The 72,089-nt window shown below is 33.8% G+C and overlaps 3 protein-coding genes across 3 annotated transcripts; 2 read left to right on the top strand and 1 right to left on the bottom strand.

The window, feature by feature from the left end:
* Positions 1-31,292: 31,292 nt before the first annotated feature.
* LOC139850612 (plant intracellular Ras-group-related LRR protein 9-like) lies at positions 31,293-33,298 on the top strand. The gene is made up of 3 exons (XM_071840168.1): positions 31,293-32,036; positions 32,390-32,556; positions 32,671-33,298. The coding sequence occupies exons 1-3, from the start codon at positions 31,293-31,295 to the stop codon at positions 33,296-33,298; spliced, it is 1,539 nt and encodes a 512-aa protein (XP_071696269.1).
* A 975-nt stretch (positions 33,299-34,273) lies between these two features.
* On the top strand, positions 34,274-35,485 carry LOC139848569 (uncharacterized). Its single transcript, XM_071838295.1, has 3 exons — positions 34,274-34,373; positions 34,957-35,214; positions 35,307-35,485. The coding sequence occupies exons 1-3, from the start codon at positions 34,274-34,276 to the stop codon at positions 35,483-35,485; spliced, it is 537 nt and encodes a 178-aa protein (XP_071694396.1).
* Positions 35,486-35,747: 262 nt separating this feature from the next.
* LOC139848568 (uncharacterized) lies at positions 35,748-39,874 on the bottom strand. The gene is made up of 4 exons (XM_071838294.1): positions 37,772-39,874; positions 37,035-37,645; positions 36,055-36,145; positions 35,748-35,867 (listed from the first exon to the last, which is right to left on the bottom strand). Exons 1-4 carry the CDS (start codon positions 39,872-39,874, stop codon positions 35,748-35,750), a joined length of 2,925 nt encoding a protein of 974 aa, XP_071694395.1.
* Positions 39,875-72,089: the final 32,215 nt, after the last annotated feature.

The following is a 72,089-nucleotide window of genomic DNA, read 5'->3' as shown; positions in this document are numbered from 1 at the left end:
TAATTAAGAGGCAATGCGGCACTTAGAGCTGTCATATTCATATGAATAAAACGGCAACATATAAGATTTAAAATAATGTAATTAAGTGCAATGCAATGCGGCACCTACAAATTACAAAGAATAATATATAACGAAAGATAATCAAGGAGAAAAAACAATATGATTTGATGGACCCAGTACACCTCATTTTGTTTATTAATATTGCTTAATGTTTGTTTAGTTTCTACGCATTTATGTTACATAATATTTCTATTAATGCGTACTCCATTGTAACATCTTATTTATTTCAAGCCGGATTTAAAATTTGGGTTTGGAATCCATTTTCCAAACTTGCCCAAATGCTATTTAACAAACTGAGACCCGACTCGATATCGCACCTTTGATCAGTAGCAACGATCTTTCATGATTCATCCATCCGCTAGCCATCGAGGGATTTTAATAGTTTTACCCTTTTTCGAAAGTTTCTATAAAGGTTTGCCTTAAAAAAAAGTGCTAAATTACCCCATGAACACGCATACGTAAGTTGCATGGATGGGCTTATGTCTTTCGTGTTTTCGAGGTTTAGACCAGATGCTCTGATACTCAATGTGATGACCCGGAAATTTTTGACCAAATTTAAACTCAATATTTATATCATCTCGACACGATAAGCAAAGTCTGTAATGTTGAAATCTTAAAAACTCTGAACTGTGTTTAATATATTCATTTGACCTTCGACTAGTTCCAATGATTCACGAATAACTATTTGTAAATAGATACATATATATTTAAAAATGTATATATGTATATTTTAATATAATTTGAAATATTATATTATGTAGTTATTAGAATTAATTTTGTAAAATAAAATGATATACGTAATAATAAAATTTATTATTAAAATAAATATATAAAAAGTATATTGAAAATATATATTTGATTTCGAATTCATCCTGTAAACGCTCGTAGCACTCGTTTGTCATTTTGATAGTTATTAATCAAGTTAAAAACAAACTTATGTAATTATAAAATAAACGGTGATACAAAAATGAGCTCTATAAATTTTAGGCTTACTAAAAATGTATTTAGTATTTAGTTATTAAATCTTAATACTTTTTATATTTTACCCATAATTGAGAGGTACAGTTGATGTAATTTTTTTTATTTAGTAAATTAATGATAGAATTTTATACCATAATGACCAAAATAAATAAAGATATTTAATTTAAAAATATAGAATTTTTCTGAGAGATTTTATCCGCCCCTGATTAACAACGGAACACGAAATCATCCACAAGATAATAGTGTCGGCTGATAAATTATTAATCCCGTAAATTGTGATTGATTAATATGGAGTTACTGTGTTACCTTTTGATTATTTCACAAACTCAATCTCTAATGTATCTTTCTTAATATATAATATACATAAAGTTGGATAGATAACAAACCACGTACAATTATTGGGTGGCTTAACTGTGGCACATTCCAAGATATTTAATTGACACTGTTTTTGTTTTCAATCTATTCCCCCAGCCATCTAAATTTATATATAATATGCATACTCATTATAGATGTAACATAGACATATACATACAATGCAATTCTTTCTTCCAGCTTCTTTCTTGGTGATCACAAGAACACTACCACCTCTCTATCTTTTCATGCTCCCATCGTGAAGACCACCTTTTACTACTGCCGTGAACCATCACCTTAAACCCACCACTAACCATACCAAGCCGCCGCCACCCATGACTACCACCTTCATCACCATTGAAACCCGAAAACCACTACCATCTATGTTGTTTCTGTCCCTTCGAAGTAACCACCCAAGAACCAACACTAATAAATTCCAATTGTTAAACATGTTCGTTATTATTAGTTGGAGAACCACAATCAAAAACCTGGAGACTGATTAGCCGAAGACCCAAGACACAACACATGAGTTCCGGTTTATAGTTGCTCGTTAGTGACTGTTCTGATTACCTGCCACTCTTCGACACCTTGCATACTATTCAATCACCAACACATCATTCGAACTACACCCACTTACACTCACAAATATATATATATATATATATATATATATATATATATATATATATATATATATATATATATATATATATATATATATATATATAACCCATACATATTCATGTATCATGAATAACCCAAACCGTTCACCACCTCCATTGGAACCATACCCGTCAACAAGGAGATGTTGTATCAAGTGAGATTATCGCCACCGCCACGAAGTCACCATCATCGTGAACCATTTAAACAAACACAGCCACCACTATGATCCACCACCGCTGCCATTTTTTGTGTGTGTTTTATTCACTGCTACAGCTGCCACTTTACTTTCTGTATCATTGAACCATCACAACCACCACCCTCGATATATTTTTATTATTCTTTCTTTCTCTTCATTCCTACTATTTTCTGTTGCAGTACAATTCCACTAACATTCCTATTAAATTAAACAAAGAACAATGATATTAAAGTAATGATAGTGTCGGACATATATAAATGAGGATGAAAATGACGGGTAAATGGATCGGTGCAATGCTCAAGGGTGGAGTTGGGCTTGTAATTGAATCATTGGGCTTGGAATCGAATCAGTGGGCTTAGAATCGAATATGTTGGACACGAGATTTATGAAGGCTATCTGCTACTTCTATTTTTTTTTTCGCGAACTATGAAAACGAATACATAGAGGTAAGATGATGATACGTGTGATGATTATGATAATAAAGAAGATGAAGTGGTGATGTACGAGGTGATTAAGTTGATAAACGTAATTCATTGTTGATGATGATAGGAATTGATATTGATGATGAGGGTGACCGTGAGCTATGAGAATCATGAATAAATCACGATGATGTATAGGTGATTAAATGAAAATGATGATATACGATGCTTGATGATGAGGAAAGAATGATGATACCATTTATTGACACTACTGCAGCGTTTTCTGTTTTGTTTCCATTTCTGTTAAAACAACGAAGATGGTGAAGATTATGATAATGATGATATGTAAATGTGAAGATGACGAGATGATACAGTTATGATCATGATGATGATGTTATGATGTTCTTATGATGAAGATGATACACGATCGAAGATGATGATGTGATGGTAACGATTAAGATGGCGATGATCGAAATTGTTGATGATGATGATCATGGGAGTATATGATGAATTGGATGATGATGATGAATGATCATAATATGTTGATGATGAATGGATGATGATAACATAATGATGGTATATTATTCATTTTTTATCATTATTATTTATTATTTATTATTATTATTATTATTATTATTAAGATCATTATTATTGTTATAATTATAATTATTGTTATGATTGTTATTATTAGTAATATGGGAATTATTATTAATATTGTAGTTACAAGTATTATAAGTATCACTAATATTATTATTATTTTTATTATTATTATTATTATTATTATTATTATTATTATTATTATTATTATTATTATTATTATTATTATTATTAATATCATTAAATACTAAAATTATAATTATTATTAGTAATATTACGATTATGTATTACAAACATTAGTTATTAGTATTATCTTGAAAATTATCATTTTGAAATTCTTATTACTAACAAAAGTATTTTTTTAAATTATCATTTTCATTATCATTATATGTGTTATTATTATTTTATCATTACTAACATTATTATTATTATTATTATTACTATTATTATCACTTTTATTATTATTATTATTATTATTATTATTATTATTATTATTATTATTATTATTATCAAAAACTATCCTTTTAAAATAGATAAATATTTTGTACATAAAATATATATATATTTTTTTACATATACTATAATTATTAATACTTTACATGACTATATAAATCAAACTTACTAATATTATTTATTTAAATATGTACATATAACAAACTATTAAATTTTAACATAATAACACTAAACAATAATGTATATAAATATATTAATATAACTAAATAGATATTATTCATATTAAATATATACACAAATTAAATATATAATATATAAATTATGATATAATAAATAAATTTGTTCGATTACAATTATGTGTATTAATAAATATACAAATAATATAGGTTCGTGAATTCGAGGCCAACCCTGCATTGTTCAATATAGTCATGTGTATTTTTACTACAAAATACATTAGGTGAGTTTCATTACTCCCCTTTTAAATGCTTTTGCAATATATATTTTTGGGACTGAGAATACATGCGCTGCTTTTATAACTGTTTTACGAAATAGACACAAGTACGTGAAACTACATTCTATGGTTGGATTATTAAACTGAATATGCCCTTTTTATTAAGTCTGGTAATCTAAGAATTAGGGAACAGACACCCTAATTGACGCGAATCCTAAAGATAGATCTATCGGGCCCAACAAGCCCCATCCAAAGTACCGGATGCTTTAGTACTTCGAAATTTATATCATGTCCGATGGAGGATCCCGGAATGATGGGGATATTCTATATGCATCTTGTTAAGGTCGGTTACCAGGTGTTCAATCCATATGAATGATATTTTTGTCTCTATGCATGGGACGTATGTTTATGAGAAATGGAAATATGAAATCTTGTGGTCTATTAAAATTATGAAATGATTATTTATGTTAAACTAATGAATTCACCAACCTTTTGGTTGACACTTTAAAGCATGTTTATTCTCAGGTGTTAAAGAAATCTTCCGCTGTGCATTTGCTCATTTTAAAGATATTACTTGGAGTCATTCATGACATATTTCCAAAGACGTTGCATTCTAGTCGTTGAGTTCTTCAAGATTATTATTAAGTCAATTATAGTTGGATATATTATGAAATAGTATGCATGCCGTAAATTTTCGATGTAATGAAAGTTTGTCTTTTAAAACGAATGCAATGTTTGTAAAATGTATCATATAGAGGTCAGGTACCTCGCGATGTAACCAAATGTAATGTATTTGTCCAGTTAGATTAGGACGGGTCCTTTCAGTTGATATCAGAGCGGTGGTCTTAGCGAACCATGTCTGCATTAGTGTGTCTAACTGATAAGTCATTAGAATGCATTAGTGAGTCTGGACTTCGACCGTGTCTGCATGTCAAAATTTTTGCTTATCATTTTGTGTCAAAAATTACCTGCTTATCATTCTTAGAGAATCACTTGCTTATCATTCTTAGTCTAGACACGTTTTACTACATTGACTGCATGAATAGTGTATAGACAAAATTCATATCTTAGCGTATCTGCTACTTCATATCTTAGCGTATCTGTTACTGTAACTTTGCCTGACAACTTCTGTAGATTCCTTCGTAACTTATGGGATTTTAGTATTATATGCATATGTAAATTATGTATTGCAGGGTACTAATCTACATCCTATAATTTATTTCTTATCGAAAATCCTTCATCTGATCGTACGAGATGAATCCTGCAACCAGTTTGAGGCCCTCAGATTTCGATAGCTATTCCGATAGTTATTCCGACAGCCATTCTGACATGGATATTCACCTAAGCTCTGAAACCAGTGTAAATGAAATGAATCAACCAATCAGCCATCCCCAATTCATCTAATGGGTTCGTAGCCTACTTAATTATTGGAGGCAAGAAGAAAGTGATCCCTTCCACCAACTGAATTCACCTCTTGGTGAAGAACCTGAAGCACTTACCGGTGAACCAGTCTGAAATACCATTTTCACCCTCATTCCCCGAATATCTCACCACGCTTATATTCTATCCACAATTCTGAACCTTATTAATTCGCTCTGTCATAACCCGTCCTTAACCATAAGAACGTGTTAGATAACGTATGATTTCATTGCGAGGTATTGACCTCTATATGCGACATTTTTAAAAGAGAAACTGCATATATTATACATTACAAACCATAACCATTATTTTTGTTACAAGCTTTAGACAATAAAAAGATGATTATCGTTTAGCGATAATCTTCGACTTACAAACTTTACATATAATGATAACAACACGATTTCGAGCATATTTTACAACACAAATCCTTGGGTATGCAGTTTTATTTTTGACACAAATATGCGTACGCAAGATCCTGCTCAAATTCAACATAATGCAGCGGAAGCTTTAGTAATCACCTGAGAATAGACATGTTTTAAAAGGTCAACATAAAGTTGGTGAGATATAGGTTTAATGCCGGCAGCAATATATATATATAGACCACAAGATTTCGTATATAAACAGTTTAATAAAAATATTCTAAGTGGTTGAGCACTTGGTAACCATACTTAACATTTAATCACGTCGCATATTCCCTTTATTATGAAATCTTACTACACTGTACCAAGTGTAGTCACGAAACGAAGTACTGTGCAACCGTTGAATACTGGTCGTCCAGTCCGGTTGGGGTTGTCAGGCCCGATAGATCTATCAACAGGATTCGCGTTTACAATACCGCTGTAAATAACAGTTACCAAGCTACAGGGAAGTATGCCAGTGGTACAACTCAACGTAGAATATATTTTTCAGTTCCTTGTGTCCATAACGTAAAACATAAAATACATGTATTCTCATCCCGAAATATTTAGAGTTTAAAAGTGGAACTATATACTCACTTTCGTCTTGAAGATATATATATAATTTGACTTGGTCTCCGGTTGATATCACGAACCTATCCATATATAATATATCAATACCTTTTCTTTTTAAACAAACGTCACATATATATACTTGTTATACTTTTAATACTTTGAATAATTCCTTAGTCCGTAGTTAGCAGTTCGTTGTTAGTAATTCAATTTTAATGGTTCATTTTTAGATGTTTAATATACCCGCAATGAAATAAATAAAACCCCCAACGAAATAAATAAAACCCCATCGTATATGTATTGGTCGAGATTAATCTTGACCCATGGTACCGGTGTTGTCAAATGACGTGTTGCGTACATAAAGTACCGGTGTTGTCAAATGACGTGTTGCGTACAATCATGGGATCTTATGATTAATCTTCTCGTGTTGTTTACGGGTGATCCTGAACCATATAAAATTGAATTATAAGTACATATATATAAAATATCATGTTAACTTAAAAAGATGTGATTTATTTAATTTTTTCCCAATTATTTTCGTGGCTAAACTAGTCTTGGATATCCGATTTTGTTTCGGTCATAGTTTCTTCGTTACAACTCCGTTTTCGTTGATTCAACTTGCCATCTCCTTGGATCGAGTCCCTCTTTAAGACTATGAACTGTAAATACCTTAGTTTGTATTCAAAATCACACTGCATAGGTCAAACTTTAGTGAAACTTATGAAGTTAATCATTTTCCATCATGTAAACAACCTTAAATAATTATTTTTCTAAAAATACATATACTTTGAATTAAATCATGAAATTTTTATGTATTATCATATTCATAGAAAATATCATTTTTCCAGAAAATAAACCTCCAATTCAAGGTTCAAAATAGTTTTTAATTATCCAACCCAAAACAGCCCCCGGTTACACTCCGACACCGTAGATTCAGTTTTTAAGGTGTTCTTTGAAAAACCAAGTTATACCTTGTTAAGTTAGCATATAATTAAGATATGTTACAGGTCTTGAAGTATTTTAAAAGTTAAGTTAGAAGGATCTATTTAGTTTGCGAACAAGTTTGAAATCATTCAAACTATGTTCTAGTTTATAAACTCTTATATATATAGCTATAAATATATGAATTGAAAAAGAGTTGAAGTAGAGTTTTTACCTCAAGTTTAAAATGTAAAGTTGCTGGAAAGAAGTAGTAAAATAAAAGTTGAGAGAGTTCTTGCAAGTGTGTGTGAAAATTGGAAGTAAAATTTGAAAAATGAATGTGTAAAAATGAGTTAGAAATGGTGCTTATTTATAGGCTTGAAAATTTGGTTTTTAGTGAAAATATCTAAGATAAGTTAAAATTTATTATGTCATGAATGACATATTATTCCAATAATTGAAGATTTCTATTGGTATATACCAATAGTAAATACTTCTAGAAGCTGTGTATAGTACCCTAGATATACGTATAGGATTATTGAGGAAACGGAACGAGAATTCAAATATAACTATCTTTTGTAAATATACTTATATTGTTTTATGTATAAAAGCCCTTTAAAAATGATTAAATACATTACTTATACGATATATGTATAAACATTATAAATCATCAGTATTTATGTCAAATAACGTTACGTATGGTTATTGTTTTGAAAACTTAAGTTAGTAGTTTCAAAATATACTTATGACTTTTTGTTATTAATACAAAATGAGATATTAAAACATCCTTAGATCATGTTAAATATGTATGTATAATTATCATATATTGTATAGTTCGTGATATCATCGGTCAAACTAGACGGTCAAACGTTGTGTAAAACTCTTTTCAAAAACATAAGTCTCAACAATTTGGATTGCTTATCATGTTGGTAAGGTTTAATTTATGTAAATATTAATCTCATAAGTATAGAACGATCGGAAAAGTCCGGGTCATTACAGTACCTACCCGTTAAATAAATTTCGTCCCGAAATTTTAAAATTGTACCTATTTTGCGTCATCGAGAAACAAGTGTGGATACTTTTGTTTCATCTGATCCTCCCGTTCCCACGTAAACTCAGGACCTCTTCGAACATTCCAACGAACCTTAACGATCGGTATGTTGCTCTGCTTGAGCTGTTTAACTTCACGGTCCATGATTTCGATTGGTTCTTCGACGAATTGTAGTTTCTCGTCGACATGGATTTCTTCAAGAGGAATGGTGAGGTCTTCCTTTGCAAGACACTTCTTAAGGTTCGAGACGTGAAAGGTATTATGTACTCCGGCGAGTTGTTGCGGTAACTCGAGTCGATAAGCTACCGGTCCAATGCGTTCAATAATCTTGAACGGGCCTACGTACCTTGGGTTCAGTTTACCCCTTTTTCCGAAACGTATTACACCTTTCCATGGTGACACCTTTAACATAACCATGTCCCCAATCTGAAACTCTAATGGTTTCCTTCGGACATCGGCGTAGCTCTTTTGGCGACTTCGGGCTGTTTTCAATCTCTCCTTGATTTGTACTATCTTCTCAGTCGTTTCGTGTATGATCTCGGGACCAGTTAAATGTCGATCTCCTACTTCATTCCAACAGATAGGAGATCTACACTTCCTTCCATACAATGCTTCGAATGGTGCAGCTTTAATGCTCTCATGATAACTATTATTATACGAGAATTCTGCTAACGGTAAATACTTATCCCATCCGTTTCCAAAATTGATCACACATGCCCTGAGCATGTCTTCAAGAGTCTGAATTGTTCTTTCACTCTGCCCGTCGGTTTGCGGATGATATACGGTGCTCATATCCAGACGAGTTCCTAGTGCCTCCTGTAGTGATTGCCAGAACTTTGAGGTAAATCTACTATCACGATCAGATATAATGGAAATAGGTATTCCATGCCTTGAAACAATTTCCTTTATATACAATCGTAATAGTTTCTCCATTCTATCCGTTTCCTTTATAGGCAAGAAATGTGCAGACTTGGTGAGACGATCAACAATCACCCAAATGGTGTCGTATCCCCAGGCAGTCTTTGGTAACTTCGTGATGAAATCCATGGTAATACCATCCCATTTCCATTCTGGGATTTCTGGTTGTTGAAGTAACCCTGACGGCTTCTGGTGTTCTGCTTTGACCTTGGAACAAGTTAAACACTCCCCAACATATGTTGCAACGTCTGTCTTTAAATTAGGCCACCAATAATGTGTCTTAAGATCTTGGTACATCTTTCCAACTCCAGGATGTATCGAGTATCTTGTCTTATGTGCCTCATTCAATATCAACTTCCTTAATCCACCCAACTTCGGTACCCAAATACGGTTTGCAAAATATCGAATTCCGTCTTCCCGTATAACGAGTTGCTTCTCATACTTCTTCATTATTTCATTTCTTATGTTTTCTTTAGTAAGTGCTTCTCGTTGAACTTCTTTGATTTGTGAGTTGAGATTCATGCGAATTTTTATGTTCATCGCTCGTACTCGAATTGGTTCTCGTTCCTTTCTGCTTAGAGCATCGGCCACCACGTTCGCCTTCCCGGGATGATAACGAATTTCACAATCATAGTCGTTTATCAGCTCGACCCACCTACGTTGCCTCATGTTCAGCTGTTTTTGATCGAAAATATGTTGAAGGCTTTTATGATCAGTAAACACAGTGCATTTAACCCCATACAAGTAGTGTCTCCATATCTTCAATGCAAACACGACTGCTCCCAGTTCTAGATCATGCGTCGTATAATTCCGCTCGTGAATCTTTAATTGTCGGGATGCGTATGCAATAACTTTCTTCCGTTGCATAAGAACGCAACCAAAACCTTGTCGCGAAGCGTCACAATATACTTCAAAATCATCGTTCCCTTCTGGTAACGATAAAATAGGCGCCGTAGTCAACTTCTTTTTCAGTAATTGAAATGCACTCTCCTGCTCAGAAGTCCATTCATATTTCTTCCCTTTTTGCGTTAACGCTGTCAACGGCTTAGCTATTCGGGAAAAATCTTGAATAAACCTTCTATAATAACCGGCTAAACCCAAAAATTGGCGTATCTGCATTGGTGTCTTAGGAGTCTCCCATTTTTCAATGGCTTCAATTTTTGCTGGATCAACCTGAATTCCTTTGCTACTAACAACATGGCCAAGAAATTGCACTTCTTTCAACCAGAAAGCACATTTAGAAAATTTAGCATATAGCTGTTCTTTTCTCAACAACTCTAATATCAACCTTAAATGCTGCTCATGCTCTTGCTCACTCTTGGAATAGATAAGAATATCATCAATGAAAACGATAACAAACTTATCTAAATATGGACTACAAACTCGATTCATGAGGTCCATGAATACAGCTGGCGCATTCGTCAATCCAAACGGCATGACCAAAAATTCGTAATGACCGTAGCGTGTCCGAAAAGCAGTTTTCGGTATATCTTCTTCTTTGACATGTAATTGATGATAGCCCGATCTTAGGTCAATTTTCGAGTACACACATGATCCTTGGAGTTGATCAAATAAGTCGTCAATTCTCGGTAGTGGATACCGATTCTTGATAGTTAACTTATTTAATTCACGATAATCTATACACATTCGGAAAGATCCATCTTTCTTCTTGACGAATAAAATTGGAGCTCCCCACGGTGAAGTACTTGGTCGTATGAATCCACGATCCAGTAATTCTTTTAACTGACTCTGAAGTTCTTTTAACTCGGACGGTGCAAGTCTATATGGAGCACGGGCAACCGGTGCAGCTCCTGGTACAAGATCTATTTGAAATTCTACAGATCTAAATGGAGGTAATCCCGGCAACTCTTCCGGAAATACTTCAGGAAAATCTCTTGCCACAGGCACGTCATTGATGCACTTCTCTTTCTTTTTGACTTTATTAACATGTGCTAGAATAGCATAACATCCCTTTTCTAAACACTTCTTGGCTTTCAAACAGCTAATGAGTTTTAGCTTTGAATCACCCTTCTCTCCATAAATCATCACCGGCATTTTATCCTTACAAGGAATGCGAATTGCCTTCTTGGCACACACAACTTCAACTCCTACTTTGGACATCCAGTCCATGCCGACTATTACATCAAAACTTCCTAATTCTACGGGTATTAAGTCGATTTTAAACGTTTCTCCGGCTAAATTTATTTCACAATCACGACAAATTTTATCGGCTTTAATTAGTTTACCATTAGCTAACTCAATCATATACTTAGCATCTAGAGGTAATGATGAACAATTCAATTTAGTGTAAAAATTTCTACACACGTAACTTCTATCGGCACCAGTATCAAATATAATAGATGCTGATAAGTTATTAATGGTAAACGTACCCGTAACAAGCTCCGGGTCTTCACGTGCCTCTCTAGCATTAATGATAAATGCTCTCCCACGTGCAGGTCCGACATTCTTCTCTGGATTCGGGCACTGGCTCTTATAGTGGCCTTGTTTTCCACACCCAAAACAAGTAATGGTAGCCAAAGCAGTTCTATTTGCGTTGGTGGCAAGAGTCTTGGCACCATTTGTATTCGTAACGAGAGCCCTACAATCTTCAGCAAGATGACCCTGTCGATTACATTTGTTGCATTCCACACTACAGTAACCAAAGTGATGTTTGTGACATCGGTTGCATAAAGGACTTTGTCCTTTGTAACCAAAACCTGAACCACTACCCGCACCTTTCGGGGTTTCTTGTTTCTTAAAAGTTTGTTGTTGATTACCTCGATCATAGCTTCCATTCCACTTTCTCTTGTTACCTGATACCTTCACATCAGTATTGGATACTTTCTTATCCATGATGACCTGATCCATTAGCTCGTTTTCCATGGTTATAGCTTCATGAATTGTCTTAGGTTTTGATGCTGTAACATTTGCCTTGACCTTTTTGGGCAAACCATCTTTGTACATTTCAATCTTTCGTTCTTCGGTTGGAACCAATTCAGGACATAGCAAAACTAATTCCATGAATCGCTGATTGTAGTTGGTAATTTCAGTACCAATAACCTTCAGACTTCGTAATTCATCTTCCAACTTCCTAACCTCGTTCCTTGGACAATATTCGTTGATTAACATTGTTTTGAATTCTTCCCACGGAGTATCATAAGCTATATCTCCTCCTACAGCCTTCACATAATTTTTCCACCACGTGAGTGCACTATCTTGTAAAGTGCACGATGCATACTTGGTCATGTCCTTTTCAACACAACCACTGATTTTAAACACAGTCTCCATCTTTTCTATCCACCGGGTTAAACCGATCGGTCCTTCCGTTCCACTGAATGATGAGGGCTTGCAAGCTTGAAAAGTCTTGTAGGTACATCCTACACGAGGATTTGGGTTAACTGTAGCACCTCTTGCAGTCTCGACCCATAACATTCTATCGTTCACTCGCTGATTGATGAGTTCCTGGATTTCTTGTTCCGTCATTCGGTTCAATCGCGCCATATTCTTCTATAAGAATGAAAAGAAAATAATTATTCACATGGAATATTATAGATGTAGTGTATATTTACAGTACATTATAGCTTATTAATAATATGAACCAGGTATTATTATAAAAGCCTTTTCTTCTTATTAGCGTTTTATAATTATATCTAGGGTAGTACCTACCCGTTAATGTTCATACTTAATAGCTTAGTACAGAACCAATTACTACAATCTAAATAATACTTAACCATGGAAAATTATTGCATTTCATACTTCACTATTTTACATATGCTTATCTTACATCGAACATTAAGCAAACCACACTAATAATATTATACAAAACATTATATGATCCCATGGTTTAATACGGCAGCGCATCGTTTGGTCTATTTTCTAGGACGTTTAGGTTCAAGGAATGGCCTAACGCTTATCCTAGCTGTCTGCCTATATTTTGGCGGTGGGGCTGAAGAACTGGATGCCGGGATAGAACGAATAGGAATAGCGGGAATAGGGGTGGTAGTGTCTAGTGGAGTTGGTGCCACATCATCCTTACTAAACTCAGGATTTGAATTTTCTAATTCATTAGCCTTTCGTTTCTTTCCTAGTTCGAACTCGTCTTTTGTAATTTCCTGTATTTCTTCCTCGGGTTCACTTTCCTCCTCGGGTTCACTTTCCTCCTCGGGTTCACTTTCCTCCTCGGGTTCACTTTCCGGGTTCTCTATAGTCGGTTCATCCGGAATTTGTGAGTCTTCCCCAAAGATATTATTTTCGTCATCGGATAGGTTAATGACTGGAACACCATCTGAAGATTCTGGTTCGGAGTCGCTGAACGTGATGACAAGTTTTGAGCCCGACATCTATCACACAACAACTAACCCATTAGTACTACATAATATTTACATATAAATTTTAACCAACAATGATAAGCAATGGTTTTTAAATCAAACCCGGTCAAAGTCCAGACTTACTAATGTATCCTAACGACTTATCAGTTAGACACACTAATGCAAACCTGGTTCGCTAAGACCACCGCTCTGATACCACATGTCATAACCCGTCCTTAACCATAAGAACGTGTTAGATAACGTATGATTTCATTGCGAGGTATTGACCTCTATATGCGACATTTTTAAAAGAGAAACTGCATATATTATACATTACAAACCATAACCATTATTTTTGTTACAAGCTTTAGACAATAAAAAGATGATTATCGTTTAGCGATAATCTTCGACTTACAAACTTTACATATAATGATAACAACACGATTTCGAGCATATTTTACAACACAAATCCTTGGGTATGCAGTTTTATTTTTGACACAAATATGCGTACGCAAGATCCTGCTCAAATTCAACATAATGCAGCGGAAGCTTTAGTAATCACCTGAGAATAGACATGTTTTAAAAGGTCAACATAAAGTTGGTGAGATATAGGTTTAATGCCGGCAGCAATATATATATATAGACCACAAGATTTCGTATATAAACAGTTTAATAAAAATATTCTAAGTGGTTGAGCACTTGGTAACCATACTTAACATTTAATCACGTCGCATATTCCCTTTATTATGAAATCTTACTACACTGTACCAAGTGTAGTCACGAAACGAAGTACTGTGCAACCGTTGAATACTGGTCGTCCAGTCCGGTTGGGGTTGTCAGGCCCGATAGATCTATCAACAGGATTCGCGTTTACAATACCGCTGTAAATAACAGTTACCAAGCTACAGGGAAGTATGCCAGTGGTACAACTCAACGTAGAATATATTTTTCAGTTCCTTGTGTCCATAACGTAAAACATAAAATACATGTATTCTCATCCCGAAATATTTAGAGTTTAAAAGTGGAACTATATACTCACTTTCGTCTTGAAGATATATATATAATTTGACTTGGTCTCCGGTTGATATCACGAACCTATCCATATATAATATATCAATACCTTTTCTTTTTAAACAAACGTCACATATATATACTTGTTATACTTTTAATACTTTGAATAATTCCTTAGTCCGTAGTTAGCAGTTCGTTGTTAGTAATTCAATTTTAATGGTTCATTTTTAGATGTTTAATATACCCGCAATGAAATAAATAAAACCCCCAACGAAATAAATAAAACCCCATCGTATATGTATTGGTCGAGATTAATCTTGACCCATGGTACCGGTGTTGTCAAATGACGTGTTGCGTACATAAAGTACCGGTGTTGTCAAATGACGTGTTGCGTACAATCATGGGATCTTATGATTAATCTTCTCGTGTTGTTTACGGGTGATCCTGAACCATATAAAATTGAATTATAAGTACATATATATAAAATATCATGTTAACTTAAAAAGATGTGATTTATTTAATTTTTTCCCAATTATTTTCGTGGCTAAACTAGTCTTGGATATCCGATTTTGTTTCGGTCATAGTTTCTTCGTTACAACTCCGTTTTCGTTGATTCAACTTGCCATCTCCTTGGATCGAGTCCCTCTTTAAGACTATGAACTGTAAATACCTTAGTTTGTATTCAAAATCACACTGCATAGGTCAAACTTTAGTGAAACTTATGAAGTTAATCATTTTCCATCATGTAAACAACCTTAAATAATTATTTTTCTAAAAATACATATACTTTGAATTAAATCATGAAATTTTTATGTATTATCATATTCATAGAAAATATCATTTTTCCAGAAAATAAACCTCCAATTCAAGGTTCAAAATAGTTTTTAATTATCCAACCCAAAACAGCCCCCGGTTACACTCCGACACCGTAGATTCAGTTTTTAAGGTGTTCTTTGAAAAACCAAGTTATACCTTGTTAAGTTAGCATATAATTAAGATATGTTACAGGTCTTGAAGTATTTTAAAAGTTAAGTTAGAAGGATCTATTTAGTTTGCGAACAAGTTTGAAATCATTCAAACTATGTTCTAGTTTATAAACTCTTATATATATAGCTATAAATATATGAATTGAAAAAGAGTTGAAGTAGAGTTTTTACCTCAAGTTTAAAATGTAAAGTTGCTGGAAAGAAGTAGTAAAATAAAAGTTGAGAGAGTTCTTGCAAGTGTGTGTGAAAATTGGAAGTAAAATTTGAAAAATGAATGTGTAAAAATGAGTTAGAAATGGTGCTTATTTATAGGCTTGAAAATTTGGTTTTTAGTGAAAATATCTAAGATAAGTTAAAATTTATTATGTCATGAATGACATATTATTCCAATAATTGAAGATTTCTATTGGTATATACCAATAGTAAATACTTCTAGAAGCTGTGTATAGTACCCTAGATATACGTATAGGATTATTGAGGAAACGGAACGAGAATTCAAATATAACTATCTTTTGTAAATATACTTATATTGTTTTATGTATAAAAGCCCTTTAAAAATGATTAAATACATTACTTATACGATATATGTATAAACATTATAAATCATCAGTATTTATGTCAAATAACGTTACGTATGGTTATTGTTTTGAAAACTTAAGTTAGTAGTTTCAAAATATACTTATGACTTTTTGTTATTAATACAAAATGAGATATTAAAACATCCTTAGATCATGTTAAATATGTATGTATAATTATCATATATTGTATAGTTCGTGATATCATCGGTCAAACTAGACGGTCAAACGTTGTGTAAAACTCTTTTCAAAAACATAAGTCTCAACAATTTGGATTGCTTATCATGTTGGTAAGGTTTAATTTATGTAAATATTAATCTCATAAGTATAGAACGATCGGAAAAGTCCGGGTCATTACAGTACCTACCCGTTAAATAAATTTCGTCCCGAAATTTTAAAATTGTACCTATTTTGCGTCATCGAGAAACAAGTGTGGATACTTTTGTTTCATCTGATCCTCCCGTTCCCACGTAAACTCAGGACCTCTTCGAACATTCCAACGAACCTTAACGATCGGTATGTTGCTCTGCTTGAGCTGTTTAACTTCACGGTCCATGATTTCGATTGGTTCTTCGACGAATTGTAGTTTCTCGTCGACATGGATTTCTTCAAGAGGAATGGTGAGGTCTTCCTTTGCAAGACACTTCTTAAGGTTCGAGACGTGAAAGGTATTATGTACTCCGGCGAGTTGTTGCGGTAACTCGAGTCGATAAGCTACCGGTCCAATGCGTTCAATAATCTTGAACGGGCCTACGTACCTTGGGTTCAGTTTACCCCTTTTTCCGAAACGTATTACACCTTTCCATGGTGACACCTTTAACATAACCATGTCCCCAATCTGAAACTCTAATGGTTTCCTTCGGACATCGGCGTAGCTCTTTTGGCGACTTCGGGCTGTTTTCAATCTCTCCTTGATTTGTACTATCTTCTCAGTCGTTTCGTGTATGATCTCGGGACCAGTTAAATGTCGATCTCCTACTTCATTCCAACAGATAGGAGATCTACACTTCCTTCCATACAATGCTTCGAATGGTGCAGCTTTAATGCTCTCATGATAACTATTATTATACGAGAATTCTGCTAACGGTAAATACTTATCCCATCCGTTTCCAAAATTGATCACACATGCCCTGAGCATGTCTTCAAGAGTCTGAATTGTTCTTTCACTCTGCCCGTCGGTTTGCGGATGATATACGGTGCTCATATCCAGACGAGTTCCTAGTGCCTCCTGTAGTGATTGCCAGAACTTTGAGGTAAATCTACTATCACGATCAGATATAATGGAAATAGGTATTCCATGCCTTGAAACAATTTCCTTTATATACAATCGTAATAGTTTCTCCATTCTATCCGTTTCCTTTATAGGCAAGAAATGTGCAGACTTGGTGAGACGATCAACAATCACCCAAATGGTGTCGTATCCCCAGGCAGTCTTTGGTAACTTCGTGATGAAATCCATGGTAATACCATCCCATTTCCATTCTGGGATTTCTGGTTGTTGAAGTAACCCTGACGGCTTCTGGTGTTCTGCTTTGACCTTGGAACAAGTTAAACACTCCCCAACATATGTTGCAACGTCTGTCTTTAAATTAGGCCACCAATAATGTGTCTTAAGATCTTGGTACATCTTTCCAACTCCAGGATGTATCGAGTATCTTGTCTTATGTGCCTCATTCAATATCAACTTCCTTAATCCACCCAACTTCGGTACCCAAATACGGTTTGCAAAATATCGAATTCCGTCTTCCCGTATAACGAGTTGCTTCTCATACTTCTTCATTATTTCATTTCTTATGTTTTCTTTAGTAAGTGCTTCTCGTTGAACTTCTTTGATTTGTGAGTTGAGATTCATGCGAATTTTTATGTTCATCGCTCGTACTCGAATTGGTTCTCGTTCCTTTCTGCTTAGAGCATCGGCCACCACGTTCGCCTTCCCGGGATGATAACGAATTTCACAATCATAGTCGTTTATCAGCTCGACCCACCTACGTTGCCTCATGTTCACCATAGAATAACCATTTTCATTCAATTTCATATTTGGATTTTGATTTATCAGAATCCAACAAGTGGCATAATGAAGAAAACATTGAACAAAATAAAATTTGTTAGAAACAAATAAATTAACTATGAGAAATTTTGTTAAGAATTCACGCTAACTGTTCCGAGCTAATTGTTCCTAGCTAACTGATTACACTTTATTTATCGCAATTTAATTATCGCAATTTACATTCTCGCAATTTTATTTATCGTCATTTAATTTCTGTTAGTTACTTTACGCATTTTATTTATCGTCATTTAATTTCTGTTATTTACTTTACGCACTTTATTTATCGTTATTTAAATTCTGTTATTTATTTCACGCACTTTAAATATCGGGACACGTATACAAGGTTTTGACATATCATATCGACGCATCTATATATATTATTTGGAATCACCATAGACACTCTATATGCAGTAATGATCGAGTTCTCTATACAGGGTTGAGGTTGATTCTATAATAATATATATACTTTGAGTTGTGATCGAGTCTGAGACATGTACACGGGTCACGATAAGTATTAATCTATTCGAATATTATATATTAAACTATATATAAATTATTGGACTGTTAACTGTGGACTATCGACTGTGGACGAATAATATTGGACAATTAAAATGAATTAAAATACGGAGTATAATATATGAAACTAAATAATTCCTCAAGTTGCCACTTGATTTTATCTTAAACGCCATTTGTATCTTGACAATTCTAATCTGCGTTCAAACCTTTCATGATTCTTGAAAACATCTCAATCGATAGGATGAACCAACCGCACTTAATCTATGGAAGAAAAGATTGACGCATATAGTTATGCACCTGGAAAAAAAAAACTCTCGAAACCTGAGTAAATGTTTAACGCGTAGCTGTGCTAATTTCCTTTAGCGTTATTATTGCCGAAAATAACTTTTCAATCTCTTTCCAAATTAGCCAATTTTGTCACAGCTTTAACAAATCAACTTCGATTGTTATTCGAATTAGCCTTATTATAACCTTGATATACTAGTCTGCATTTTGTCATCATTATCGAGGAACCGTTTATATCTCACCACATTAGCAGTAAATTTACCAACAACTCCGTTGATCTGGACTTTCCGAAAAATCACTATATTCAGTGACACCCTATCATTTACTCATTTACATCTTATAACGAGAATTACTATACCAACTACCGGGAATTAACAATCAATATTTTGAAATCTCGTAGCATGTCTACATCAACAGTTATAAGTATACATATAATCCTTATCTCTTAGAATTATGATCTTCCACTCTGAAATTTTGAAAAGCACCCATTCTACAAATCAATACTTCAAATTCTGAAAAAGCTGAATACAGCAATAAAAACTGTACAAGCTGAATACAGCAGCAAAAACTGTACACGACCTTAACCGTCGAAGGTATAAAGATAAAGAATAGTATGTTGGCAAGCTCAGAAATGTTGGAACTGGAAAACGGATTGAACTAACCACGAAGGAGTCTCTGAACAAATCACAAGTACTAAACTTGTACATTAAGAATCCTGATGATTCTATTTCTGATGAAATCCTTAGCGAATACCTTGCTTCTGACTCCAAACTCTTGCAGACAAATTTTCTTCATCATCCTTCGATATTAGAAATTCTAATATATCATCGTATCTTTCATTATAAATATCCTTCATATTCCTGAAGATATTTTTATAACTATTCTTATCTGAAGTCATTAATCTCATCGTGCTATCAGTGTTACATCATATAGAAACTGTTAGTTTCTATATTCTGTAAACTTTCAAGCTTAAAATATGAATGTTATTGAAGTAATGTTGGGAACTAATGCATGAGTTAGTATAATATAATGACACTTGATCAACGTGATTATATTATAGTAAGGCATGCTGAGTTTCTAAATGGAATGTGATGATTCACAGATCATAACATCATCATGTGCCATATTACATTACTCTTACGTTCTGTCAAATCTATAAACATATCAAGAACATATTTTTCTTGATAGTCCTATCTTTCCTTGAATTCTGGTAATTAGACAAGTCAATTTGTGCTATTACTGTTTCTTTCTTAGGACAATAACAATGTTTATTCTGAAACTTATATCTACGAATTCTGGACCGTTACAAGAGATGCCCAATCGCAAGAAAAAGAAACGAAGGGACAAAAGCTCCGAAATAGAAATTGGAGTATAAATCGCAGCAAATAAGGGGGATTATTAACTTGGGATGACAATGATTATAGAAAACAGAAGCAAGGATTTCGAAGTATAAGGGAAGATATAAAGCCCGATAACAACACATAAACTACAAACCGTGTATATCAATGTTTATCGCAACATAAAGACACGGGAGAATTAAAAAAACTGTAACCCCAAGGGCGAAGTAGAAGAAAACAGATTCCTCTGGTGGAAGTTGGAAAAGGAGGATAATTATTGTGATAGTAAGGATAAGGACAAGGATCAGGACTGGGTTAAGTATTCTTTACAAATCTTTTGAATTTGGGAATTTAGTATAGGAATGGTAAAAGTAACGGAACGGAAGAAGTTATTTTATAATGAAATATCCGATAGAGAAATCAAGGAAAATCTCCGTATTTAATTAAAGAGATCCTAATTTCCTCATTTACCGAAGAATCAAATCTTATAGATTTCGAAGATTTTCTCTAAATCCCTTGATTTCCGGAAATCAACCGTGCCTACGTCACCAAGCAAGACGAATCTGCATTTATTCATTTCATTCCTTTATGATAACTTCATTCGAACTCTTCGAATAATCGAATTGTTTTATCCATATTACTCGATGATGATAAAACTATATTCATCAACTCATATTCGTCATGAAAACATTTCTGTTGTTAACCATGATGACCTCACTCAAATATCGGGACGAAATTTCTTTAACGGGTAGGTACTGTGACGACCCGGAAATTTTTGACCAAATTTAAACTCAATATTTATATCATCTCGACACGATAAGCAAAGTCTGTAATGTTGAAATCTTAAAAACTCTGAACTGTGTTTAATATATTCATTTGACCTTCGACTAGTTCCAATGATTCACGAATAACTATTTGTAAATAGATACATATATATTTAAAAATGTATATATGTATATTTTAATATAATTTGAAATATTATTTTATGTAGTTATTAGAATTAATTTTGTAAAATAAAATGATATACGTAATAATAAAATTTATTATTAAAATAAATATATAAAAAGTATATTGAAAATATATATTTGATTTCGAATTCATCCTGTAAACGCTCGTAGCACTTGTTTGTCATTTTGATAATTATTAATCAAGTTAAAAACAAACTTATGTAATTATAAAATAAACGGTGATACAAAAATGAGCTCTATAAATTTTAGGCTTACTAAAAATGTATTTAGTATTTAGTTATTAAATTTTAACATTTTTTATATTTTACCCAGAATTGAGAGGTACAGTTGATGTAATTTTTTTATTTAGTAAATTAATGATAGAATTTTATACCATAATGACCAAAATAAATAAAGATATTTAATTTAAAAATATGGAATTTTTCTGAGAGATTTTATCCGCCCCTGATTAACAACGGAACACGAAATCATCCACAAGATAATAGTGTCGGCAGATAAATTATTAATCCCGTAAATTGTGATTGATTAATATGGAGTTACTGTGTTACCTTTTGATTATTTCACAAACTCAATCTCTAATGTATCTTTCTTAATATATAATATACATAAGTTGGATAGATAACAAACCACGTACAATTATTTGGTGGCTTAACTGTGGCACATTCCAAGATATTTAATTGACACTGTTTTTGTTTTCAATCTATTCCACCAGCCATCTAAATTTATATATAATATGCATACTCATTATAGATGTAACATAGACATATACATACAATGCAATTCTTTCTTCCAGCTTCTTTCTTGGTGATCACAAGAACACTACCACCTCTCTATCTTTTCATGCTCCCATCGTGAAGACCACCTTTTACTACTGCCGTGAACCATCACCTTAAATCCACCACTAACCATACCAAGCCGCCACCACCCATGACTACCACCTTCATCACCATTGAAACCCGAAAACCACTACCATCTATGTTGTTTCTGTCCCTTCGAAGTAACCACCCAAGAACCAACACTAATAAATTCCAATTGTTAAACATGTTCGTTATTATTAGTCGGAGAACCACAAAAAAAAACCTGGAGACTGATTAGCCGAAGACCCAAGACACAACACATGAGTTCCGGTTTATAGTTGCTCATTAGTGACTGTTCCGATTACCTGCCACTCTTCGACACCTTGCATACTATTCAATCACCACCACATCATTCGAACTACACCCACTTACACACACAATTATATATATATATATATATATATATATATATATATATATATATATATATATATATATATATATATATATATATATATATAACCCATACATATTCATGTATCATGAATAACCCAAACCGTTCACCACCTCCATTGGAACCATACCCGTCAACAAGGAGATGTTGTATCAAGTGAGATTATCGCCACCGCCACGAAGTCACCATCATCGTGAACCATTTAAACAAACACAGCCACCACTATGATCCACCACCGCTGCCATTTTTTGTGTGTGTTTTATTCACTGCTACAGCTGCCACTTTACTTTCTGTATCATTGAACCATCACAACCTCCACCCTCGATATATTTTTATTATTCTTTCTTTCTCTTCATTCCTACTATTTTCTGTTGCAGTACAATTCCACTAACATTCCTATTAAATTAAACAAAGAACAATGATATTAAAGTAATGATAGTGTCGGACATATATAAATGAGGATGAAAATGACGGGTAAATGGATCGGTGCAATGCTCAAGGGTGGAGTTGGGCTTGTAATTGAATCATTGGGCTTTTAATTGAATCATTGAGCTTGGAATCGAATCAGTGGGCTTAGAATCGAATATGTTGGACACGAGATTTATGAAGGCTATCTGCTACTTCTATTATTATTTTTTTCGCGAACTATGAAAACGAATACATAGAGGTAAGATGATGATACGTGTGATGATTATGATAATAAAGAAGATGAAGTGGTGATGTACGAGGTGATTAAGATGATAAACGTAATTCGTTGTTGATGTTGATAGGAATTGATATTGATGATGAGGGTGACCGTGAGCTATGAGAATCATGAATAAATCACGATGATGTATAGGTGATTAAATGAAAATGATGATATACGATGTTTGATGATGAGGAAAGAATGATGATACCATTTGTTGACACTACTGCAGCGTTTCCTGTTTTGTTTCCATTTCTGTTAAAACAACGAAGATGGTGAAGATTATGATAATGATGATATGTAAATGTGAAGATGACGAGATGATACAGTTATGATCATGATGATGATGTTATGATGTTCTTATGATGAAGTTGATACACGATCGAAGATGATGATGTGATGGTAACGATTAAGATGGTGATGATCGAAATTGTTGATGATGATGATCATGGGAGTATATGATGAATCGGATGATGATGAATGATCATAATATGTTGATGATGAATGGATGATGATAACATAATGATGGTATATTATTCATTTTTTATCATTATTATTATTTATTATTTATTATTATTATTATTATTATTATTATTATTATTAAGATCATTATTATTGTTATAATTATAATTATTGTTATGATTGTTATTATTAGTAATATGGGAATTATTATTAATATTGTAGTTACAAGTATTATAAGTATCACTAATATTATTATTATTATTATTATTATTATTAATATCATTAAATACTAAAATTATAATTATTATTAGTAATATTACGATTATGTATTACAAACATTAGTTGTTAGTATTATCTTGAAAATTATCATTTTGAAATTCTTATTACTAACAAAAGTATTTTTTTTTAAATTATCATTTTCATTATCATTATAAGTGTTATTATTATTTTATCATTACTAACATTATTATTATTATTATTATTATTATTATTATTATTATTATTATTATTATTATTATTATTATTATTATTATTATTATTATCAAAAACTATCCTTTTAAAACAGATAAATATTTTGTACATAAAATATATATATATTTTTTTACATATACTATAATTATTAATACTTCACATGACTATATAAATCAAACTTACTAATATTATTTATTTAAATATGTACATATAACAAACTATTAAATTTTAACATAACACTAAACAATAATGTATATAAATATATTAATATAACTAAATAGATATTATTCATATTAAATATATACACAAATTAAATATATAATATATAAATTATGATATAATAAATAAATTTGTTCGATTACAATTATGTGTATTAATAAATATACAAATAATATAGGTTCGTGAATCCGAGGCCAACCCTGCATTGTTCAATATAGTCATGTGTATTTTTACTACAAAATACATTAGGTGAGTTTCATTACTCCCTTTTTAAATGCTTTTGCAATATATATTTTTGGGACTGAGAATACATGCGCTGCTTTTATAACTGTTTTACGAAATAGACACAAGTACGTGAAACTACATCCTATGGTTGGATTATTAAACCGAATATGCCCTTTTTATTAAGTCTGGTAATCTAAGAATTAGGGAACAGACACCCTAATTGACGCGAATAATAAAGATAGATCTATCGGGCCCAACAAGCCTTATCCAAAGTACCGGATGCTTTAGTACTTCGAAATTTATATCATGTCCGATGGAGGATCCCGGAATGATGGGGATATTCTATATGCATCTTGTTAAGGTCGGTTACCAGGTGTTCAATCCATATGAATGATATTTTTGTCTCTATGCATGGGACGTATGTTTATGAGAAATGGAAATATGAAATCTTGTGGTCTATTAAAATTATGAAATGATTATTTATGTTAAACTAATGAACTCACCAACTTTTTGGTTGACACTTTAAAGCATGTTTATTCTCAGGTGTTAAAGAAATCTTCCGCTGTGCATTTGCTCATTTTAAAGATATTACTTGGAGTCATTCATGACATATTTCAAAAGACGTTGCATTCGAGTCGTTGAGTTCTTCAAGATTATTATTAAGTCAATTATAGTTGGATATTGAAATGTCCCGTTCTTATTGATTAAAAACGTTCCATATTAATTGATTTCGTTGCGAGGTTTTGACCTCTATATGAGACGTTTTTCAAAGACTGCATTCATTTTAAAACAAAACATAACCTTTATTTCATCAATAAAGGTTTAAAAAGCTTTACGTAGATTATCAAATAATGATAATCTAAATATCCTGTTTACACACGACCATTACATAATGGTTTACAATACAAATATGTTACAACAAAATAAGTTTCTTGAATGCAGTTTTTACACAATATCATACAAGCATGGACTCCAAATCTCGTCCTTATTTAAGTATGCGACAGCGGAAGCTCTTAATAATCACCTGAGAATAAACATGCTTAAAACGTCAACAAAAATGTTGGTGAGTTATAGGTTTAACCTATATATATATATCAAATCATAATAATAGACCACAAGATTTCATATTTCAATACACATCCCATACATAGAGATAAAAATCATTCATATGGTGAACACCTGGTAACCGACATTAACAAGATGCATATAAATAAGAATATCCCCATCATTCCGGGACACCCTTCGGATATGATATAAATTTCAAAGTACTAAAGCATCCGGTACTTTGGATGGGGTTTGTTAGGCCCAATAGATCTATCTTTAGAGTTCGCGTCAATTAGGGTGTCTGTTCCCTAATTCTTATATTACCAGACTAAATAAAAAAGGGGCATATTCGATTTTGATAATTCAACCATAGAATGTAGTTTCACGTACTTGTGTCTATTTTGTAAATCATTTATAAAACCTGCATGTATTCTCATCCCAAAAATATTAGATTTTAAAAGTGGGACTATAACTCACTTTCACAGATTTTTACTTCGTCGGGAAGTAAGACTTGGCCACTGGTTGATTCACGAACCTATAACAATATATACATATATATCAAAGTATGTTCAAAATATATTTACAACACTTTTAATATATTTTGATGTTTTAAGTTTATTAAGGCAGCTGTCCTCGTTAGTAACCTACAACTAGTTGTCCACAGTTAGATGTACAGAAATAAATCGATAAATATTATCTTGAATCAATCCACGACCCAGTGTATACATATCTCAGTATTGATCACAACTCAAACTATATATATTTTGGAATCAACCTCAACCCTGTATAGCTAACTCCAACATTCACATATAGAGTGTCTATGATTGTTCCGAAATATATATAGATGTGTCGACATGATAGGTTGAAACATTGTATACGTGTCTATGGTATCTCAAGATTACATAATATACAATACAAGTTGATTAAGTTATGGTTGGAATATATTTGTTACCAATTTTCACGTAGCTAAAATGAGAAAAATTATCCAATCTTGTTTTACCCATAACTTCTTCATTTTAAATCCGTTTTGAGTGAATCAAATTGCTATGGTTTCATATTGAACTCTATTTTATGAATCTAAACAGAAAAAGTATAGGTTTATAGTCGGAAAAATAAGTTACAAGTCGTTTTTGTAAAGGTAGTCATTTCAGTCGAAAGAACGACGTCTAGATGACCATTTTAGAAAACATACTTCCACTTTGAGTTTAACCATAATTTTTGGATATAGTTTTATGTTCATAATAAAAATCATTTTCTCAGAATAACAACTTTTAAATCAAAGTTTATCATAGTTTTTAATTAACTAACCCAAAACAGCCCGCGGTGTTACTACGACGGCGTAAATCCGGTTTTACGGTGTTTTTCGTGTTTTCAGGTTTTAAATCATTAAGTTAGAATATCATATAGATATAGAACATGTGTTTAGTTGATTTTAAAAGTTAAGTTAGAAGGATTAACTTTTGTTTGCGAACAAGTTTAGAATTAACTAAACTATGTTCTAGTGATTACGAGTTTAAACCTTCGAATAAGATAGTTTTATATATATGAATCGAATGATGTTATGAACATAATTACTACCTCAAGTTTAGTAGGTAAACCTACTGGAAGTGACAAGAAATGATCTAGCTTCAAAGGATCTTGGATGGCTTGAAAGTTCTTGAAGTAAGATCATGACACAAAAACAAGTTCAAGTAAGATTTTTACTCGAATTAAGATAGTTTATAGTTATAGAAATTGAATCAAAGTTTGAATATGAATATTACCTTGAATAAGAAAGATAACCTACTGTATATAACAAAGGTTTCTTGATCTTAGATGATTACTTGGAATGGATTAGAAAGCTTGGAAGTAAATTAGTAAACTTGAAGGGATTTTTGAAGTGTTCTTGAAGTGTTCTTCCTATGATGATTATAGCTTGATTCTTGAAGTGATTTTTGATGAAGATGATGATTAACTACTGGAAAAATACGTTCATAATAGTGTGTGTGTGTGTTGAGAGAGAATTAGAAAGAGAATTGGAAGTGAAATGGAGTGAATGATGAGTGGTAATTGGTGAGTGGTGAGTGGGGTTAAAAGGAGTTTTAGTTAGTTGACTAGCTCATGGTAGAAGTTAAAATTGATTAGTCATACATGACATAATCAAGAGTGGAATCCCATGCTAGTTCCTATTAGTATATACCCATAGTAAGTACGTTTTGAAGCTGTGTATAATACGGGTAAGAATACGACTAGAATTCTTGATAAAAGAAAAGAATGGGAAAGTAACTGTAACCATTTTCGTTAAGTATGAGTGTTTTGATATATGTCTTGAAGTCTTCCAAAAGTATTTTAATACATCTAAATACACTACATGTATATACATTTTAACTGAGTCGTTAAGTCATCGTTAGTCGTTACATGTAAGTGTTGTTTTGAAACCTTTAAGTTAACGATCTCAATTAATGTTGTTAACCCATTGTTTATTATATCTAATGAGATGTTAAATTATTATATTATCATGATATTATGATATATTAATATATCTTAATATGATATATATACATTTAAATGTCGTTACAACGATAATCGTTACATATATGTCTCGTTTCGAAATCCTTAAGTTAGTAGTCTTGTTTATATGTATATAACTCATTGTTAATATACTTATGGAGATACTTACTTATCATAATCTCATGTTAACCATATGTATATCCATATATATATCGTCATGTCGTTTTTACAAGTTTTAACGTTCGTGAATCGCCGGTCAACTTGGGTGGTCAATTGTCTATATGAAACATATTTCAATTAATCAAGTCTTAACAAGTTTGATTGCTTAACATGTTGGAAACATTTAATCATGTAAATATCAATCTCAATTAATATATATAAACGTGGAAAAGTTCGGGTCACTACAGATATATTATGAAATAGTATGCATGCCGTAAATTTTCGATGTAATGAAAGTTTATCTTTTAAAACGAATGCAATGTTTGTAAAATGTATCATATAGAGGTCAGGTACCTCGCGATGTAACCAAATGTAATGTATTCGTCCAGTTGGATTAGGACGGGTCCTTTCACTCAAGATGCAACCATGTCCTTGCGACTTGCGTGTTGCGGATTAAGTGGGTGTTTTCAATGTTATTTAATTTGGATAAGATTTTACGAATTGATTTCTAGAAGCTTTTATAGATTTTGTTGGATAATGTTTAAACCCTTTAAATATAATAGTTATTTGCTATTTTTTTACACCAACAACGATTATATAGCGGTGTTTGAATGCGGCGGGGGATACCAGTGTTTGATGTCCTTGTTTTGTTCATTCTGCCTTGTTTCGATGTTTTGGTCTCATTGTCTTTGTAGACGACTTGATAAGGATCTTACGATCGTTTTAGATTTGATCAAATGGCGGAAAACAATAGAGCAAGTGTCAATCGAATAACGGGTCGTATCGGGGTCGAATGAATAAAACATAGGCAATATGCTAGATTAGAACGACTCCTAAAGATGTTATTCGGTGGGTGTTAGGGTTTGGGAACGATTGGAAAGGAAGAATACGGTTTAGGGTTAATAGGGTGAGTAACCTCATAATGAAGGCACAAACTCGTATATATACTGCCTCCAGACACAATAGTTCGACTGAGTTAACAGTTTAACTATTAAAGCACATGCACATATAAGCTCAATAGTCACGGTTACAATATTGATCATTATTACATGACTGAATTTAATAATAAATATTCTTTGAACTAAGGATTACAAATATGCACCAATAGTCTTTATGTATTTTTTATTGGATATCTATGTTTTTATTTGATGTATCTAGGTGTAGTTTGTGGGCCTTATTGTTTGTGGGCCGTTTACTTTTGTTTTGGGCTTTGTTGGTGAGGTTAGCTTTGTTAGGCTTTGGCCTTCTTTTTGTTTTGTTTTTTGTATTGAGCCCTGTTTTGTTTTTTTGTTTTTTTTGTTTTTTTTTTTTGAGCCCTTAATTGTTCGCTTCGCACCTAGATAGTTTCGGTTAGTTGTTTGTTGGTATATGTCTCTTGTTCTTTGGCTTTCTAGGTGCGAAACGATTCCGAGTCTGTTGTCTTATGTATTTCTGTGAAGTATTATTTCAATATTGGTTAAAGTCACTGGTTCAATACAAGTTATTTACTTTAAATATATATATATATATATAAATCTTCTTTCTTACAACAAAACACACATTTCTTTTCAATTGTGCATGTGTAAAAGTGAAAGAACAAAAACATATCTTATTTCTTCTTATTTGATTAGTAAATGTGAGTATATCCGAAACAAATATTATTGATGGATTATCATTAGCGGATGTTGTATGCTTAGATATGTCTCCAACCTTCACCTATATTCCAACAATTTGATGCATGCATTTGATTTAGGGTCTATCATTACTCATTAGTAATAAATACGGTTTTGCTAGTGTATGCCACATGGACATACGTTAAGCTGCATTTAATAAGTTTGTAATTTCCATAAATATTAGAATTTGTAATTAATACACGTATAGAAATAGAAATGAAAATTATAAGATTGAATTAATGAGTATTAAATGTAAATAACGATATATAAGGAAATTTTGTGTTCCCTTAACGTATGCCCCCGTAACACAACCCAAATAAATAACTTGTTTATCCTTATCCTGATCGCATCCGTTTATTCAACTAACACTTTGATTTCACATGTCATCAAAAGTGTGTTGAATACAAGCTTAATGATCATATACATTATTTTGGTTCAGCACTTTCATTTCATTTCTTTTCAAATAACAAAAACTCAAAAAAAAAAAAAATTAAATAAAAAAAAAAAATGAAATGTTTTTGAAAGAACTTTGTACATTTTTTAATTTTATAAATACCGGTTAAAGATATGTTTGAATAAATCGTTACTGCACATGCTATCCATTCTCGTTCCCTTTCATCGGCTCCAATTTCAATGACCAACGCCGGCAACATGGAGACCAACCCAGCGTCACATCTTGCCGTTAGTTCTTCACCGTCCACCAACAAACGGTATGAAACTTGATTTTATGTTTTTTTTTTATTATTCTATTTCTATATTGGTCCACCTCGTTTTTTTCTCATCATGACATTGAATCAAGGATACCGAATGACATCCCACTTTAACCAGTTTCAAGGTTCATTTTTCAATTTTGAAATGGACACGAACATCTCGTGCTCTTATCTTTATCTCCTTATATAATAACATTTATAAATTATAAAATAATTCTGTCTAACAATTTAACTGACAATTAATATTGCTACAATACCGTTATAATCATCGTTCAATCCGTTATTCATCTCCTTCATTCCATCAACACAATAAATCCAAAATGAATCCTAACATTCATCAATCTCGTGAATTAATTCATTGATCTGCTAATCTTCTGTATATTATTTAGCTTTTCCCTAATAATAATAATTGATAATTAAAAACAAACAAGAGTACATACAAAAATGGATCCAAACCCTAAAAATTTCCCAATTCTATCCTACGTCATGACCAGACTCCCCAGCATGAAACGTCCAAACACGTCCGATTTCGACATCGAACAACCGCCACCTATCATCCCTTGTTCGCCTTTCAAACCGAAGCCCGAACCTTATTTCGAACTCACAGAACGAATGCCTCATTTAACGGATCCTCATCTTCTAGCTTCCATGCGATCAGCCGTGGCTGATGTATCTCAAACTCGATCGTTACTCAAAACACTCGGTGAACGTCCCGATCACGAAGCTGTTGATATGGCCAAAACACGTCTCGCAGAAATCGATTCAATGTTATCGGATGAGCTTGACGAAATCGAGTTATCTGATAAGGTTGATCCAGAAAAGGAGAAACGAAAGAAGGCGATTGATCGTGAGAAACAAATGCATAAAGCTCTGATCTCGTTAGATCAAATGCACGAATCCTATGATAAATTGTTGAGTGATGCAGAAAAGAGACTTGAGAAGATATATGAATCGGCTAAGTTAGGAGGAAGTAATAAACCGGGCCCGATTGTTGATGAAAAAGGCTCGGGCCGAAATTCCAATGTTACAGATGATGTTAAGGAGGAAGTTATTGCGATTTTAACGGATGCATTGTCCAATGGTGCTCAATCGATTGATTTATCAGAGAGACGGTTGCCTTTTGTACCTGAAGCGTTTGGAAAGATTAGTACATTGGTTTATCTTAATCTTTCCTCTAATCAGATTGAGGTTTGTTTATAATTTGATCATCTTTTGATTTATGAATATTTGTTTAATTTCATCTTTGGATATGTTTGTTTCTGACTTCTGAATGTCATAAACACTCTCTTAACCTATAAGCACCTAAATTTTCCGTAAAATCTTCCTCAAATTATATCCAGAACACTTAACAAACAAGTATATTAAAATATTTAATTCATATAACACGTTAATAAAGTAATTTTATCCCGATTTATATTGTTCATTCAAAATGATTATCATCCAGAGACTTTAAATCATTCAGGTTATGAATCATTCAACGCTAAATTAATTTTGGTAGTCAATTGTATAGATTAATTAACCTTGATTTATTTGAACTGCAGGTACTTCCTGATTCTGTTGCTGGACTTGAAAACCTTGAAGAGCTTAATGTCTCAGCCAATATAATGGAGGAGCTACCAGATTCCATTGGCTGTTTGAATAAGCTGAAGATTCTTGATGTTTCTAGCAACAAACTTGCTTCCTTACCTGACACCATTACTCAATGCAGGTATATTTGTTTCATTCATTTTATATCGTACACTAGGTGACAAAATGAGCGGGTCAGATACGTTGTAACTGTCACCTGTGATAGTGTGTAGTAACAAAAATTTCTCTGTTTTAGGTCACTAGTAGAACTTGATGCGAGTTTCAATAGGCTAACGTATCTCCCCACCAAAATTGGGTCTGAACTAGTGAACTTAAAGAAGCTTTCGATCCCTTTAAACAAGGTACGCAACTTCCCGACGTCTATTGGAGAAATGAAATCTCTTCAGTACTTAGATGCACACTTCAACGAGCTACGGGGCCTACCAAAATCCGTTGGAAAATTAACAAATCTCGAAGTACTTAATTTAAGTAGTAACTTCAGTGATCTCAAAGAGCTCCCAGACACACTTGGCGATATGAAAAATCTTAGAGAACTTGATGTAAGCAATAATCAAATACAACAACTTCCGTTGACTTTTGGTCGACTTGAAAAGTTGACCAAACTCAACGTTGACCAAAACCCGTTGGTGATCCCACCGAAACACGTGGTGGAAGAAGGTATTGGTGCTGTGAAAGTTTACATGGCTCAGAGGTGGTTCGATATGTTAGTTGCGGAAGAGGAAAAAAATAGACGTGAACAAGAGGAATTGGCTCAGGCTAGTTGGTTGGCCCGTAGCAAGTCGTGGTTAGCTGTTGCGGCTGGTACTGTTTCTCTGTTTATGGCTGGAGAGAGCGATGACCCTTACCTTGACGAGGAGCGATGAACAAGGTCGGGTCAAAACTGGTTCTGATCAAATTTAGTCAAATTCTAATGTGGCACTATATGGGTTGGGTTGGGTTGGGTTGGGTTGGGTTGGGTTAATAGTAAACATGTTTTGAACTTTTTTCAAATAAATAATAAGTTTGTCAAAATATAATTATAAAACTTATATCATTAACTACATGTCCTTTTGGCAGGCAAAAAATAAAGTAGAAACAATGTGTCCTTTTGGTAGGACTATTAAGTTGAAAGAATGGTCATCTTGTAGTAGCAGTATTACCTTGTTAATTAATAGTTGAATAACCATGAGATTTGGTATGTAATTTGCTAAACTTAACTCCATCATATTGTGTCCTTTATATTGTGTCCTTTTGTTCAATAAAAAAAAAAAAAAAAAAAAAAAAAAAAAAAAAAAATTAAATTCATAGTTTTTCGTTTTTTTGTAACATTTAACGAATATGTGTGTTTATATAACTACTGTAATAAAGGTGTAATACGCTCCTTACAAACATAGGTTCATTTTATAGTGATAAACTAGAGCAACATTGTATTTGTTAATACAAATTCAGTCTTAATCAAATAATTAACGATCAGTACTCTTTCGATTCTTGACATGATATCAAAATTTATGGTTTGTTGATTCCGAGTCATACAACCATCTAAAGCTTAAATGATTTATCAAAAGTTAAAAATTAAGACCATCTCTAACGTTCCCTGGAGGCCAAGTGCACCCAACATGCCGCCAACACGTGGCTAACGCGGCGTGTTGGTGGTTAAATATTCTGGCGTGCTGGAGGTGAACACGGGAAGAAGGGAGCGCGTGCAAAAGTTTTTGGTCGACGTGTTTGACGATTATTGGTTCTTTTGAATTGATATACAACGGATATATTTTGTTAACGGATATAAAATTTAATAAATAAATGCCTTTTTACGCATTGTCGACGATAATTCTTCGGACAATGAAATATTATTAAATGTTATGTGTTCGTGTGCCGAAGAGCTAGACCAAGAAGCTGGTGAAGGCCCAAGTCAGAGACCTCCACGAGGAACGCGAATGTATCTTCATAGGGATCGCGGAGGTGCGGCTTGACGTCTATGGAATGACTATTTTTCTGATAATCCTACGTTTCCTGATCACAAATTTAAAAGACGATTTCGAATGCAACCGCAAGTAATTGATGCGTAATAGGTAAATCTGAATGCTCTATGAATCCTTTACCCACACACTTTGAATTTTTTAAACAAAAATACGACGTATGTGGTCGTCAAAGCTTTAATATCTATCAATAATGCACATCTGCGGTACGCCAGTTGGCCTACGGTACAGGGAGTGACATGTAGGACGAATATTTGCATATGAGTGAGTTAACATCATTAAACTGTTTAGACAACTTTTGTTTATGTATTACTGATTTGTACCAAAAAGAGTATTTACGAAACCAACTCACACGAAATTCAACGAATCTACGCATCGCACGAAACAAAAACATGGTTTTAGGGGGATGCTTGGGAGCATCGATTGCATGCATTGGGAATGGAAGAATTGTCCCGTTGCATGAAAAGGGCAACACACAAGTGGTCATCACAAAAAACCAACTTTTATTCTCAAAGCTGTAGTTTCGTACGATATGTGAATATGGCACGCCTATTTTGGCGTTGCAGGTTCCAACAATGATATCAATGTGTTAAACCGATCACCATTGTTTGATTCTATTAAGACCGGTACCGCTCCACCTTCACCATTTACAGTACCTGGTCATGACTACACACATGGTTATTATCTCGCCGATGGTATTTATCCGGATTGGGCTACACTTATTAAAGCATATTCATCCCCAACTGACGACCTAGCTGCAAAGTTTACATGGTTTCAAGAAAGTGCACGAAAGAATGTCCAGCGCACATTCAGTGTTCCTCAAGGTAGATTCAATATATATTACGTGTGCTCGGACGAGCTTGGAAAGCCAAAAAAATGTCCCGCATTTTATACGCTTGTATTCTATTGCAACAAGTGATCCAAGAGGATAATGGTTTTGCTATAACTTCACTTGACGAAGAGTATTTAAGAGAGTCAGAAAACCAACCTGCTTTTGTTAGGAATCGAAATAGTAATCGAGCAACACGAGAAAAGGAAATACGAGACAAAGATGTGCATAATCAACTTCGTGCAGACTTAACCGAGCATATATAGAATCTTCCACCAAATTTCCGCCGCACCATTTAAAGACTATTTAAATATTGTAATGCTTTTTTAATGAATTTTTATTGTAATCTTTTATTTTTTAGGACTTTTAAATTATTGTAATCGTATTATTAATTTTATTTCGTGTGATTTATTAAATTTATTTGTTTTTTTTATAATTTACAAAATATTAATATAACAAATTAAACAAGATAAATTAAAATCAAGAAAAATGAAAGAAAAATGAAAAAGAAATAAAAATACCCCACCCCTACCCAGCAACACGCCACTCAGCACGCCACCCATTATTCAACAGTTTACCAGCACGCTCATCAAGCACCCCACCTCCACCCAGTAACACGCTAACACGCCTCGAAGGGTTAAATATGGTCTAAGTTTCCATGTCAAACGACGGTGGCTCAATCAACAGAAACCCAAAGCCGAGAAATTAAAGCTCACAACAAGAAATTACAGCCATTTACCAAACAATTACGTGAATGCTCTCTGCTAACCACCGTTGACCACAACTAACAAAACAGGGAGGTTCGTTGTTGACCACCGTCGTCCACCACAAAGACCAGAGGTGGCAATGGTAGCAGTTCACCGGCGACAACTACAAGGCTACCATCAATGGTGCCGCAAAAATTGACCGCAATAACATCAGTTTCTCTAAAAAATCAAGCAGAGGTAAAGGGTTGAGCTTAAATGCGTCTAACCCTAATTCTACCCAAAACCATCACTTGAATCTCAAATATCGGCCAAAAAGGAGAGAATAAAACCCTCAAACCCTAATATCTCATCGAAATTGCACATTAATAGGTAGCAAGGTACATGGTAAAAGAGTTGAACCCCAATTTTCAATCATAAACAACAACAACGACAATAACAAAATTCAATACCACATAAGTGGTGTACGGCGGATGTGAGATGTAGACAATCCTTCCCCTATCTAGGGATGACAAAATGACCCACACTCGATTGGAAAACCCGAAACTCGTTATAATTGGGCCGGGTCTGACCCGAGTCCGTCGGGTCATGGGCCGGGTATGGGGATGGTTATAAAAAAAATTCCGGGTTTGAGTTCGGGTTCGGGTTCGGGTATGGTTTTGGATACAAACCCGTTTATGCGACCCGTATATACCCGACCCGCATACCTGTATACCCGGCTCGAGGAATTTTAATAATAATTTTTATGTAAAATTTTAGTATTAGTATTATATTGTTAATGTATGAAAGATTTCTCTTATTTGTTTTGAAAACGAGTATAATTTTATTCAATATAATCATATACAACAAGTTTTTGAGATGTGATATTTTATATACTTTGTGTATTTGAGTATTTTAGAAACTTTTCAATCAACTTTTTGAGTGTGATATTTTTTTTTGAGTAAAGGGTGTTCACCCGGTAAATATTATATAAAACTTCAGAATTACAAAATGTCTACAAGATAATATGATTCATAGAGAGGTAACACAACCATGGCTACAAACGCAACCTAACCACCAAAAAACTCCTAAACATCAAACGATACATTAAATCTGCCATGCTATTCTTAACTGTTTCACTTGATGCGACTCCTTGAACTTCACCGACATCAACTTTAAACGAACGGTCCCATAGATGATGTTAAACAGTTTGTTCCGGTCACGAGATTCACCTTTAAAGAGCCTAGCATTCCGTTCTTGCCATATAAAGTACACAGTAGCCGCAAGAAGAAACTTTGCTACCAACATGCGAGCGACTCTTCTATGAGCATATGGAATCAATAGCTGCATTATATCTTTCCAATTGTAACCAATTCCTGGAATCACAATAAACTTTTTTACCTTGCTCCATAATTGCTTGGAGAAAGTGCACTCAAAAAATAAGTGGTTGTGGGAGTCTTGCTGCAGACTACAAAGAGCACAAATTGGACTTCCTTGATTCGAACTACCGACATCCCAAACATGAAGCTTGTCTTGAGTCTTCAATTTCTCATCCATAAGTAACCACATCATAAACGTGTGCCGGGGGATCGAGTTTGAAAACCACACCATTTGGAACCAATCAACTGGAGTTGTTCGATTCCTAAGAGATTCCCAAGCTGCCTTGGATGAAAATTCCACCAATTCACCATTCGAATCCTTCCACCCAACCTTGTCCTCCTGAGTTGTATTCGGTACTTGGATCTGTACTAAGAGAGGGTATTTAACAACCCACTAATGAGGCCACTTCCACATATTAGAATCCAACAGGTCTGCCACTTTAGATTTATCATTAAATGACGCACGATAGACTTCTCTAGACGTTATAACTTGCGCTAGGGGACCGAAATCTGTCCAAGAATCAAACCAGGCTGATGTATTAGAACCGTTCCCAACCACATGAACAATTAGGTGCCTAACAAGCTGTCGAATGCTAAGTATTTTACGCCACACCCAGCTTCCCGACGCTACATTATCCACCACCCAGAAATTATGATTTTGCAAGCGGTAAGTATGAATCCACTTCACCCATAAGGTTTGCTTGCATGTGATAATGTTCCAAATGTGGTAAACCATCAAAGCGATATTCCAAGTTTTTAGACTTTTAATCCCGAGACCACCCTCACTTTTGGGAAGATAAACCGTAGACCATTTAACCTTTGCTTTACCTTGCTTCATTTCCCCTTGGCACCATAGAAACCCTCGCATAATTTTCTCCATCTCTTTGATAACACTATCCGAAAGCATGAAGACCGATGACCAATAAACTTGCATGGATGAAAGCACAGACGTAATAAGTTGAACCCTCCCCGCAAATGACAAATACTTATTCTTCCAATCATCAATTTTCCTTTTTAATCTATCTACTAGCCCCTTGCAATCTTTGTGGTATAGTCTTGTAGATATAAGTGGAACACCTAGGCATATAACCGGTAACGAACCCACCACAAAAGGCATGACCATCAAAATCGCATCTTTAATATGCTTATTAACACCTGCAAAAAAGGCAGTACTCTTCTGGAAACTAGGAACCAAACCCGAACAATTTTTAAACTCTTCCAACGCATCCGCAATAATCATCACAGATTCCATGTTTGCATAAGAAAAAATAAAAAGATCATCAGCGAAACAAACATTTACGATTTTCTGACTTTCGCATTTAGGATGATAGGTGAACTCTTGGTTGTTATTTATATTCCATTGAAATAAAAGTGTGAGAATCTCCATGACCATCGTAAACAAATAGGGAGACATTGGGTCCCCTTGGCGCAACCCTCGTTTACCCTTAAAGTGACCATGTAATTCTCCATTGATGCTAATAGAGAAAGACGTTGTGGACACGCACTTCATGATCCATTTGATCATGATTTTATGGAACCCGAAACCTTGCAACACCTCCTTTAAAAACTCCCAATCAACAGTATCATAAGCTTTTTGAATATCAACTTTAAATGCACATCTTGGAATGCCTCTATCCAAATGATAGTTTTTCATGATCTCTTGCGTGAGAAGAATATTATCAAAAATTCTCCTTCCCGAAACAAAGGCTGACTGGTTATTACTAATGATTACATCAAGAGCACCCTTTATCCTGCTTGTAATAATTTTACTGATACATTTGTACAAAACGTTACAACAAGATATAGGTCTATAATCATTCACCTTTGATGGCGATTTAACTTTCAGAAGTAAAGTCAATATTGTGTGATTAATTTCCGTAAGGAGTTGCCCATTTTTAAAGAACTCTTTGATCGCACAACCAACTTCATCTCCCACCACATCCCATGCTTTTTTAAAGAAAGACGATGAGTAACCATCCGGGCCAGACGCTTTATCTTCACCAATACCAAACATCGCTAGCTTAATATCCTCATTTGTCACTGGCCTAATCATATTAGCAGCCATCTCACGAGACAGTTTGGAAGTAAACGAAGATGGATCCACATGTACCCTATTAGCATGATCGTAGGCTTGAGGATACGTGGACAAAAAGGCTGCATTTACCAACACTCGATCTATCTTTTTTAGCATGCCATTCATCTCATTCGGACTTTGGTTCCATGTATAATTGATGCCCGGGTAATTTAAATCTTCCACTTGCAATGTATCAATGCATTCTTTAAACTCTCTCATCGCTATCGTCATTCTAGATGCACCTGATGTTGATTCGTCCACCCCTATAGAAGCATTAAAGTCTCCTAGAATTGTCCATGGATATTCACCAACAAAGCCTTTATGCATTACCAGATCTTTCCATAAAATACGTCTCTCAATATAGGAATTAGAGGCATAAACAAAGGAAGCAAACATTTGCTTATTATCTTGAACCATTCGCACAAGACAATGAACAACTTGATCAGTGAGGGCAACAACCATAACATTCACGATGTCCGGGTTCCAACCAATAATGATACGAGTTCCCGTCTGACACATACTACCATTCGACTGTGATGACCCGGGAATTTCCGACTAAATTTAAACTTAAACTTTATATGGTTTCGATACGATAAGCAAAGTCTGTAAATGTTGAGTCTCAAAAGTTGTGAACTAGTTTCATATATTCATTTAACCTCGACCAGTTTCGACGATTCACGAACAATTAATTGTAGATAGATATGTGTGTATATGTATATAAAAATAATTGGAAATGTAATTTGAAATATTATATGTTGTTGTTATAGGTAATTATGTGAAATAAAATAAAAATACGATATCATGATAATTATTATTCAAATCATATTTATATACAAATAAAGCAGATTAAAAATAAATATTAAATAATTGTAATACTCGTTGATGTTTCGATTGATATTAAGCAAGTTAAATTTAAAATTATATGGTTTTAAAATAAACGGTGATCCGAAAATGAACTATATAAATTTTAGGTTTATTAAAAAAATATATTTAGAAGCTAATTGATAAATTTCAACATTTTTTTATATTTCACCCATAAATGAGAGGGACAGTTGATGTAAATATTATTTAATAATTTATGATCGAATTTTATACCATAATGAACGAAATAAAGAAAGTTAATTACTGTGAAAATTTAGGATTTTTCTGAAGACTTTTATACGCCACTGAATTAACAACGGAGCGCGATATAGCATTCCGTCAAAACTGTCAGTAGATTAGATTAGTAATGGCTGATATGAGTTTTCACATGTTCTTATATTATTATTAATTTATTATTATTATTTTTTTAATCATATATACATAAATAAACAACCTGATAAGGATATGTAACAAACTTGCACAAATGCTCGACCATTATTACTATTTGGCACTATGCTTGATTGAAATTATGGATATTGTGCCTGTTAGATTCCTTCTCTGCTTTTCTTTTTATAATAACGACTACATATATAGGTATAGATATAAATACATGATTGGATATAGACTATCTATTTATCTAATGACTATCTATATATATTTATACAAACATAAGATTCCAATCACATAAAGCTATACAGTTGTGTAAAACGTTTTACCTTTAAATTATATTAATGATTGATTGTGAATTGAAACACCAAAAACCCCACTTGGTTATATTCGTTACACATACCAAACACTTTAATTATATAATTACATATACTTATGCATCACTTATGCTAACCACCCCATTTCAAAGAACAAACACATCATCACCATCTTGATTCTTCTTCATCTCCAATCAACCAGACACCTTCCTCATTTGGACACCACCTCGTCAACTCCTTATTCACCTCATCTCTCACATAATTTTGTTCTCATTTAGAATCACCTTTTAACACCACCATTTATGTTATATGTTATACACTAATCTTCAAGTGAGAGTCATCAATCTCTTTCTCTGTTTCTCTATCAAATTAAAAACCCAAAATACATAAACACTTGATCACTTATGCAGTCGAAACAAACACTCTTTAAACATCCACCTTGCTCGACTCACTGTAGTTACAGATGGTTAGTCTCTTCTGTTTGCACCACACATCAACCCACCAATTCATCTCAAACCAACACCATACACACCTCACCACATCCGTTTCACACCATCACCATAATTATACATTATCTGTGTTCCTGTCTCATGTTCTTCGTGACCACCTATCATTACCACAAACTATCATCCTATATTATCATCAAACTAACACATATACGATTACATACATATATTATAAATTGAAAACACTACTTACATACTTATTCAATCAAACAATTATCAAACCTACAAGCTTCTTGGTCGTATATTGCTGCTGCAACTGTCTCTATTTCTGCATTCAAACAGCCCTGCACTCACTTGCTTTAAGTTACTGTTAGATAATCAATAACAAAAATCAACGAATTGAGTTGCTACTATATATATTCATTTCTATTTCTGTTTTGGGTCGAGACTAAAAGCCAATCCAAAAACCATCGACTGTTTCTGTTGTATAACAATCAAAACCACAATCAAATCATCAAATAATATTCTAAAAACCTGCAAATACATATTATTACTACTGCAACTTTGAATTTCTGTTCTGTCCCAGCTATGCAAAGAAACCACCATCACAGACAACCTAAACAGCACATTAATTGTTGTATATATTGAGGATTAGGATATGATGATGGAGATGATACCTAAAATAATGAAGATAATGAAGATGAAACACGATGGTGTGAGCAGACGTCTCTCTGATTCCTATTCCGATCAAAACCACCATCGATCTTCAAATTATACTTTATTGCTGTTACTGTTTCTGTCTGACTTCCAAACACCACCATAAGTCGTCGCTGCACTTCACCGGACCCTGTTGTTGAAGAGGAACGAGGGCCTGACTTCATACGATTGAATGAAAGATTAAATATGATCGAGTATGAAACATGTCTCAATCGATTATAATTTTATGTTCATGATCGTGTGAATTGTATTTTGATCGAATGAGATTTGTTGGATCGTACTCCTGCTGCTATAAGTGCTCGCTGAAAACCCTTATTCCAAATCGATGATTTATTTTTTTGGTAAAGATATTAATTTTAGTTTTAATTTTATATCTTATTTCATTGATTTACTATAAGGAATGGGTTAAATAAATTTAAGACCTGAAATAAAACAGAATGTAAGGAGCAGAAGAATGGTTAGGGCTGTGTCGGGTTAGCGAGAGGTTGCGGGTTCGAGCCCGGCTTGTGACATAATTGTTATCTTTTTAAGGTATATCATTATTATTATTATTATTATTATTATTATTATTATTATTATTATTATTATTATTATTATTATTATTATTATTATTATTATTATTATTATTATTACTATTATATCATTAAAAGTATCACCATTATATTAAATGTCATTATTATTAAAAATAATTTTTTTTATTGAAATTATTATTATCATTATTATTAATCATTATCATTATTAAGATTATTATTATTAATTTACTAATTACATATTAATATAACTAGTATTATTGATATTATTAAAAATATTATTTTTATCATTATTATTAAAATTATCATATCATTATTATTTTTATAAGTAATATTATTATTATCATTATATTTTATGACCACTACTATTTATTATTATAAATATTACTATTAGTATTATTATTATTATTATTACAAATATCCTTTATATAAAATATAATTATTACATATAACATAAATAAAAGTAATATTACAAACTACTATGTTTTTATATATTAACTAATATATTTATAATATAAATTAAACTATATATATCATATATATAATATAATCCATTATAAGTATTAATATAATATAATTATATATAAGAATATTAATCATAATACATTATAAGATTTATAAACATAGTTGATTAATAATATGTGTTAATATATATATTACTGATATAGGTTCGTGAATCCAAGGCCAACCCTTCATTTTCAATATAGTCATATGTATTTTTACTACAAAATACATTAGGTGAGTTTCATTTGCCTTTTTACCCTTTATATTTTTGGGCTGAGAATACATGCGCAACTTTTATAACTGTTTTACGAAATAGACACAAGTAATTGAAATTACGTTCTATGATTGAATGATCGAAACTGAATATGCCCCCTTTTAGTCTGGTAATCTAAGAATTAGGAAATAGACACCCTAATTGACGCGAACTCTAAAGATAGATCTATCTGGCCCAACAAGCCCCATTCAAAGTACCGGATGCTTTAGTACTTCGAAATTTATATCATGTCCGAAGGAGGATCCCGGAATGATGGGGATATTCTTATATGTATATTGTGAATGTCGGTTACCAGGTGTTCAATCCATATGAATGATATTTTTATCTCTATGCATGGGACGTTTATTTATGAGAATTGGAAATATGAAATCTTGTGGTCTATTAAAATTATGAAATGATTGTTTATGATAAACTAATGAACTCACTAACCTTTTGGTTGACACTTTAAAGCATGTTTATTCTCAGGTACGAAAGAAATCTTCCGCTGTGCATTTGCTCATCTTAGAGATATTACTTGGAGTCATTCATGACATATTTCAAAAGACGTTACATTCGAGTCGTTGAGTTCATCAAGATTATTATTAAGTCAATTATAGTAAGATATATTACGAAATGGTATGCATGTTGTCAACTTTCGATGTAATGAAAGATTGTCTTTTCAAAAACGAATGCAATGTTTGTAAAATGTATCATATAGAGGTCAAGTACCTCGCGATGTAATCGACTGTTGTGAATCGTTTATAATTGATATGGACTTCATCCGGATGGATTAGGACGGGTCTCTACAGTTGGTATCAGAGCAGTGGTCGTAGCGAACCAGGTTTTTCATTAGTGTGTCTAACTAGGAGTTGTTAGGATGCATTAGTGAGTCTGAACTTCGACTTAGTAGTTGTTAGGTTATATTAATAAGTCTGGACTTGAACCTGGTCTGCATGTCAAAAGTTTTGCTTATCAATTCGTGTCGAAAATTACCTGCTTATCAATCTTAGGGAATCACTTGCTTATCATTCTTAGTCTAGACACATCATACTACAATGATTGCATAAATAGTGTATAGACAAAATTCATATCTTAGCGTATCTGCTAATTCATATTTTAGCGTATCTGTTATTGTTACCTTTGCCTGACAGTTTCCGTAGATTCCTCCGTAACTTATGAGATTTTAGTATTATATATGCATATGTAAATTATGTATTGCAGAGTACTAATCTACATCCTATAATCTATTTCTTATCGAATATACTTCATCTAACTGTACGAGATGAATCCCTCAACCAGTTCGAGTCCCTCAGATTTCGATAGCTATTCCGATAGCTATTCCGACAGCTATTCCGATATGGAGTTTCACCTAAGCTCCGAAAGCGGTGACACCAGAATGAATAAATCAATCAGCCATCCCCAATTCATCTGATGGATTCGTAATCGACTTAATCAATGGAGACGAGAAGAGGGCGATCCTTTCCATCAACCAAAATCACCTCTTGGTGAAGAACCTGAAGCACTTACCGGTGAACTTATCCGCAACACCATATTCACCCTCATTTCTAGGATACCACGCAATGATTATATGATATCAAAAATTCTAAACCTTATTCATCCACTCGTTCCGACCGACAATCATCCTGGAGTAATGGAAAAAGTTAATGAGATTCGCGCTCGAGTAATTAAATTTGGAGAATATGGTACAAAATTTACCAGCTTCAGCAACATCATCGGCACCAACAGTACCATCAGTAACAGCACCAGTACCATCAACAATCCATACCTCAACATCTCATTATGTACCTCGAGCATAATCATCCATCTGCGAATCGTACTACATCATTTATCTTCGTTCGACATGGCGATTATGTAATCTCTAATGTTTTAGAGATTATATATTCTTGTTTTAAATGGTAAATCAAATGAGTTTAATATCATATTAACTCATTAAATCCATGATTACATCTGAAGAAAATATACATGTATATATATTTCCATAAAGATTGTAATTAAAAATTCTTTTGTACAAACTGTTAATGGTGAAAATATTTTAACGGGTAGGTAATACCCGAGGAATATTTAAATTTCACATTAATAAGTTACACTGTATATTCTTCGAATCTGATTCAACAGTTATTCACTATCCTACTTACATCCACCGGTATCCGTATCCGTTCACCGCAGAATAACCATTTTCATTCAATTTTAAATTTAGATTTTGACCTATCAGAATCCAACAAGTGGCATAATGAGGAAAACATTTGATAAAATAAAATTTGTTAGAAACAGACTAATTAACTATGAGAAATTTTGCTAAGAATCCACGCTAACAAAATCCTAGCTAACTGTTCCTAGCTAACTGTTAATTCCGTATTACATTTTATTTATCGCAATTTATTTATCGCAATTTAAATTCCCGCAATTTTATTTATCGTCATTTAATTTCTGTTATTTACTTTACGCACTTTATTTATCGTCATTTATTTTCTGTTATTTATTTTACGCACTTTAAATATCGGGACACGTATACAAGGTTTTGACATATCATATCGATGCATCTATATATATTATTTGGAATCACCATAGACACTCTATATGCAGTAATGATTGAGTTCTCTATACAGGGTTGAGGTTGATTCTACAATAATATATATAGTTTGAGTTGTGATCGAGTCTAAGACGAATACGGGTCACGATACGTATTAATTCGAATATTATATATTAAATTATATATGAATTATTGGACTGTCAACTGTGGACTATCAACTGTGGACTGCAGACATTGGACAATTAAAATGAATTAAAATAATGATTATAACATATGAAACTAAATAATTCTTCAAGTTTTCCACTTGATTTCATCTTAAACTTCAATTGTATCTTGACGATTATAATCTGCGTTCAAACCTTTCATGATTCTTGAAAACATCTCAATCGAGAGGATGAAACAACCGCACTTCAGCTACGGAAGGAAAGATTAGTGCATATAGTTATGCACCCGAAAACACTCAGAACCAGAGTAAACGTTTAACACGTATATGTGCTAGCTCCTTTGGCATTGTTATTACTGAAAAATAACATTGCAATTCTTTTTCAAATTAGTCAATTTTTTCACAGCTCCAACAAGTCAACTTCGATTTTCATTCGAATTAGCCTTACTATAACCTTGGTATATATACGTGCTCTTTTATTGTTACCGGAAAACCTTTTATATTCCACCATATTACCAGCAGATGTACCAGCAATCTCGTCGCTCCTTGATTTAAATCTCTCCGACAAATCACTATATTTATCTATTGAAGTCTCATCATGAACTCATCCGCATCTTGTAACGAGAACTGACATACCAATTACTGGGAATCAGCAATCAGTACTTTGAAAACTCATAGCATATCTACATCAACGGTTATATGTATAACATTCATCTCTTAGAATTATGATCTTTCATCTGAAATCCTGAAAATCACTCAGTCTACAAATCAATACTCTGAATGTTGAAAAAGCTGAATGAAGCAGTAGAAACCGTAGACAACCGTAAACGACCTTAATCATCGGAAGTTGATGATAAAGAATAGTATGTTGGAAAAGCTCAGAAAAGTTGGAACTGGAAAACAGATTGAGCTAACCATGAAGGAGACTCTGAACAAATCACAAGGACTAAAATTGTACATAAAGAATCCTGATGATTCTGTATCTGATGAAATCTTTAGCGAACGCCTTGCTTCTGAATCTAAACCCTTACAGATAAATCTTATCTATCACCCTTCGATATTAGAAATTCCAAGATATCATCATATCTTTCATTATAAATATCCTCAATATTTCTGAAGATATCTTCATAAATATTCTCGTCCGATATTAATTATCTCTTCGTGCTATCAGTGTTACATCATATAGAAACTGTTAGTTTCTATATTCTGTAAACTTTCGAGCTTAAAATATGAATGTTATTGAAGTAATGTTGGGAACTGATGCATTAGTTAGTATAATATAATGACACTTGATCAACGTGATTATATTACTTGGGAACTGATGCATTAGTTAGTATAATATAATGACACTTGATCGACGTGATTATATTACAGTAAGGCATGCTGAGTTTCTAAATGGGACATGATGATTCACAGACTATAACATCATCATGTGCCATGTTACATGACTCTTACATTTTATATGATATATAAATATATCAAGAACATATTTTCTTGATAGTTCTATCTTTCCCAGATATTCTGGTAATTTGACGAATCAAGATCGTGTTATTACCATCTCTTTCTTAGAACATTAACTATGTTCATTTCAAAATTCATATATATGAATTCTGGACCGTTGCTCGCTTTAATAGAGGTCGAGAGGATAATAAAAAGGCAAAGAGATCCAAAATATAAGAGAAAATATAAAGCCCAATGACAACACCGAAATTACAAACTGTGGATATCAGTACGTATAGCAATATAAAGACACGGGAGGATTATAAATACAATAATCCATAGAGCATAATAGAAATAAATAGATTCTTCAGGTGGGAGTTGAAAAAGAAGAACAATCATTGCGATAGTTAGAATAAGAACAAGGATCAGAACAGGGTTAAGCATTTTCATAAATCTTTTGAATTTGGGAATTGAGTATAGAAGTGGTGAAAATAAATGGAACGGAAAAGGTAAATTTATAAAGGAAATATCAGACGTAGTAATCGGGGCAGATCACCGTATTTAATTAAAGAGATCTTAATTTCCATAAATCCCGAAGAATCAGATCTTATAAGATTTCAAAGATTTTTTTTAAATCCCTTGAATTCCGGAATTCAACCCTGACTCTGTCAAAAGTTAAGACGCACCTTATTTTCTAAATTCAACCCTGGTTACGTCAAAAGCTAAGGAAAATCTTATTTTTCTTCAATTCACTCTTTTGTGATAGCTTCATTCGTATCCTAAGAATAATAGAATTATTTTATCATTATTATTCAATGATGATAAACCTCTAATTATCAACTTATATTGGTCATGAAAATATTTTTATTGTTAGCCATGACCACCTCACTCAAATTTCGGGATGAAATTTCTTTAACGGGCAGGTACTGTGATGACCCGGGAATTTCCGACTAAATTTAAACTTAAACTTTATATGGTTTCGATACGATAAGCAAAGTCTGTAAATGTTGAGTCTCAAAAGTTGTGAACTAGTTTCATATATTCATTTAACCTCGACCATTTTCGACGATTTACGAACAATTAATTGTAGATAGATATGTGTGTATATGTATATAAAAATAATTGGAAATGTAACTTGAAATATTATATGTTGTTGTTATAGGTAATTATGTGAAATAAAATAAAAATACGATATCATGATAATTATTATTCAAATCATATTTATATTTATATACAAATAAAGCAGATTAAAAATAAATATTAAATAATTGTAATACTCGTTGATGTTTCGATTGATATTAAGCAAGTTAAATTTAAAATTATATGGTTTTAAAATAAACGGTGATCCGAAAATGAACTATATAAATTTTAGGTTTATTAAAAAAAAATATTTAGAAGCTAATTGATAAATTTCAACATTTTTTTATATTTCACCCATAAATGAGAGGGACAGTTGATGTAAATATTATTTAATAATTTATGATCGAATTTTATACCATAATGAACGAAAAAAAGAAAGTTAATTACTGTAAAAATTTAGGATTTTTCTGAAGACTTTTATACGCCACTGAATTAACAACGGAGCGCAATATAGCATTCCGTCAAAACTGTCGGTAGATTAGATTAGTAATGGCTGATATGAGTTTTCACATGTTCTTATATTATTATTAATTTATTATTATTATTTTTTAATCATATATACATAAATAAACAACCTGATAAGGATATGTAACAAACTTGCACAAATGCTCGACCATTATTACTATTTAGCACTATGCTTGATTGAAATTATGGATATTGTGCCTGTTAGATTCCTTCTCTGCTTTTCTTTTTATAATAACGACTACATATATAGGTATAGATATAAATACATGATTGGATATAGACTATCTATTTATCTAATGACTATCTATATATATGTATACAAACATAAGATTCCAATCACATAAAGCTATACAGTTGTGTAAAACGTTTTACCTTTAAATTATATTAATGATTGATTGTGAATTGAAACACCAAAAACCCCACTTGGTTATATTCGTTACACATACCAAACACTTTAATTATATAATTACATATACTTATGCATCACTTATGCTAACCACCCCATTTCAAAGAACAAACACATCATCACCATCTTGATTCTTCTTCATCTCCAATCAACCAGACACCTTCCTCATTTGGACACCACCTCGTCAACTCCTTATTCACCTCATCTCTCACATAATTTTGTTCTCATTTAGAATCACCTTTTAATACCACCATTTATGTTATATGTTATACACTAATCTTCAAGTGAGAGTCATCAATCTCTTTCTCTGTTTCTCTATCAAATTAAAAACCCAAAATACATAAACGCTTGATCACTTATGCAGTCGAAACAAACACTCTTTAAACATCCACCTTGCTCGACTCACTGTAGTTACAGATGGTTAGTCTCTTCTGTTTGCACCACACATCAACCCACCAATTCATCTCAAACCGACACCATACACACCTCACCACATCCGTTTCACACCATCAACATAATTATACATTATCTGTGTTCCTGTCTCATGTTCTTCGTGACCACCTATCACTACCACAAACTACCATCCTATATTATCATCAAACTAACACATATACGATTACATACATATATTATAAATTGAAAACACTACTTACATACTTATTCAATCAAACAATTATCAAACCTACAAGCTTCTTGGTCGTATACTGCTGCTGTAACTGTCTCTATTTCTGCATTCAAACAGCCCTGCACTCACTTGCTTTAAGTTACTGTTAGATAATCAATAACAAAAATCAACGAATTGAGTTGCTACTATATATATTCGTTTCTATTTCTGTTTTGGGTCGAGACTAAAAGCCAATCCAAAAACCATCGACTGTTTCTGTTGTATAACAATCAAAACCACAATCAAATCATCAAACAATATTCTAAAAACCTGCAAATACATATTATTACTACTGCAACTTTGAATTTCTGTTCTGTCCCAGCTATGCAAAGAAACCACCATCACAGACAACCTAAACAGCACATTAATTGTTGTATATATTGAGGATTAGGATATGATGATGGAGATGATACCTAAAATAATGAAGATAATGAAGATGAAACATGATGGTGTGAGCAGAAGTCTCTCTGATTCCTATTCCGATCAAAACCACCATCGATCTTCGAATTATACTTTATTGCTGTTACTGTTTCTGTCTGACTTCCAAACACCACCATAAGTCACCACTGCACTTCACCGGACCCTGTTGTTGAAGAGGAACGAGGGCCTGACTTCATACGATTGAATGAAAGATTAAATATGATCGAGTATGAAACATGTCTCAATCGATTATAATTTTATGTTCATGATCGTGTGAATTGTATTTTGATCGAATGAGATTTGTTGGATCATACTCCTGCTGCTATAAGTGCTCGCTGAAAACCCTTATTCCAAATCGATGATTTATTTTTTTGGTAAAGATATTAATTTTAGTTTTAATTTTATATCTTATTTCATTGATTTACTATAAGGAATGGGTTAAATAAATTTAAGACCTGAAATAAAACAGAATGTAAGGAGCAGAAGAATGGTTAGGGCTGTGTCGGGTTAGCGAGAGGTTGCGGGTTCGAGCCCGGCTTGTGACATAATTGTTATCTTTTTAAGGTATATTATTATTATTATTATTATTATTATTATTATTATTATTATTATTATTATTATTATTATTACTATTATATCATTAAAAGTATCACCATTATATTAAATGTCATTATTATTAAAAATAAATTTTTTTATTGAAATTATTATTATCATTATTATTAATCATTATCATTATAAAGATTATTATTATTAATTTACTAATTACATATTAATATAACTAGTATTATTGATATTATTAAAAATATTATTTTTATCATTATTATTAAAATTACCATATCATTATTATTTTTATAAGTAATATTATTATTATTATCATTATATTTTATGACCACTACTATTTATTATTATAAATATTACTATTAGTATTATTATTATTATTACAAATATCCTTTATATAAAATATAATTATTACATATAACATAAATAAAAGTAATATTACAAACTACTATGTTTTTATATATTAACTAATATATTTATAATATAAATTAAACTATATATATCATATATATAATATAATCCATTATAAGTATTAATATAATATAATTATATATAAGAATATTAATCATAATACATTATAAGATTTATAAACATAGTTGATTAATAATATGTGTTAATATATATATTACTGATATAGGTTCGTGAATCCAAGGCCAACCCTTCATTTTCAATATAGTCATATGTATTTTTACTACAAAATACATTAGGTGAGTTTCATTTGCCTTTTTACCCTTTATATATTTGGGCTGAGAATACATGCGCAACTTTTATAACTGTTTTATGAAATAGACACAAGTAATCAAAATTACGTTCTATGGTTGAATGATCGAAACTGAATATGCCCCCTTTTAGTCTGGTAATCTAAGAATTAGGGAACAGACACCCTAATTGACGCGAACTCTAAAGATAGATCTATCGGGCCCAACAAGCCCCATCCAAAGTACCAGATGCTTTAGTACTTTGAAATTTATATCATGTCCGAAGGAGGATCCCGGAATGATGGGGATATTCTTATATGTATATTGTGAATGTCGGTTACCAGGTGTTCAATCCATATGAATGATATTTTTGTCTCTATGCATGGGACGTTTATTTATGAGAATTGGAAATATGAAATCTTGTGGTCTATTAAAATTATGAAATGATTGTTTATGATAAACTAATGAACTCACCAACCTTTTGGTTGACACTTTAAAGCATGTTTATTCTCAGGTACTAAAGAAATCTTCCGCTGTGCATTTGCTCATCTTAGAGATATTACTTGGAGTCATTCATGACATATTTCAAAAGACGTTGCATTCGAGTCGTTGAGTTCATCAAGATTATTATTAAGTCAATTATAGTAAGATATATTACGAAATGGTATGCATGTTGTCAACTTTCGATGTAATGAAAGATTGTCTTTTCAAAAACGAATGCAATGTTTGTAAAATGTATCATATAGAGGTCAAGTACCTCGCGATGTAATCGACTGTTGTGAATCATTTATAATCGATATGGACTTCGTCCGGATGGATTAGGACGGGTCTCTACATCGACGACCAATGCCTCCTAGCAAACACTCGATCACACGTTGTTTGCAATTTACGCAGCGACACACGAGACTCTAAAACCGCACACAAACATAATTTATTACTATCAATCACTTCACTAACCTCTTTTTGTTTCGGGATAAGGTTCATACCCCGTATGTTCTATGCTGCGAGACTAATCATCTATGACCGTTTTCCTGGGAGTGCTTGCCCCCTCATATACGACTTTACCTGGAGTACTTACCCCCTCATATACAAATTTTGATCTATCACCTTCATCATCATCTAGCTCAAAATCACTATCCTCATCCACCAAACCCCTATCCACTCCTTTTCCTCTGTCGTCCCCTTTATCAAATGGAACCTCATCTTGGCGTAGAGCATCATACGGGTTGTTAGAAACAGGAATTCCACTTGAACTCACTTCTACTGTTTGCGTACAAGACTTTTCCATATTAACTTTATTCGTTTCTTTTGTAACAGGCCTGTATACAAACTTTGATTTCTTACCCACTTGGAACCCATCACCAGATTTGTAATTATCCCCTTTATTATTTGGTCCTCCTTTAGCCACCTTTCTGTTAATCTCTTTAAAGCCATCATCAGTGTTAATGACAACATTAGTAACCGGAATTGCCTTTGGACATTGGGCATCCTTATGTCCAAACACTTTACAGCCTCCACATCTTGGTGGTCTCCATTCATATTCAATTCACACCTCATCCTTCGTCACCCCATTACCATCCAAGATGGCGTAGCCACTACTAATGATTCCTTAAGCTCATCTTTAGCAAAAACTTCAATTTCAGCACGAGCATAGTTGGGCCTCCCCCATGACTCCATACACATCGTACTCGTGTAGGAATCCAACATTAGAGGCTTACCAATTTTGGACGCTATTGAACTCAACCCATCATCCGTATACCCGGCTAGTGGAACATCATGGATCTTCACCCACACTGGGACTTTGGTAGATCTTCCTTCGTGAGTGAAGCACTCGGTGACCACTTATTAAGTATAATTGGTATAGATCGAATTATCCATGGACCATTTTCCAGGACGCCATTCATTCCTTGTTCCATTGAAAATTTAAAGAAAAAGAACCCTTTCGAGTTCATCATAATCTTTTCAATCCCGTATTTTCGCCAGACATTGAGAACATAGTTTTTCACTACCGGATACGCTATTCGTTTGCCAAGGAAGTAACCATAAAGTGTATGATTATACCTTGCTGCAGCAGCCTGTACTGAAGATACAGGGATTACAACATCAATCCCTTTATGTGATTCATCCTCCTGTGCAATAAATCTAAAATTGACTTTTCGCGCTGGTGATGATCCTCCAATCATATCCTTGAACGTAGGCTTAGGGTTGTCGTCTACCGTTTTATCAACCGTAGGACTGCCACCAGTTATAAGTGGCGGAAAATCCTCATATTCAGGTTGTTGTTTTGCATTATCAGCCATCTTCTGGGCATTAGTTTGATCATCCGATGAGTCCTCGCTAGACGATTCCTCAACCGTATGACCACTGCCTTTTTCAATCTCTTGTTCCCCACTTTCTTTTGATACATCATCACCTGCACTATCTACCAAATTCTTACTGACTTCATCATTCGAATTGACACCTTCGAACCCTATTTTTCGATTGCGTAACACACGCGGCACCGTCTGTATGTCCTTTTTCTTCTTTCCACCCGAATTCTTACCCATGGACCCTTAACCGATGATAAGATCCCTGTGCTATTAAAGATCGATGTTGAGATCACACGAAATCGTGAAAATTTTCTGAAAAAATTCACTCGGATGTATGCGGCGAATTTTGCCTGAAGGTTACGGAGCGTTTAGCGTTTTATTGCTATTTCCACAACACAAATTGCTTGTATGTGATATTTTATACTACTTTAAACATGAAGTAGTTAAGTTATTTTTCAATATTTTGATTTGGTAACTTATTGAAAATTAGATACAGAATGGCTAATCGGGTATACCCTTTTACCCGTGGGGAAACCCGAGACCCGATAGTATGTAAGTAAATGGGGACACAACGAGTTTCGGACCGAGTTTGGGGCGGGGTTTCTTAATCGGGTTCGGGTTCAGGATTACTTAAACCCGACCCAAACCCTACCCGATGCCATCCCTACCCCTATCCGAGAATAAAGATAAGTCATTTCTCAACCCAGAGTGAAACACTCTCAAAAGTAGAGAAAGTCATCCCTCTCTCTATTCGACAGATAGAGAGATTGCTTCCGAGTGGACCTTCAGCCAATAAGTAGGAAACAATTTGTAAAAAAATAAAATAAAATTGAGATGCCATGAAAATTATAATATTAATTTTCCATGGGTTTTAAATCATGCCTGAAAAATTAATTTAGGCTCTAAGAGTCAGTCAAGTTCGACGCTTGCTTTCGACTCAATAAACCGAAGGTAAAAAAAATCTAACCTAAAATCTCATAAAGAGGCTAAAGGATTTAGGAAAATTACCTCAAACCAAAATTCCTCATGGTTATCAATCAACCAAAGAGTGAAGGGTAAAGAAGTTAATCCAAATCTTTCAAACAGAATCAGAAAACATACAGACGTTATAACCCTAATCTTTACTAATTTTTTGCATTTCAAATCTCATAATTTAATCACTCTAGACCATCACAAATGAATAACGACATTTTAACTACCACGTCACCATCACAAATGAATAGCAGAGTCCCTTCCAAGCATCACACATTCTTCATATTAATTGAGACCCATTATATTAATTTATTATATAAATGTATATGTCACAATGCAAAAGGTACAACAAATTATTCACATATGTCAGTGATAGAAAATGCTTTGGAAGCACACGCACTATCATGAGTCATGAATGGCGTGGGAATGACACGGTGCTGTCAACGGCATCATGAAAGATATGGCTAAGACATAAGAATGACGGAGGGAAAAAGACACCATTGAAATTTAAGAATACTCTAAGTAATATAGAATAAGAAAATTTATTTTCAGTGTAATGAACATTTTTTAAAAGAGAAATTTACTGGCGTAAATCACGTTAGAAACTATTATCGTTTCTACATGACAAAATCTCTAGAGGAAGACAAAAAACCACTCGGTCTTGGGACAATAACCAATCAAAACGTAACAAGTGGCATAGAAGTTTAACTGGTAAAATACCCACAACTAGGTTTAAGAGAGAAAAGAATCCGACAATGACAGTCGAAATACGAAATGACCGATGGTTGGGACAAATATTGAGTTTTCGAAAGCGTGACTTCATATCTCTAATCGTGTAACACTCTCTTTTTGTCATTTCTCTCCCGATTTTCAATAATGGTACCACCAACACTAAAATGACCTTCAAATCGGCCTGAAGAAATGCTGAGTCGCGTACTTGTCACAACCCGAGAGACAATCACCAGTCACAAGCTAAAGCGGTGGACTAACCGAGTATTTCCGGGTTTCAACTAAAAGCCATGGTGAAAGATATTAGTTAGCCAATACTTTGAACTTATAAGGGATTCACAAATCATTAATAATGTTTCATCAGGCCAAAACATTATCCCGAGATCTCTCATGTCCACGGGTCGATGTGGGATTCACCTAAACTCATCATCCTCAATGAGCTTTGCCCCATCATCCTGAACGGCGCATGAGTGGCTCTGATACCAACTACAACGATCCTCAAATTGGCCCGAAAAGATGCACGAGTCGCATGCCCGTCACAACTTGAGAAAAAATCGCCCCTTACAAGCTAAAGTAGTGGACTAACCGAGTATTTCTGCATTTAACTAAAAACTATGGTGAGAGATATTAGCTAGCCAATAATTTGAACTTATAACGGACTCACAATTCATTTATTAATCCGATGTGGGACAGGTTGTTACAAACACCATGGCTTCCAAAAAACTGACATTTGTTTGACATAACCTCGAAAAATAAAATCAAATTGTCAATGGGTTAGTTGTTGGTTGTTCAAGTCAAAGAATGAGGACTAATGAAATCTAACCAACCTTGAAACTATAAATCTGTAGAGTCAATTGAATGCAATAAGAATTAGCACGTGAGTTGACAAGGTCGACGGCATGACTTTCGTCCGGACGAAAGGAAAAAAAGCCAACCTTCTAAAGCCTGTTTTAATGTTTATAGCTTGTAGTTAGATGTGTTTTGTTTAGGTTTTGTGATTCCTTCATTTGTATGTTTGGCTGTGATTGTTTAGCTAGTTTGTGTTCTTGGTTGGATCTTTTGTTCTTTTTTGTTATTGGAATTGTTGGGTTCGTCTCGAGTTAACGTATAGTTAGGTTAGCCTAGATTGGTTTACTCTTTTCAAGCCCTTTCATAGTTCGTTGTTTCCTTTTGTTGTATAGGTTAATCTTTCACCTATTGATGAAAGTTTATTTTATTTAAATAGTAATCGTTATTTTAGCCGGAAAAAAATATCTAATACATAACATGAAATACTTCTCAACTATACTATTCATTACCATGACTATGAATAGATTTGGAGTTTTTTGAAGTGATAGGGGTGAGATGATTGTCACGTAACAAAGTTTTTTTGATCGTATGTTGTGATAAAGATTTTTTTAGAGGGTTATTTTTTTATAGGTCCCACATATTTTATTTTGTTTTATTATCAACATATTTTTTGCCCAATCGAAATTAGCCACATCATCATAATTTTTCGCCCATTAGACTATTATTAATCCCGACAATGACGTCATAGGTAAATTTTGCACTTCTTGGTGAAAAAGTGAATTTTTGAATGTGACTTTGTTTGACCTTCGTTAACATAAAAGGTCAAATTTTGTGTCAAATATTTGTGGGGTGATATGGTAAAATTTGATTGGGAGTTGGATAGGAAATAAATAAATTAATAATATGTTTATACCCTTGGTAATTTTTTGTTTGGTCAAAATAAATGAAACGCCGTATATTTTTTTCGTGAAAAATGTGACAAACGCCAAAAGGCGTGACAAACTAATGCCTAGTTAACTTCCGTCGATATCCGTCAGGTGATCCAGCTTAGCTAATGCCCGAGATATAGCACCGGGATAAAAATAGCCTTAGGATGTTGATTGTGTGACGCCAAAATAACCACGAGAATGACGTATTGTAAGGAGTGTCAGTTTCGTCAATAATCGCAAACCCTCGAGCAAATGAAACGCCCTTCGACCCAAAAAGTTTTACATACATATTGTGCGGCGCCCGCACGAGTGTGCAATGCGCGCTACAACGTGTTCTGGCCTGTCACTTTTGTAGCCATAGTACGCGGCGCGCACTACACCGTGTTCTGACCTGACCCCTTTTTCAAGCTTAGTACGCGACGCTCACAACTCGTTCACGGCGTGCACTATAGCTAAGTGAGAACAATTAAGCATTTACCTAGATAGACCCTTGACCCATTATTCACAAATAACTTTCTGCATACTTTTAGACCCACATTTTACAATATTAGAAACCATAAACTATGCATAACAAAATACGACCCAATTTAAACATTTGTATAATAAGTTTTACGCGACAATATACATTCACTCATACAACGAGCATAGTATGATAAAGACCCAAAATACGTTTGGACCCACTTATTTCTAAGTTAAACATTTACAACCACAACAAATAAGTTCCTCAATATATTTTGAATTCAAAAGGCCATATAAGGTTCACAAAATACAACTTGATAGCGTTCTGCGTTCAAGCGGTGACATCTTCACAGTCGTAAGAGTTAGATGATCCACTTACTACTACGAACCCTCCATGAATATATCCTTAGTAGGTTGCTAGCCTTCCTTAGGCACCTTACTACCACTTGAATATACAAACCACAACACAATTATCAAGTAAGCCATAAAGCTTAGTAAGCACAAAACTAGCATCAAAATAAACATAGTTAATTTGCAACACACAATATATTCGTAACACAACTTACTCACACACACATTCATACACATCCGGATTCCGTGATGCCCCTTTTTGTCCGAACATAGTCGTGACCAGTGCTGTAAATCTCCTTATTTTTCCACGAGGTCTCCTCGAGATCTCGCTTTTAGAAGGCAACCGAGACGAGATGTCCATCTACCGAGATTTCCAAGTCACCGGTGTTAAACTTGGTCAAAACCATGCCTTCTCGAATTTTCTTGCAAATTTCTCGGATTTTCTCGTAAAATCTCGTAATTTCTCAGATTTTCTCACTCATTTCTCAAATAATTTGTAGAATCTCGTAATAATTTATATAAATATACATATATTTATTTATATATATAAATTTATACTAAAAACATTAAAAAGTCAACGTCTGAGATCTCCCTGAGATTTTTCCGAAATGCCGAGATCTCCTAAAAAATGTCCAAACGAGATCTCCCCGAGATCAAAGTTCTCCAACATTGGTCGTGACAAGTAAATCATGGTAATTAACCCATTCCAATTACCACTCCCAATGGCTAACTTCTTGCTAGTTTTTATTCCAACCTAATGGACTTATTGGTCCCATAGATATATAATTTACCTCACACACAAAAGTGAACAAGTAAATATCCTTCGGAATCCCAAATTCGCACATTGCTCTTGCAGGGGTGCAATCCGACAATATATGTAACATCCCGCATTTTTCCGTTAAATTTATTTTTAACACCCTCTTTTTTTTTAGATAATATCTTTCGTTATCCAAATTCGTATCTTTCGTTAACTAACGTTCTTAATATTTCCGTTATTCGATTATAACATCTCTCGTTAATTTGCGTTTTTAAAATATTTCGTTCGGTTAATTCACCCACCCGCTTTCAAACACGAGGGACCGAAGTTGCCAAGTGGGCAAACTAGTTGACTAGGTCAACTAGTCAACCCATTTTTCACCACTCATTCATTCATCTTCAACCTCCTCATCTCCAACACTTCCACTTTTGCTCTCAAACACCCAAATCATTCATTCATCATCTAAATTCGATCTAGGAGGCTTACAACAAAACAAATTACATATTCGTGATCCTCTCATCATCCTCTACATTTTGGTACCAATTTCATCTCGTTTGGGTAACATTTCTAAAACTCTATATTTCTCAAATTCGTTTTATAGACTTGAAATAGTGTTAGTTAGTGTCTATGGCTCAAGTCTAACATGAATATGTGTTTAGTTTGCTCGATTTGTTGTTTTGAGTAACTACCATGAACACTTTAAATGGGTTAGTTTAATCTTTGATTTTGAATGATTAAATGTTGTTTAAATGTTAAAGTTCTTGTATTAAATGTGTTACTAGCATCATTAGCTTCATTTTGATGTGTAGGTTGATTTAGAAAAGCTTCATTTACAAAACATTGAATTCATGATTTTGGTTAGGGTTTGATGAACTTTGAAATGAATTTTTGATGCATTGAATGCTATGAAATGTTGTTAGTAAGTGTTTAATTGTATTGTATATTTAATTACCTTCGAAACGGCATATCATATGTGTAAATTGGATTCACGGATCATGAAATGCATTTTATGAACTTGAAACTTTGATTATGAACTTTTAACGACCATTAGACGAGGTTTTTGTTGTTTTAAATTATGAACATGATTGATGAAATATGTTTATTGTATTCCTCGTTAAAATACCTTTCCAACGATATAAGATACGTGTCTTGAATGTTTACGGTACATAAGTTATGGTTGTTTGAAGTTGGATTCGTCTAAGTGTTCAAACTGGCCAGAATTGATGAAACAGACACAGATGCGGCGCATCTGAGAGGGATGCGGTGCATGTGATGCTGACTGCCCAAAAATCTTGATTTTCGTTTAATTCTAACTATGCTATGCACCTCCGATTGACATGAAACTTGGCCAACATGCTCATATATGACTTCTAAGCTTAGAAAAATAGTTCGGGACCCGACCCGAACGTGTTGACTTTTTCGTTGACTTTGACCAAGTTTGTCTTTTAGTCAACCTTAACCAAATTTTTATGCAATCGTTCTAACATGCTTTTATACTTGATTCTTGCATGAAACTTGACAACGTGATTCACATGCTATATATTCGAGTCGTAACGAGCCATAGGACTAATTGAACACATTTCGCCCGACCGTGTGTCGTAACCGGTTAATTGATACAACTTACTTGTTTAGGTCAAGGCTAAGCAACTTTCATGCACACATTTACTTTGTGAAGTACCTTTATACTCGTGCACTTGAGGTGAGATCATAGTCCCACCTTTTCAATAACTTTTATACTTTTAAATTGTGGGCTGAGAAACATATACTTTGTATACATTTTATACGGTTGATATTTTCATACTTTAAACACAAATACGAAAGCAAAGATACGTACGAGTTAGAACAAAAATCCTCAAGTCCAATTATCAATAGTTACACTTGTAGGGTGTAAGCGAGAACTTATGTTGTGTGGCCATACGGGTTTGACGAACCCTCATTCGGATGAATGAAACGTATTTTCGGGATATAGTGTAGGTTCTAACACTATTATGCAGAGGTAAGATTCAGTTAAACTTTGGTAATTGGGTGCCCGTGATACAAACAACATCTTTTGAGATGTATACGCTTTGATACTAAATCTTGTGGTTCAAAAACATACTTTACAAATACACCTATGATTTCACCAACGTTTTTCGTTGACAGTTTTCTATATGTTTCTCAGGTTCATACTTGGCTACTTGATACATGCTTCCGTGTACATTTATACTTGCTTGGAGTCAAGCATACATGCATACACTTGATTTACTTGCTTGGGGTCAAACATACATACATACATACGCTATTGATAGCATTCGAGATTTACAACTTATATTATGTCGCAAATTATTTCATTTATACTTATTACTTTTGTAAACTTATACATGTTGTCAAACCGTTTGGTTTACTTAAAACTTTGCAAGTCATATACGTTTCAAATGAATGCGACATAATTTTGGTCAAACGCGTCTCATTTAGGGACTATGACCACGTAACGAGACCTAAGTTAACGGCGCCGTCAATGACGATTTTGGCGGGTCATTACAGATGGTATCAGAGCGTTGGTTGTAGGGATCTAGGATGTGCATTAGTGTGTCTGGCAGAGTCGTTAAGACGCATTAGTGAATCTAGACTACAACCGGATAGTTAGCCATTGCATTCTGACATACATTTGCTATAGATAGCACTTACTTGACTACTTGTGCATTATACTTGAATCTTTCTTAGGTGAACTCCACAATGGTACCAAACTTTCATCATACGAATCCATTCTGCCACTTTCTGGTAACACACATAAATTCAAGATTCATACGTGTAAGGATGACGACGACTTCCTTAGTCACACTAGTTTGGGAACTCTATCTCCCAGATTGTTATTCATCACCGTCCGGGCTTACTATCCACAGGTACTATATTGTTTCAACCACCATGGCAATCACTAACCAATACCGATGTTACATCAGCGTTCTTCACTATCTACTACTTCTTGTTACTACCATCACTACTCCAGGTGAGTATCGTCGTCACTACTTATCACTACGGTTGCGTACTACTCGTTATCATAATTCGTTACTTCTTTCGTACCTAAAGACATTATTGTTTGACTTGAACCGCATTGACGTGAACAATCATTTATACACTTCCCTCGGGAAACGCATCATCAGAGTTGCACAATTTCTTTTCGATTAAATACGAGTCACGTAGAGATGTCGTTACACTCTGTTCATTTTAGATCTTCTCGGTTACACGAACTTGATTCTATGGAGTGATGTGGGAATGGAAGTATGAGTTAGCGTAATATAATGACACTCGATCAATGTGGTTATATTATGGTAAGTCATACCAAAGTTCTAATGACTCGTGATGGTGATTGGACTCGATCAACCTAATCACCACCATGTGCCATGTACATGACTTCATTTTTCTTGTTTGAACATCCGAAAACTCCGAGAATACTGATAACAACCATACCCGGAACACATCGTCGATTATTGTCGAACCACATTTATGCTTCTGAATGAATGACAAATTCGTTCAACTTCAAACATATGTCACACGTGTATACTATCTCGTTTTCGCACGGTTTTATCGACGAACTACAATATGCTTGTCATGCTCACATCGAGGTGGAAACTTCTCTCGCATTACACTCGTACTTCCGTTTAAGGAAATCTTTTATCTAAATTCTCAATGGAGAGAGAGACTCTTCACATTATACTAGTATTCGCCACGAGGGGGGAATAGTCCTAACGAACGTTGCCAGAAACCGATAAGAAACTTGCTCTAACAAAAGTTTCCGGAAACTGATAAATCTTCCGCGGTGCAAAATTCTTGAGAAACGAAAACTTGTTCAAATATACCTTAAAGAAATGTACCCCGTTTCGGATCGAGATCCTCGTTTCACTTCTAGATTTCGGAGTGCCTTACAAAAAGCCTAGGGACCACGTTTAGACATGAGTACAGCACTTCAACCACAAACCGACGGACCAAACAAACATACAATTCAAACCTCAGAAACCATAATACGAATTTATGTTATCAACTTCAAATTTACTTGAGAATAGTATTTGCCTTTAGTCGAATTCTAGTACTACAATAATTTTCATTCGAGTATTAACACCACACCTTTTGTGACAACCCGGAAATTTTTGACCAAATTTAAACTTTATCTTTAAATGATTTAACGTTTCCGACACGATAAGCAAAGTCTATGAAGTTGAATCTCAAAGTTTTAGAACTGTTTCATTACATTTGACTGCTCTCGACGATTCATGAACAATTATATGTATGTATATATATATATATGTACAAGTAAAAACGACTTTCCTACAGTAAAACACTATTTGCTACAGTAAAATGACTTTGCTACAGTAAAACACTATTTGATGTCGACGAACTAGCAAATAAAAACGGATAAGGCGGCCATGCGATCGCATGGCAAAAACACTGAAAACTCATGCGATCGCATGAGGTACTGTAGCAGGCCACATACTATAAAAGCTCGGTTCATTCCACCGAATTATTTTTTTTTTATATTATTATTATTATTATTATTATTATTATTATTATTATTATTATTATTATTAAGATTAATATTATTATTATTAATCTTATTATAATATTATTATTAGTAATATATGTACCTAAAATACTACGACGAGGTTATGAGCGTGTCACCTTCAAAATGGGTTTTTGAGCAGGATAGAGCTAAGAAAATTATGGGTTATTGCCAAGGAGGTTATGGGTAATGTTCGGGGGTATATTTGTGAATCAAATCTAGTGTTTATCATCTCCGTTACGTCTACGTACTTTCCTACAATATTGAATCTCAATATTTATACGTAAGCACTCATATTTTATCTTTTATATATTAATTGTGTATCCATGTCTAGTGCTCGAGTATATATATATTTATATATGCTTGTATTCTAAATTTTGTCGTTAAACAGTTATAATGAATCACGAATTAAATGCATATATTACTGGTAAAAAGTATATGATATACATGTTTTTGGAAAGCTGGCGAAAAATCAATAACTTTTCATTTAGATATCGAATAATTTCGATGAACGGATTAAAAGATATGATCAACTGAATTATGATTGACGTTAATTGAAATTGCTTTTGAATCTACAATTAAGATTTAAACAACTCGTTTACGAGATTGATAATTTGGATTTTTGAATATTACCAACCGAGCAAATGAATCTTTATATAAGGTACGTCTCGTTTTGTTAAACAACTGTCAAAATTGACTTTTTGAAACGACATTGGATAACTTTTGTATGTTAATCTCGAGCATTAGGATTGTGATACACTATGACCTGACCTAGCTTGATAGACGTTTATTGACCAACATATGTTCTCTAGGTTGAGATCTACGATTATTTGGTAATCCGAGTTTCGATCACATTTTGGTGAATGACTTTATATGCTGCTAAGGTGAGTTTCATATGATCCCTTTTACTCAATATATTTTTGGGCTGAGAATACATGCGACTGTTTATAAATACTGAAAATACTAGATTTATATGCGTGAGTTTCATTTGCTCCCTTTTTAATTACTTTTGCAATATATATTTTTGGGCTGAGAATACATGCAATATATTTAAACGCAATGGATACAAGTACATACTTAATTCTACGCTGAGTTTAAATCGAAAATCCCTTAGCTTTGGTAACTAGTAACTTCCAGTACATAGGATATGGACTGGTGGGCGCGAATAACAGTATATGGATCCATAGGGCTTGATATCCCCGTCCGAGCTAGAGCACTAGCCTTTTAACGGACGTATGCTATTTGAGAAGCGTACACGTTGGCTTGCGTGTATTATTAAGATGATTATACAAAGGGTACAAATTATATATACGTTAAGTTTAGTTACCAGGGTGCTCAATTTCGTAGAATATTTTGATAAATGTTTCTGGATTGAACAACTGAAATCTTGCGATCCACCTTTATATACAGATTATACAAAACATTAAAACTATGAACTCACCAACCTTTGTGTTGACACTTGTTAGCATGTTTATTCTCAGGTTCCCTAGAAGTCTTCCGCTGTTTGATTATATGTTACACAAGCTATGTGCATGGAGTCTTACATGGCATATTTTTTCAAGGAAACGTTGCATTCACCAAATCATCACCATGTATCTTATTTTGACTGCATTGTCAACGGAAGTACTATTGCAAACTATTATTTATGGTGATTGTCTATATGTAGAAATCATCAGATGTCGAAAACCTTTGATTTAAATATTCATTTATGGTGTGCCTTTTCAAAAGAATGCAATGTTTACAAAACGTATCATATAGAGGTCAAATACCTCGCAATGAAATTGATGAATGACGTGTTCGTCCATATGGATTTGGAGCGATCGTCACAGTTGGTATCAGAGCGTTGGTCCTAGCAAACCAGTTCTTTCATGAGTGTGTCTAACTGATAGTTGTTAGGATGCATTAGTAAGTCTGGACTTCGACCGTGTCTGCATGTTAAAAGTTTTGCTTATCATTTCTTGTCGAAAATTACATGTTTATCATTCTTAAGTCTAGACACGTTTTCCTACATTTATTGCATAATTAGTGTATAGACAAAAATTGATATCTTAGCGTATCTGTTACTATAAACTTTTCCTGACATCTTCCGAAAATTTCTCCGTGATTTATGGAATTTGGTATTATATATACATATGTAAATTATGTATTGAAGAATACCAAACTAAATTCTATAATCTAATTCATATCAAAAATCATCTCCCTAATTATACAAGATGGATCCCGTATCCAGTTCAAATTCCTTAAACTCCGACAGCTATTCCGATACGGATATTCACCTGAATTCCGAAGACAGTGTAACCGGAATGGATCAACCAATCAGCCATCACCTATTCTGGATGAATTGGGGATGGGTTTGTAGCCTGCTTAATTATTGGAGGCAAGAAGAAGGCGATCCCTTCCATCCATCACATTGCCCTCTTGGCGAAGAACTTGAAGCACTTACCGGCGAACCTGTTCGTAATACCATTTTCTCTCTCATCTCCAGAATATCTCGTCATGATCATATACTCTCTCAAATTCTGGATCTTATTCATCTGCTAGTCCGAACCGCCAATCATCCCAGTGTAGTAGAAGAAGTCAACGAGCTTCGCGCTCGGGTAGTGGCTTTGGAGAATACGGTGCAAAGGTTACAAGCACCAGCAGCATCACCGGCAGCAACAGTACCACCGACAACAACACCAATAGTACCATTACCACCACCAACAACATCTGCATCGCAAACCTTAACTTCACAATCTATTCCACGAGCATCAATGTCATACGCACCGTAATTACCAAGAAATACCAGCAACAATAATCGATGAAGTATTAACTCATTTCCCCTTAAGAAATTTTATGTATATTTAATATATATGAATTTTGAAATCAAAATAAATCTTTTCGTACTAAGCTATTACGTGTGAATCTTAACTGTTAGGTACTACTCGGTTAGTTCATATTACTAATATGCAATGATATACATCCTTCCTTAACAACTTAACCATTGTTAACTACAATCTCTGTTTCAATCTAATGAATTTCATTTCATAATAAACCAAGTGTATTATTCAATTACATAATTGATTTTACATTTTCATTTTCGATGTACTCGAAACTTTTCAGAAAACATCATCTGTGCCTTGTAAGGTTCACAAAAATTCCACGAGCACCAACATCCTTCACTGAGGAATATCAATAATAATAAATAATGAAGTGTTGATTTCATTAGTGAAATACTCCGCAATGACTATGTAATCTTTAATGTTTTAGAGATTAATCATTTTTAAGTCAAGTCAAAAATCAAATGAGCTTAATATGATATTAACTCATTAAATCCGTATTACATCTGAAGAAATATACATACATATATTTTCATAAAGACTGTAATAAAAATTCTTTTGTACAAAATATTACTTGTGAAATCTTTAACGGGTAGGTAATTCTCGGGAAATATATAAGTTCACAATTAATATGTTATATTGTACATTCTTCAATTTTGATTCAAAAATCATTAACTATACTCACTATCTTCACAATGATACACAATCATTTCATACAAATTCAATCACATATTCTGATATCGACGTATCAGAATCCAAGCCATAACTCTGAACCGGTGACATCATTCTTAGATCTCTATGTAACGACCCGACCAAAACCGTTATTGACGGCGCCGTTAACTTAGGTCCCGTTGCGTGGTCGTAGTCCCTATATGAGACTCGTTTGACCAAAAATTATGTCGCATTCATTTGAAAGGTACAAGACTTGCAAGTTTAGTTTACAAAACCGTTCGACAACAAGTCTAAGTTTACAAAAGTCATAAAGTATAAATGAAATAACTTGCGACATAATTAGTTTAAAAACACAGTTGCTATAAATAGCGTAAGTATGTAAACAAAAGTTTGAATCCAAAAGTGCTATCCCTAGCGTATGCATGCATGGTTGACTCCAATCAAGTAATCAAAGAGTGCGGAAGCATGTATCAAGTAGCCAAGTATGAACCTGAGAAAACATGTAGAAAACTGTCAACGAAAAACGTTGGTGAGATCATAAATGTATTTGTAAAAGTATATTTTGAACCACAATAGTTTGTATAGATGATTATCCAAATCGTATTTATTCCGAAGAATGTAGTTTGTATTGCGAGCACCCAATTACCAAAGCTTAACTGAATCTTCCCTCTGAATTTTGAATATAGTGTTAGAACATACACTATGCACGTTGAAATTATATTTCATCCACTAACGGTAGCGAACCGTCTGAATGAGGGTTCGTTAAACCCGTATGGCCACACAACATAATCACTCGCTTACACTTACACCCTGCAAGTGGAACTAATGATAATTGGATTGAGGACTTTTGTTTTAACTCGTCTGTATCTTTGTATTCGTATTTGTGTTCAAAGTATAAAAGTATGAAAAGTATATATACATGTGAAATGTATATAAGTATGTAATGTATATGTTTCTCAGCCCACGATTTAAAAGAATAAAAGTTGTTGAAAAGGTGGGACTATGATCTCACCTCGAGTGCACGAGTATAAAAGTACTTCACAAAGTAACGTATGCATGAAAGTTGCTTAGCCTTGACCTAAACAAGTAAGTTGTGTCAATTAACCAGTTACGATACAAGGTCGGGTGAAATGTGTTCAATTAGTCCTATGGCTCGTTACGACTCGATTAAATATAGCATGTGAATTAATTTGTCAAGTTTCATACAAGAATCACGTATAAAAGCATGTTAGAACGATTGCATAAAAGTTTGGTTAAGTTTGACTAAAAGTCAAACTTGGTCAAAGTCAACGAAAAAGTCAACACGTTCGGGTCGGGTCCCGGACTATTTTTCTATGCTAGTTATTCATATACAAGTATATTAGAACAAGTTTCATGTGAATCGGAGGTCGATAGCTAGTCAAACATTTCTCGTGAAAAGGGACATAATGAGCAGAATCTGGCCAGGCCAGTTCGCGCGCCGCGCGGGGATGGGGCGCGCCGCGCCACCATCTGGGCAGACCCTTTTCTGTTTTTCAAAGTATGCGCGAACCAAAACTCTTTCCAACCCAATTCTTGACCCGCAAACACCCAAAACATGTGTCTTATATCATCGGAAAGGTATTTTTACAAGGAATACAACTAAACACAATTCATCAATCACAAACATCATTTACAATAGCCGAAATCTCATTAAGTGATCAATAAAAGTCCATTTTCAAAGTTTCAAGTTCATCAATCGCATTTTAAGTTTCGGAAATCCAATTCACACATATGATATGCCGTTTTGAAGGTAATGAAGCATACATTACTACTAAAGACTAACAATTAACATTTCATGGCATTCAAGCATCAAAAATTCATGTCAAGAACTATCAAACCCTAGTCAAACATCACAAAATCCTTAATCGGGTTTTTGAAGTTTTCTTAATCAACCTACACATCAAAATGTAGCTAATGATACTAGTAACACAATTAAAACATGAACTTTAACAATTAAACAACTTTTAATCATCCAAAATCAAAGATTAAGCTAACCCACTTCAAAAGTTCAAACTAGTTACTCAAATCAACAAATCGAGCAAACAAAACATATATTCATGCTAGACACGAGCCATAGACACTAACTAACACAATTTCAAGTCAAAAACACGAATTTATAGAAATCTAGAGTTTTTAGAAAGTTACCCAAACCTGATGAAATTTGTATCAAAATGTAGAGGATGAAGAGAGGATCACGAAAATGTAATTTGTTTTGATGTTTGCTTGCTAAATCGAAATTAGATGATGAATCTTTTGTTTGAAGGTTGAGAGAAAAGATGGAAGTAATGAAGATGGTGGAGATGAAAATGAATGGAGGAGGATGGAGTTGACCTAGTCAACTAGTTTGGCTCTTTGGCGAGTTTAGTCCCTCAAGTTTGTAGTCGGGTGCGGGAATTAACCGATCGAATATTTTTAAAACGCAAGTTAACGAGAGATGTTGTAATCGAGTAACGGGATTATCAAGAACATTAGTTAACGAAGTGTACGAATATAGGTGACGAAAGATGTTATTAAAAAAAAAGACGGTATTAAAATAAATTTAACGGAAAAGCGCGGGATGTTACATTATCCACACCTCAAAAGAAATTTCGTCCCGAAATTTAGTTGGAAGTAGTAGTTGTTGAATCTTCCTCGAGATCTTGTGTTGCCAATTCTACGAGTGAGGGAGGAGTACGTTCTAGGGTATTTCAACGAACTTTGACGGTCGGGGTTTAACGTCGTCTTAAAGTTAGGGTTCACAATTCATGGTTTCAACCGGTCCTCCTAGGAATGAAGTTTATCGTCGATAGTAAGCTTATCGAAAAGGAATGACAAGTTCTTGTTTCGCAAAACACGTCTTTAAGTTGATACATCGAATGTAGGATAAACGGAGACTCGAAATGAGCCGGAAAATCTAAACGGCTAGCAACGGGTCTAAAACGCCCCAAGATTTCAAAAGGATTAAAATATCACGGATTTAGCTTTCTATGTTTCCCGAAACGGATTACACCTCCTCAAAGTGCGACTTTTAACGTGACGCGGTTTCCCATGGAATTCGAAAGGTTTACGTGTAACATCGGCATAGCTCCTGGTGATTACGAGTCGCGTTGGGTCTTGCTTGAATATGAATAAATCCTCTCGATTGCTCATGAATAAGCTCGGCCCCGGTGAATTGATCATCGTTTACTTGGTTTCGACAAAAAGGAGGATGACATTTCCGATCACATGTGGTTTCAAAAGGTGTGACGTTAAAACTCGAATGAAAATCATTGTAGTACGAGGATTAAGCTAAAGGAAAATACTTTTCTCAAGTAAATTTGAAGTCGATAACACGAACTCGTGTTATGGTTTCCAAAGTTTGAATCATATGTTTGCTCGGTCCGTCGGGTTGTGGTTGATGTGTTGTACTCATGTTTAAGCGTGGTCCCGAGACTTTTTGTAAGGCACTCCGAAATCTAGAAGTGAAACAAGAATCTCGATCTGAAATGAGGTACATTTCTGTAAGGTATGTTTGAAAAAGTTTGTTAGGACTTGAAAATGTTAGATAGAACAAGTTTCTCAAGAAATTTGCGTTGCGGAAGATTTATCGGTTTCCAAAAACGTTCGTCGGGACTATTCACCCTCGAGGCGAATACTAGCATAACGTGAAGAGTCTCTCTCCATTGAGAATTTAAAATAAAAGATTTCCTGAACCGGAATTACGAGTGTAAGGCGAGAGAAGTTTCCGCCTCGATGCGAGCATAACGAATAAGTTGTAGTTAGTCAATAAGACTGTGCGAGGACGAGATAGTATACACGTGTAACGTATGGTCAAAGTTGGGAGAATTCGTCATTCATTCGGAAGCATAAATATAGTTCGACAATAATCGAAGATGTGTCCCTGGTATGGTGGTTGTCAGTACTTTCGGAGTTTTCAGATGTCCAAACATGAATAGATGAAGTCATGTACATGGCTCATGGTGGTGTTTAGGTTGATCGAGTCTAACCACCATCACGTGTCACTAGAACTTTGGTATGTCTTACCGTAATATAACCACGTTGATCGAGTGTCGTTATATTACGCTAACTCATACCTCCATTCCCACATCACTCTATAGATTCAAGTTCGTGTAATCGTGAAGTTTAAAATAAACAAAGTGTAACAACGTCTCTAACGTGACTCGTATTGAATCGAAAGAATTAGTGCAACTATAAAGAAGCGTTCCCCGAGGGAAGTGTATAAATGATTGTTCACGTCAATGTGGTTCGAGTCAGACAATAAGGTATTCAGGTATGAAAAGAGTAACGAGTCATGATAACGAGTAGCACGCAACCGTAGTGATAAATGTTGATGACGATACTCACCTAGAGTAGTGATGGTAGTAACACCAAAAAGTAGATAGTAAGAAACACCAGTGGGAAACCGATAGTAAGTTGAAACGGTGGCAAATAACAATCCGGGAGACAGAGTTCCCGAACAAGTGTGACTAATGAAGTCGTCGTCATCCATACGTGTATGAATCATGAATTTACGTGTGTTACCAAAAAGTGGCGGAATACGAGTTCGTATGATGAAGGTTGGGTACCATTAAAAAGTTTGCCTAAGAATGATTCAAGTATAATGCACAAGTAGTCAAGTAAGTGCTATCTATAGCAAATGTATGTCAGAATGCAAATGCTAACTATCCGGTTGTAGTCTAGACTCACTAATGCATCCTAACGACTCTGTTAGACACACTAATGCACGTCCTAGTTCCCTACAACCAACGCTCTGATACCACTTGTAACGACCCGACCAAAACCGTTATTGACGGCGCCGTTAACTTAGGTCCCGTTGCGTGGTCGTAGTCCCTATATGAGACTCGTTTGACCAAAAATTATGTCGCATTCATTTGAAAGGTACAAGACTTGCAAG

This window comes from Rutidosis leptorrhynchoides, chromosome 5, assembly GCF_046630445.1.
Source record: "Rutidosis leptorrhynchoides isolate AG116_Rl617_1_P2 chromosome 5, CSIRO_AGI_Rlap_v1, whole genome shotgun sequence".
In the NCBI taxonomy this organism is placed as follows: Eukaryota; Viridiplantae; Streptophyta; class Magnoliopsida; order Asterales; family Asteraceae; genus Rutidosis; species Rutidosis leptorrhynchoides.
Note: the sequence above shows the minus strand (reverse complement) of the source record. Positions and strands in the feature narration are given on the sequence as shown.

Excerpts from the sequence above, each read along its gene's own strand:
- LOC139850612 (XM_071840168.1), top strand. The coding sequence starts at position 31,293 with ATGGATCCAAACCCTAAAAATTTCCCAATTCTATCCTACGTCATGACC. Across the intron at positions 32,037-32,389 it reads TTTCCTCTAATCAGATTGAG|GTACTTCCTGATTCTGTTGC; the intron begins GTTTGTTTATAA and ends TTTGAACTGCAG. Across the intron at positions 32,557-32,670 it reads GACACCATTACTCAATGCAG|GTCACTAGTAGAACTTGATG; the intron begins GTATATTTGTTT and ends TCTCTGTTTTAG.
- LOC139848568 (XM_071838294.1), bottom strand. The coding sequence starts at position 39,874 with ATGTGTCAGACGGGAACTCGTATCATTATTGGTTGGAACCCGGACATC. Across the intron at positions 37,646-37,771 it reads ATTTCGGTCCCCTAGCGCAA|ATCCAAGTACCGAATACAAC; the intron begins GTTATAACGTCT and ends CTCTTAGTACAG. Across the intron at positions 35,868-36,054 it reads TGCTACCATTGCCACCTCTG|ACCATATTTAACCCTTCGAG; the intron begins GTCTTTGTGGTG and ends ATGGAAACTTAG.
- LOC139848569 (XM_071838295.1), top strand. The coding sequence starts at position 34,274 with ATGTGTTCGTGTGCCGAAGAGCTAGACCAAGAAGCTGGTGAAGGCCCA. Across the intron at positions 34,374-34,956 it reads TCTTCATAGGGATCGCGGAG|GTTCCAACAATGATATCAAT; the intron begins GTGCGGCTTGAC and ends TTGGCGTTGCAG. Across the intron at positions 35,215-35,306 it reads CACATTCAGTGTTCCTCAAG|TGATCCAAGAGGATAATGGT; the intron begins GTAGATTCAATA and ends TATTGCAACAAG.